Consider the following 60,926-nt stretch of genomic DNA (forward strand, 5'->3'; position numbering starts at 1 on the left):
GAGATGGCTATTCATGGCATGAGGCTAGTAGCATAGCATCTTTCAATTGAATACAGGTGGTTGACGGCAACAACCCTCATCGAATATCCCAAAAAGCATTAAAATAATGAAATGTATCCACCAATCCAAAGAAAGGCGGGAGCTAGACCGCCCAATGTGCCACTTTGTGGACAATGACTCTCATTGTTAGAGTGGAGAGACAAGTATCTTGTCAGTATATCCATACTCTTTGGTTGCGTTTAGTTGTTGAAGGTTCCAAACATACAGTACCAGTCAAAAGTTTGGACACACCTACTCATTCCAGGGTTTTTCTTTATTTTTTACTATTTTCTACATTGTAGAATAATAGTGAAGACATCAAAACTATGAAATAACACATATGGAATCATGTAGTAACCAAAAAAGTGTTAAACAAATCAAAATATATTTTATATTTGAGATTCTTCAAAGTAGCCACCCTTTGCCTTGATGACAGCTTTGCACACTCTTGGCATTCTCTCAACCAGCTTCATGAGGTAGTCACCTGGAATGCATTTCAATTAACAGGTGTGCCTTGTTAAAAGTTCATTTGTGGAATTTCTTTCCTTCTTAATGCGTTTGAACCAATCAGTTGTGTTGTTACAAGGTAGGGGTGGTATACAGAAGATAGCCCTATTTGGTAAAAGACCAAGTCCATATTATGGCAAGAACAGCTCAAATAAGCAAAGATAAACGACAGTCCATCATTACTTTAAGACATGAAGGTCAGTCAATCCGGAAAAATGACCTCTGCTGCAGAGAATAAGTTCAATAGAGTTACCAGCCTCAGAAATTGCATCCCAAATAAATGCTTCACAGAGTTCAAGTAACAGACACATCTCAACATCAACTCTTCAGAGGAGACTGTGTGAATCAGGCCTTCATGGTCGAATAGCTGCAAAGAAACCACTACTAAAGGACACCAATAAGAAGAAGAGACTTGCTCGGGCCAAGAAACACGAGCAATGGACATTAGACCGGTGGAAATCTGTCCTTTGGGCTGGAGTCCAAATTTGAGATTTTTGGTTCCAACCGCCGTGTCTTTGTGAGACGCAGAGTAGGTGAACGGCTAATCTCCGCATGTGTGGTTCCCACCGTGAAGCATGGAGGAGGAGGTGTGATGGTGTGGGGGGACTTTGCTGGTGACACTGTAGGTGATTCATTTAGAATTCAAGGCACACTTAACCAGCATGGCTACCACAGCATTCTGCAGCGATACGCCATCCCATCTGGTTTGCGCTTAGTGGGACTATCATTTGTTTTTCAACAGGACAATGACCTAACACACCTCCAGGCTGTATAAGGGCTATTTGACCAAGAAGGAGAGTGATTGAGTGCTAAAATAGATTACCTGGCCTCCACAATCACCCGATCTCAACCCAATTTACATGGTTTGGGATGAGTTGGACCACAGAGTGAAAGAAAAGCAGCCAACAAGTGCTCAGCATAGGTGGGAACTCCTTCAAGACTGTTGGAAAAGCATTCCAGGTGAAGCTGGTAGAGAGAATGCCAAGAGTGTGCAAAGCTGTCATCAAGGAAAAGGGTGGCTACTTTGAAGAATCTCAAATCTCAAATATATTTTGGTTGTTTAACACTTTTTGGGTTACTACATGATTCCACATGTGTTATTTCATAGTTTTGATGTCTTCACTATTATTCTACAATGTAGAAAATAGTAAAAATAAAGAAAAACCCTTGAATGAGTAGGTGTGTCCAAACTTTTGACTGGAACTGTATGTCATTTTCTTGCTAGCTAGGCTTGGGTGTTAGCCTGGGAGAAGTTACAGGAGAGACTGGTGGGACGAACATAGCAAAATGTAAACTGATGACCTGGAATAAAATAAAAATAAACTTTTAAGCACAGACCATTGTCTCATCTAGTTCATATTGCTTTTATAATGTTAGAATAGTATCAACAAGAAAATTATATTTGATATCATTAGAATTATGCCTTGGATTAGTTTATCACAAACTTTTATCGACAGTTTAGTGGTTAAAATATATATATATTTCTGGTGGTCAATTACCTTGTGTCAATCCATGGAAATGTGATGAGCATGATGAGTTTGCCGTTTGTGAAGAGAATAAAGAAATGTATTCTATCAAGACATGAGGAGCGCGCATGACAACGACAGCTGGAGCGCACCAGATTGGTAGGGCTAAGCATGAATAGTCATTGAAAATTGTGAAAAGCATCTCCTACTACATTCCCATTAAAGTGAGGTGAGAAAATTATGGTTAATACACCTATTATGTGATCCATTTAAGTCTGATTAATATTGTAAGGCAAAATATTGTGGTTGCGCAACATTGCAATGTTGACGCATGGTTCATTTTCATAAATTACAAACCTATAGCATGAATTATTTAAATCGATACAAACATGAAATTATGTCTGATAGTACATTTATTGAAAGTAATAAGCATTACAAACCAGAAACATGGAGATAAGACAGATATTGTGCACTTCTCACCAGTTGTAACTTCCGTCCCAAGGCCGTGTTACGCCCGCCCCGTCGACAGGTACAAAAGTAACGTTGCGGTAGTTCTCTTCTTGGTCTATTTAATTCAAACTAGTTTACCCTAGAAATGAAATTACTAGTTGCTAATTGTAGAGGACATGTATAAGCTGTTTGTAATAAAATATGGTGTGTCTAGCTCTATCGATCTCTGAGTAATTAGGAAAAAACAAAAAGTGTTACTTTTGTCCCAGTTTTCCCCGATGACAAGCATACTCATAACATGATGCAGCAACCACCATGCTGGAAAATATAAAGAGTAGTACTCCGTGATGCATTGTGTTGGATTTTCCCCAAACAAAATGCTTTTTATTCAGTACAAAAAGTTAATTTCTTTGCCACATTTTTGGCAGTATTACTTTAGGAACAGGATGCATGTTTTGGAATATTTGTATTCTGGACAAGCTTCCTTCTTTTCACTCTGTTATTTATGTTAGTATTGCGGAGTAACTACAATCTTGTTGATCCATCCTTAGTTATCTCCTATCACAGCCATTAAACTCTGTAACTGTTTTAAAATCACCATTGGCCTCATGGTGAACTAAATCCCTGAGCGGGTTCCTTCCTCTCCGGCAGCTGAGTTAGGAAGGGCGCCTGTATTTCTGTAGTGACTGGGTGCATTGATACACCATCCAATGTGTAATTAATAACTGCACCATGCTCAAAGGGATATTCAATGTCTGCTTTTTTTTTTACCCATCTACCAATAGGTGCCTTCTTTGCGAACCATTGGAAAACCTCCCTGGTCTTTGTGGTTGAATCTGTGCTTGAAATTCACTGCTCGACTGATAGTTGTATGTGTGTGGTACAGAGATGGTGTAGACATTTTAATATCATGTTAAACACTATTATTGCACACAGAGTGAGTCCGTGCAACTTATGTGACTTGTTAAGCACATTTTTATTCCTGAACTTATTTAGGCTTGCCATAACAAAAGGGTTGAATACTTATTGACGTAAGACATTTCAGCTTACATTTTTTATTCATTTGTAAAAATGTATCTAAACAAAATTCCACTTTGACATTATGGGGCATTGTGTGTAGATCAGTGACACAAAATCTCAATTTAATCCATTTTAAATTCAGGCTGTAACACAACAAAATGTGTAAAAAGGGTTGTGAATACTTTCTGAAGGCGCTCTACCTATTGGAGAGAAGTCATGGCAAGGCTGTATAACACACACACACACAATGCTGCTGTTCTATTATATAGGGTGAATTCGGAAAGAGTGGGACATCATATAAGCTGGGACAGCTTAATCCTGATGCATTTATTTCATGGTCTGACAAGAGAAAATCTAAACTATTGTTACTAAGCTCTTGCAGAGAAACCACATAATCAAAATCACATCACTTCATTGGTATGACATCAAAGAGGGGGGAAGAGCAATATTCCAACAGGAAGCTCACCCTGCAAAGCACAACGGTAAGATCAGTGACATAGCTTTTTTTCTGTTTTGATGTTAAGGTTATAAAACCATGTCATAAATAATGCACAGTGCCACATTGTGATGTAAATGTTCATACTATGTACTGGTGCATCAAAATACATTAAAAAGTTGCCAATATTATGTTTACATTTTGTAAATCTGTCATTTTGTTATTGTCCTGCTTTACCAACCATAGCTAGCTAAAGTAGGACAACACGGAGTAGCTAAATTGGGACAGTCTTATAGGCTTTTCCAATGGAGGAAAGATATCCAGTTTACATTAAGGACCCCCCTGTACATAGGTTATGCAGGGCTCTGGTTCTTGTAGTACTATATCCTGTAATGTTTTTTTTTTAGTACTGTTATTAGTACTGTTATTTGAGTGAATTCAGAAAAAGTGGGACACTTTTTCATTTCTGTCTTCTGTAACTTCTTCAGACATCTATCCAACATATTAGACCAACACATAATACATGAAATCCTCAATGTTTCCTAATCACACAAAATGTAATTGTCATTGGGGTACAATTAGAACTATAATAATGGTGTCCCAGTTTATCTAACCTGCTGTCCCAGTCTACCAAATGTGAACTAAAAATATGGTTTTGACTCGGTGTGTCATCTGTGAATATGATATCAACATTATTTAATTATTTTGTGTGATTATGAAACATCTTGAGGATTTCAGAAATGTATCATATGTTGGGCTAATATGTTGCATAGATGTCGAAAGAGGTTACAGAAGTTGGAAATGCAAAAAGTGGCCCACTAATTCCGAATTCATCCTACTATTTGTTCAACTGCCCTACCAAGACACTTTATATTTGTAACAGTCATACTTGACATAGCACATGCATAATCTATACTGTATATAGTTTACATTACTATGCATACTACCTTATAATTAATTGCTATTTTTTTACGTGACTTTTGGTAATTATTACTATTGATTATTGTACTGCAATGTTGAGGGAGCTAGCACATAAGCGTTTCACTGCACCTTTTATACCTGCTGTAAACTGTGTACTTGACGAATACAATTTGATACAGACTTAATACAGACTTTTAAATACAATTTATTGGACACATTTCATCATGTTCAACGTGATATTGGCATCATTAAGTGAATTGTAGGGTTAAAGGCTTCAGCATGCTTCACTTCGGCTGGCGAACAGAGCAGTGTGCTGGCATGAAAATACCGTAGTTTGAAAAACGAGGAGAAAAGCGGCAATAGTACTGTTTGTCCATTTTAAGACGCCGTAGCCAGAATACGTCCCCAACATTGTCTGAATTAATCTAAGATAACTCAAGAAATCTGTCATAAATGTTGACGTTTTTGCCGAGGAGATATTAGTCGAGCAATTTTATATCTAACTAGCATGTTTGGTGCCGTATTAATCAATGAAAAACATGGCATGAAAACGAGTCGTCTCTCGTTGAAGAAGAAGTCTTGCGCTACCGGCGGGCACATGCGCAGATCGAATACACCGATTAAAGGTGTTCCATGTCCTAATAATTCGATAGATTGCTTAGAAAACCAGGTGTTTTAATCGGCATATGCTTACTTCGATTTGATTAAGATAAGCAGAGTAGGGTGTTTACATAACTATTTCCATACTCGGCCTACTGCCATAATCAGTGTAATATCGAATTATTAGTGTGCACGTAAAATCTAGCCTGACAGCCCATAGTGCAGATCTAGCGCCCATGCACTATCGGTTGCCTAAACGAGTTCAAATCCAATTCAAATGTTGTTGTTGGTCGACTAATAGGCATAGCCTAGTCTAATTACAAGTGAGACGTTTGGTGAGTATTTTATTCATATAGCTAGCGACACTTATTAATAACTATTTTCAGCAAATTTAATAATTCTCATAACTAGCTTAGTAAGATTTGAGTTAATTATTTAGCCCCTCGCAATTAGCCTACTGCTACCAGGTGAACTAATTAGCCTGGCCTAGTAATGCCTTTTCACATTTGGTTCCACAAGAGGTCACTATTCTCCTTCAGGTTAGGCAGAGCTGCAGCTCTGCCTAACCTATTAATATATATATTTTTTACAGTCTATGGTCTACAAAGTGCCAAAGATGGAGCTGTCTATTCAGGCAAAAGGGACAAGGCAAAATGTCTCACGGTTGATAAACTGGTGCCCTGTGTAGTTTCAGTGAATGCAATGTGCCGATGAGGGCAAAAATAAAATGTCATAGGCAATACAGGGACTACTGTACATTGTCAACATGCAGAGAGGAATATATTTTTTTTTGATTAATCCCATATTTCATTTAATCTCTCCTTTCTGCTATAGGCCAACAGGTTAGTCTGTTTCTTGAAAGAAAACGTCCCTTAGGAAAGCAGACAAATCACAATTCTAGTATTGTTTTAATGGGGGTAATAATAACATAGTATTGCCTACTGTACAGGTTTGAAACCCTGTTTAGTCTGACTTGCCAAATAAACATAATTGGTTAAATACCCATAGCATCACAAAAAGTTCCTTCAATTATGTATTTATTTGATTAGATAACACTATCACTTATCTGTTCATAAAAATTATATTTTTATGTGACCACATTATAATTTGATGGCGCATAACAACTTGGTGTCAACTTCTGTCTTCAAAATAGTAATTAATCTACATTTTTTTCTCTGTTTGCACTGTTATGTAATGTGTTGATGTTCAGTCGGCTTTTGGAGGAGTTCATCTCAGTTACAAGAGGAGGAAACTTTGCAGATCGACCTCGCTGACTGTCTCTCACTGTTTGTTTGCTCTTGTGTATTTGTGCAACACTTTCTCACTGCGGATGGTTTTAACTTAAGGGTGAGATCTATGAAACAAAGGCCTTTTCTGAAACATGAGGTCTTGGGCCTGTCCAGTATTCATGCTCCTGTTGCTGTACTTTGTGAAATACAACCAAATGTCCTTGTAATATAGACGGGTCAGGCATGGATTACAGCACCATGTGGTTTTATTGGATGTTCTGTGCTGTGAAATTGTTTATTTTGTGATTTGGGCCTTGTTTCTCTGGTAGGTCCACAGCGCTTCTCCTGCCTGCCTGTGCAGAACAAAAGATTAGCAGCCAGGAAATGCCCCAGCCAATCAGCTGCAGTCTTACATCCTGCCAGTGCGAGCAGGCCACTCACAGCTTGGTTTCTATCCTAGCAGCCGATCGGCCAGCCTGGAGAGCCGTGGCTGTGCTCTGAGCAGGGTGAGGACAGAGGGCTGTCCTCCATGTTTTAATAAGCATTGACATAACACACTGAGTTTGTTAGCCATGCATCCACAGAGGTAAGCTTGATTTTCATTATTTCACTTCCTCTTTAATAAGCTACCAGCTACTGTGTATGTTCTGTGCCTCGGGAATACAGGTTTGTCTCAGGGAGAGAGGGGGAAGAGAGCCTGCTAGTCCCCACAGCACAGTAGTGGAGCCTGGCAGGAGAGCAGAGTACAGCACAGCAGGCTGCCTCTGCCTGTTATGTCTCTCTGATCACATAGGGGGTCAGCCTGTCTTACTACCTTTTTACAGAATATAGCATGGCAAGAGGAATATATCCCTGTTGGAATAAGGAACAGGATTGATCAGTTTGGCTTGGCTGTCGGGTTGTAAGGGTTTATGACTGTGTCACAGGCCTGTACAATCAAAATGGAAGGTGTGGGGAGGTGAGAGCTGTAACGTTCAAGAGGGGGTCCCAGTGGATTTAACAGATGGTAAAGAGACAGCTCAGCAATGACAGCACAGCAAAAATGATTTAGGCCTCAGTGGTATTAGAGCAGGGCACTGCTTTTGATTGTATGCCCTTTTAAGCAGGAAAGCAATCTTTGAGGACAAACAAGATCGACTATTCAAAAGGCATATTCTCAGTGTTTTTCCAGACTACTGTTTATACCTACGGGTAGATCTCGCATTCTTCTTTTAGCATGTTGAGTTGTTGAACAAGGTTTATCTGGGTTTAAAAAAATAAAAATGTATTGAACAACTAGAAAATCTTCCTAATGGTCTTTCAGTTCACAGCTTTCTCTTTGCTGTGGAGTGGCAGCCATTTCAGAGAGCTTCCCCTTTCTGTGCAATGGCTCTAGGCACTCTGGGTGTTTGCATGTGAAGCCTGACGAAGGAAAGCAGGGCTGTTTCAGACAGCCTTGGCCAGAAAAATATAATTGTCCCAAGAAGGATATAAGAATCTTTAATTCTGTAGTGGAACTCATAGAATTCGCACACATAGACGAATGCTGTATGTCGGCATATGTTTTGTCAACAACCATGTAAACTATCATATTATTCCTGAATGTCTGGCATGTGACGCCAATTGCCTCAAATTCACAGAGTCAAAGCACATTACTTTTTACCCTACAATGGTTCTTAATGAATTGACTGGAGAGCAAACCTTTTCATCCAGTGCCTTTTTGTGAATGGTCTTTGGTAATGCCCTTAATCTTTTCATTCCTGTCTGGCATGAGGATTTGAGGTGCTGCCACCGACTTAGCCCATTCATAGACACTAACTACCTTTAGCACCCATTGATGAAGGTATCTTCTTCTCGGGGGACTTTTGTCAAGAACCCTGCCACTTGCTGTAAAAGTTAACACTAATCGCTTGCGGTATGGTTTTGGAAACATAAGGAACATATATTTCATATCAGCGAGAAAAACTTTACTAAACACAAAAGGTTAAATTACTACACACCTTTTATTAGTGTTCCAACATGGCCATATCGCCACGTTACAGCGCTTGTTTAAGGAAGTCCAACGGAAGACAAAGGTGACCACCTGTGCTAATTAGCTATCTAGCGTGCACCTGTTTGTAAGCGTAACTGGGGAGGAAGTGTAGTTCGTAAACTGGAGGCACACACAGTGTATGGATCTGTGCAAATCTGCTAACGTTAGTGTATCTTTTTTATTTGAAAGATTCTTTATCGCTGAAATGAAAGATAAGGGCCATACGTTTCGAAAACCGCTTAACAAGCGATGATTATTGATGTTTGTAATACGGCGTCAGAATTGTAGTTCACATGGCCGGCTGTGGGCGAGCTGAAGGGTTTTCTAGAGCTACAACTGACTCTGCTTTACACTAATGGTTCAAACAAGAAAACCAATTCATGCTGGCACATTTGATTAATTATTCACCACACCTGAGTAGTCTGACCTTTTCTAACGATCTTCATGTCATTCAGATTTGTTCTCCATGTTAAACCATCATTGTTTTTGTCAATCAATCTTTTTAATGGCAGCATTAGTATTTATTTAACAACAAATCAAGATTATGGTTCAAAGTGGCACTGGCAGAATAAAGTAAGTAATAGCAATACCACTGTTGGTTACAAGTATAGACACATTGTAAAGGTCCAGAAGTAAAGCCAGTAGGAAAGTGTTGGACTGGGAAAAGGGTGTTGGCAGCATGTTCTCCAGTCTTAACCACAGCCGTCCATTTTGATTCTGAGGCCTGCTTTTCAGCCCTGTCTTTGTGCTCAGTGTAAGGCCCTTCCTGCATTCCTGTGAGCCGGTCTACTGGTAAGCTGTGTGTGATCTCTACAGCAGCTCGCCTCGGCTGGAGCCGTGTGTGCGCAGTGTGCTCAGCAGGCAGGCAAGGAGGGAATGTCTTCAAAATGGACGCCACACACACTGCCTCAGAGCTGTGGAGGGAGAGGGAGGGAATCTGATACGCTCCCTCTCTGCCTGTGTAACTGCATCCCCCATGTTTTAGAAAATGCACACAGCCAGTGAGGACTATATGGGATTGAGGGACTTGATTCCAGGGGTTTTGTGATAGTGAGGAGAAATCCTCTCTGCATTGCAGCACTGTGTCTGAGGAGATAGGGGAGAAGAGAGCCTGTGTGGCACACTGAGCCAGGCGCCCAATCAGGCACCTCCGTGTGGCGCTCAAACCAATCGGCAGTCCACAGCTGAGGTTAAAGATTGACAATCGCAGAGAGAGCAGCAGGGAGAGCAAGGCCCTTCTGGAAAATTCAGCACCAATCTTTGTCTCATCCCCCACCGGCCTCACTAATAAAAAATAAAAGCATTTTTTCTTTTTTAAAGGCTGAAGAATCTGTATTCTGTGCGTATAGAGAAAAAAAAGGTATGCTGTCAATTTCCTACATTGAAGCATGGGTGTTCTGTCAGAGAGGGCGTGGGAGGGATTATATCACTATATTAATGAAAATTATGTATTTTCTGAAATGTTTTATCTACAAGAAGGGTGTTGTAGGCATTGGTTTAGTGTGTTTTCACTGTCTCTTTCACTCTGCTCATCTGACCGGAGGAGGAGGGGATGTTGCTGAGGCAGACTCTCTGTCTGTGCTGAAAGCCTTTATCAGAGGTGGAGGCCAGTAAAGCCAGTGCTCTGTCTGTCATTTTCTGCCCCCGACATGGAGAAGAGAGAGACAGAGAGGGGTGATAAAGAAATGGTGGAAAAGGGACTACATATGCTTCTCTAACAGGGAGCTGCTATCTTTGTATCTGGCACTCTCGCATTCTAATTATGCTGCTCTCTCCAAGAGCTAAATAAAAAGCTGGTGAAATGGAACCTATCTGAGCTGTGAGACAGTAGCTTGTGCCGTGGCGTAAAAAACAATTTCTGAAACAAGGGGATCGACACATTGTTGTCTGAAAAAACAAGGATGTTCATTTTGAGCTGATACTGCGTAAAACCTGTTTGACAGTTTTCTTATTAAGTAGTGGCATTCCCAAAAAGTACCTTTTTTTTTTAATTCAAGGAAGTGTGCATTTAAATGATGTGTATGCATAAGGCTGGGACTGTGTTTGTTCAAGACAATGAAACAGGAATGTTTGAGTTGCTTCTCTCTTGGGGGATATAAAGTGCATGAGACTGGGGTAGTCTCATTTTAGAGGGTAATGACCATGGCATTGTAGTCACCATGCAGTTGTAGAGCTGATGGTTCTCCATTGCCCCTGGCCTCAGTTCAGCCTTTGATGTCTCAGTAGGTCTTGGGGCCCAATGGTTGTGGGCTCAGGATTCATGTGTGATGGGAACGGTTGAGTTTGATATCATTTTAAGATTACCAACAGGTTTGTCAAACTATTCTATGATTTCTTGAAAAAAATGTGTTTAAACAATTGTCATTTTTTAAGCTTTAACGTAATTTATTTAAAAAGGCATCAACTCAGATTTTTGTCATTTTCGAAAATGTATCTTAAACCCTATTTTACATCATCTGAAGTGTTTGTGTTGTGCCCGCCATTGGTTGAGACGCAGCATTTTCTTGAATGCAGGGTGGGTGTCATTTCAACCATAGAAATTGTGGATCTATCCCTACAGACCCCTGCAATCTAGGTGGTACGCCATTTACATTTAAATTGAATTGAAACTTTAACTTCCAATTACTACTAGAAAGATGGCCTCTGGTCCACCCATTGTCGAATGTCAACTTGAATGTGAATGTCTATTCTATTATCTCTACAACACAAACACCTCAGATTATGTAAAATAGGGTCTGAGCTACAACATACGTTTGGTAATGTAGTGTATGTGGACACCTGATCGTCAAACATCTCATTCCAAAATCATGGGCATTAATATGGAGTTGGTCCCCCCTTTGCTGCTATAACAGCCTCCACTCTTCTGTGAAGGCTTTCCACTAGATGTTGGAACATTGCTGTGGAGACTTGCTTCCATTTAGCCACAAGCATTAGTGAGGTCGGGCACTGATGTTGGGCGATTAGGCCTGGCTCGCAGTCGGTGTTCCAATTCATCACAAAGGTGTTCGATGGGGTGGAGATCAGGGCTCTGTGCAGGCCAGTCAAGTTCTTCCACACCGATCTCGACAAACCATTTCTGTATGGTCCTCACTTTGTGCACGGGAATTGTCATGCTGAAACAGGAAAGGGCCTTCCCCAAACTGTTGCCACAAAGTTGGAAGCACAGAATCGTCTAGAATGTAATTGTATGCTGTAGGGTTAAGATTTCCCTTCATTGGAACTAAGGGGCCTAGCCCGAACCATGAAAAACAGCCCTAGACCATTATTCCTCCTCCACCAAACTTTAAAGTTGGCACTATGCATTTGGGCAGGTAGCATTCTCCTGGCATCTGCCAAACCGATTCGTCCGTCGGATTGCCAGATGGTGAAACTTGATTAATCACTCCAGAGAACGCATTTCCACTGCTCCAGTCCAATGGCGGTTTGCTTTACACCACTCCAGCCGACGCTTGGCATTGCGCATGGTGTGATCTTAGGCTTGTGTGCGGTTGCTCGGCCATGGAAACCCATTTCATGAAGCTCCCGACGAACAGTTCTTGTGCTGATGCTTTCAGAGGCAGTTTGGAACTGGTGAGTGTTGATTTCTACGCGCTACACGCTTCAGCACTCGGCCGTCCCGTTCTGTGAGCTTGTGTGGCCTACCACTTTGCGGCTGAGCTGTTGTTGCTCCTAGACGTTTCCACTTCACAATAACAGCACTTACAGTTGACCGGGGCAGCTCTAGCAGGGCAGAAATTTGACAAACTGATTTTGTAATTTTTTATTATTTAACCTTTATTTAACCAGGTAAGCCAGTTGAGAACAAGTTCTCATTTACAACTGCGACCTGGCCAAGATAAAGCAAAGCAGTGCGATAAAAACAACAACACAGAGTTAGATATGGGGTAAAACAAAACATAAAGTCAAAAATACCACAGAAAATATATATACAGTGTGTGCAAATGTAGCAAGTTATGGAGGTAAGGTAATAAATAGGCCATAGTGCAAAATAATTACAATTAGTATTAACACTGGAATGATAGATGTGCAAGAGATGATGTGCAAATAGAGATACTGGGGTGCAAATGAGCAAAATAAATAACAATATGGGGATGAGGTAGTTGAGTGGGCTAATTTCAGAAGGGCTGTGTCTTGTTGGAAAGGTGGCATCCTATGACGGTTGAAAGTCACTGAGCTCTTCAGTAAGGCCATTCCACTGCCAATGTTTGTCTATGGAGATTGCATGGTGGTGTGCTCGATTTTATACACATGTCAACAACGGGTGTGGCTGAAATAGCTGAATCCACTAATTTGAAGGGGTGTCCACATACTTTTGCATATATAGTGTATATAAACAAGAAAAACATCCGTTTACGCATTTTTTGGTAATTGCTGAAAAAATGACTGTTTTTATTAAAAACATTTTAATCAATTTCTTTCAATAAATCATAAAACAGTTTCACAACCCTGTTTGTAAGCTTTCAAATTATATCAAACTCAACCCTTTATCTTTTTCAGTGAAGACATGGATGTCTCATGGTATGGTGGGGTATGCAAAATGGGAAAACTTTGAGCACCTCTTTCTCCTGAATGTTTTGGTGTTCAGGTTCAAAAAGTACCTTTCTACCATGGGCAAAGATGTATGGAAGGTTTCGTTCAAATCAAAAGGGGTGCAATAAGAAAGTGATTGAAATCATATGGAATGACTACATGTTGAGTTTGAAACTAGAACACATTTAGCTGTTAGTTACATAACAGTTAGTTACATAACATCCATGCCCAGTCATTTCCAGTAGATAAGATGTGTCTCTGTGTGTAATTTGTCCATTTGAGAAATCCCCTTTTGACATCAATTCATGATTTATGGGTTTGAGTTCATGTGTAGATAGGATTCAACCCCATGTTATGAAATGTATGAAAAGCAATGTATGAAAAGCATTAGAAAAGCAAATCTAATCCCTGGGACATTGTTCTGAGGCACTGACGGATGATTGGTGACCTTCTAGACTAATCACATTCTGTCAGTTTCACACTCTGGAACTCTTAACTGCTTTACTAGACATTTTCCTTCTCCCAATAAGAGAGGGACTCTTGCTGGCCATAGCCTGTAGATTTATGATACCTCTGCACCAAAGCGAACAGTGTGTGTCTGTGTCCAGTCAGGATTGGTTTAGACAGAGTTTGCCTCCGGGCCAAATGTACTCTCACTCTAAGAATAACCCCATTGTAGTGAGACTGAGAGTGTGAGTCAGTGTTGAAGCAGACCTTTACAGCCAGACGGGATTGTCTTTCCTCTGAAAATGATACTAGATCCACACAAATAAGATTTGTGAGACCTTGGTTTTACATTTACACACAAGTATTTCAGCAGATGCTTTTATACAGTGTGATTTATGATTGTTACTTAGTAGATGGTGTTGCGAAACCACGTGCATACTGAACATACTGTGGATGAAGCAATGTCTGGTGTAAACATATTGAGAGTCAAACTGTAAAAAGGCATTGGATGAAATGATATATGTTGGGAGTCTTTTTCTGTAGGTGTTGTCATAACAGGGCATTGATAGTGCATCTCTTTTCTCTGCCAGTTTGGCTGAGGAGGAGGTGAAGACTGAGTCGGATACAGTAGAGGGGATGGAGATCTCTACACGATCCAAAGGTGAGAAAAAACACTGAAAGCTGAGCTGTACTATCACCTATTTAAGCCTATGCCTGCGGGCAGTATGTGGTGGTGGTGAAAGGCTTTATTTTATTGCTCCCATTTTGAGTGTAGGCTACTGTATGTGTGTGTTTGGTACAGAGCTGAATCACACAAGATGGAGGCTAATGTGCTGCTTCTGTTCATATCGCTGTCATGTCTTATCACTATGGTAACTTGTTTTTATCTGCTGTACTGTATGAAAACAATGAACATCTACTGTTCTATGGCCAGTACATGCACCTTCTTCTGGGAAATAATACATCTGTCATGTTGGTTTGCCTGACCTTTGACCCCTCCCTACAGTTTCAGACCCTGGGTCAGTAGAGCGGGCGGCCCAGAAACGCAAGGTGTCCAGCCCCCCTCACTCATCTAATGGTCACTCCCCGGCTGAGACTTCCCCCAGCCCGGTCAAAAAGAAGAAGAAACCAGGAGCGGTCAGCAGCAGTAAAGACCAGGTGCGACCTCCCCTTCCACTCCCCTCCCTGCTCCTCTGTGCTCACACTGTTGCGCTTTCAGAAGCTGCTGGGTTTCTGTTACACTGAAATATATCCTACTAAAAAACCTATGTATAACATTTTCTGTTCCAATTGAGTCTTTTGGTATGCCAGGGGACTATTTGATGTTTGTGACACCAGGGGTTTATCTTTTCTTATAGTGCTACAGTAAGCCTATATGTCCTAATACTATGTAAAAAGATTATCTAAATAATTGTTTCATTAATGTGTTTGCATGCTTGTTTTACTAATTTTGCCTACTAAAATCAAGTGATTGGTGATGCTTCGGCCGTTGCTCACACACTGAGACTATTAATGATTAGCACTTTTATCAGCTTTATAAATGGTCAATTACAATAGCAACCTTGGCTTATAAGCCATGGATCAACGCTTGTCTCAATGCAAAAAAGTAACAGGTGTGGATCAAAACACAGACTGCTTTTCAGATCCAATCAGTAAGTGATACTAAAGGCTAGTTTCTCAAACTGATCCTTTTCACTGTCTTGACCTTTTGAAGGGGAATTTGTAATGTAATCTACAGTAATGATTCTCTTCCAGTCTGATACCAGGTACGGTCAATTAATCAATGTTTTAATGCCTTATGTTGCAACACAGGGTTCTAAGCAGTCTGTGTTTTGGACAGTTACTATGTAGATTATGTATAGAAAATGTATGCACTTACTAACTGTAAGTCGCTCTGGATAAGAGCGTCTGCTAAATGACTAAAATGTAAATGTAGATTGTCTTTTTAGAAACCATATTTTTTTATTGTTTTGTTTTTATTTTTTTCATGTCTGCTGTGCTGCTCATGTAATCTCACACCTGATTTTGAAACCCCCTACATTCTCTTTCTCTTGCCTGCATTTCAGTCAGAACTAAGACATGGTCCCTTTTACTATGTGAAGCAGCCAACACTCACCACAGACCCTGTTGATGTTGTGCCGCAGGACGGCAGGAATGACTTCTACTGCTGGCTGTGCCACCGCGAGGGCCAGGTGCTCTGCTGTGAGCTCTGCCCGAGGGTGTACCACGCCAAGTGCCTCAAACTACCCGCAGAGCCCGAGGGTGACTGGTTCTGCCCTGAGTGTGAGGTACTCGCTTGTGGGTGGGACCGAAAAGCAGTTGTCTACCAGGAAGACAACTTTAGAACTTTAAAATGCTGGGGGTTGAGGCCGGACTATGATGACAGACATCCATATTTTATGGAGTTACAAGAAATTCTGATCATGTTGGTATAAGATGTGGTCATGGTAGTAAAATGAGGCTTGATACTGGGAATATCCTTTTGAAATGGCAATATACATCTTGCTAACAAAATATCTACCTCTTTTCTTTCAGAAAATAACAGTTGCAGAGTGCATAGAGACTCAGAGTAAAGCAATGACGATGCTAACAATAGACCAGCTGTCATACCTGCTAAAGTTTGCACTCCAGAAGATGAAACAGCCAGGTGTAAGTGCACTGACCTCCCTCCTCCAACTGACTGATCAGTAACATTCTAAATCAACTGTATATAGGGTACATATTCCAAAGGCTTGTGCTTCTGCTTTCACCCTCCCCTCATTGTCATGGAATAACTACTTATTTCTACCTTTTCTAACTGTTGTTATTGACTAATTGTTTTGACAGTAGATATAGAACTGTTGAAGAATAGAGAGATCAGTGTTAGTAAAAATCATAAACACTGAATGTACAAAACATTAGGAACATCTTTCAATGACATAGACTGACCAGGTGAATCCAGGTGAAAGTTAGGATCCCTTATTGATGTCACCTGTTAAATAATATCCACTTCAGTGTAGATGAAGGGGAGGAGACAGGTTAAAGAAGGATTTTTAAGCCTTGAGACAATTGAGACATGGATTGTTTATGTGTGCCATTCTGAGGGTGAATGGCCAAGACAAAAGATGTAAGTGCTTTTGAACAGGGTATGGTAGTAGGTGCCAGGCGCACTGGTTTGAGTGTCAAGAATTGCAATGCTGCTGGGTTTTTCACGCTCAACACTTTCCCGTGTTTATAAAAAATTGTCCACCACCAAAGGGCATCCAGCCAACTTGACACAACTGTGGGGAGCATTGGGGTCAAAATGGGCCAGCATCCCCGTGGAACACCTTGTTGTCCATGCCCTGATGAATTGAGGCTGTTCTGAGGGCAAAGGGGGTGCAACTCAATATTAGGTAGGAGTTCCTAATGTTTTGTGTAATTCCAATGTGAGTGAACAGAACTCAATGGAATGGTCGTGTGCTTGTTTATATGGTCTGATTTTTAAGACCGCTCAATGCTTTCTCATGGTTTTGTGTCCATCATTGATGAGGTCCATTGCTCCTTCCCCAATACACTGGGAACTTATTTACTGTACTCAAAGTCTGAAGTATCCTTTGGTGTTCTGGTTACAAAATGGTAAGCCATAAGTAAGGGTGCTCTAACAACACTAAACCACCCAAGCCTGTTTTAGCCAGTCCTCTCCTCTACAATGGCATAAAGAGGAAAGGAACCATTGAACCAAGGGTCCAGTTTGTAAAGCGGTGGTGTAGTGAGGATACAGTTGCCCCTCTTACTCTTTTTCAGGACCAACCACGCTCGTCATCTCACTCCCCCCATGCAGGCGCCACGCAGAGAAAGGCTTTTAATTGGGTAATCAAACAAACACACTAAAAAAAGACCTAATCATATTTCCCCCCTGTTATTTTCCTCCTGTTTGGAGTGTTATTTTTGTTTTGTTTGTCTGTTTTTAGTTGCTATTGTCTGTCCTGGGGTGGTAGAGTGTGTGTGTGTTGTGGTGGTGGAGGTCATGCAGTGAAGGCTGAATCCTAAATTGAGATGCGATTTCAAGCAATTGAAATCTTAACCTAAATCTTGAATTGATTGCAATTATATATTTACATTAAAGTTTTAGCTATGAGTGTGTCTCAAGTTAGGATTTGGCCTAAGTGAGGCCAATTTGGAATTGGAATATGAAGGTTAATTCACTGTGCACGTTTATTTTGTCTCTTCTCCAGACTGAACCTTTCCAGAAACCAGTATCTCTGGAACAGCATCCGGACTACGCAGAGTATATATTTCACGCCATGGACCTCTGTACATTAGAGAAGGTTAGAAATGTGATGTCCTTCCTTCTTTGGGGTTAGAACTACAATACCAAACCTCACCAGTTGTTGATCACTGACCTTTTCTATTTTATTTTTCCAGAATACAAAAAAGAAAATGTATGGCTGTACTGAAGCTTTCTTGGCAGATGTGAAATGGATTTTACACAACTGCATAATTTATAATGGAGGTCGGTGTCCTTGTTTTGATTGCAATGGATTTTTACTGGTTATCAAAAACTGGTTTGTAATGATTACTCACTGTGACCTTCTTATTTTAGGCAATCATAAGCTCACTGCCACAGCTAAAGTCATAGTGAAAATCTGTGAACATGAGGTCAGTATGGGTATGCAGTCAAAGATTCTTTCAGGCCTTCAGAAGAGACTCTTCTTACACGTACAATGATTCTTCTATTTTAGATGAATGAGATTGAGGTCTGTCCGGAGTGCTATCTATCAGCTTGCCAAAAGAGAGACAACTGGTTCTGTGAGCCATGCGTGAGTTCAGTTACTTAAAATCAAAGCTTGTGCTAAACGAGTCATACATTTTAATTGTAGTACCTTGTGTATACTGAATGTGATCTGTATAATGGCCTCTGTATGATAACTAGTCTTCCTGTTTCCTTTGCTCAGAGTAATCCTCACCCTCTGGTGTGGGCCAAGCTGAAGGGGTTTCCATTCTGGCCTGCCAAAGCACTGCGGGACAAAGACGGGCAGGTGGATGCTCGTTTCTTCGGGCAACACGACAGGTAATTCCCCTTTGGTACTTAACTATGTCACTTATACTCATCAGTACATTTGGTATTTCACAGCTCTCTGTCTCTATCCTCCGTCTCTATCCTCCGTCTCTATCCTCCGTCTCTATCCTCCGTCTCTATCCTCCGTCTCTATCCTCTGTCTCTATCCTCTGTCTCTATCCTCTGTCTCTATCCTCCGTCTCTATCCTCCGTCTCTATCCTCCGTCTCTATCCTCTGTCTCTATCCTCTGTCTCTATCCTCTGTCTCTATCCTCTGTCTCTATCCTCTGTCTCTATCCTCTGTCTCTATCCTCTGTCTCTATCCTCTGTCTCTATCCTCTGTCTCTATCCTCTGTCTCTATCCTCTGTCTCTATCCTCTGTCTCTATCCTCTGTCTCTATCCTCTGTCTCTATCCTCTGTCTCTATCCTCCGTCTCTATCCTCCGTCTCTATCCTCCGTCTCTATCCAGCTGTTGAGTTGTATTATGTTTCTTCACCTTCCAGGGCGTGGGTCCCCTTAAACAACTGCTACCTCATGTCCAGGGAGATTCCCTTCTCTGTGAAGAAGACTAAGAGCATCTTCAACAGTGCCATGCAGGAGATGGAGGTCTACGTGGAGAACATGAGGAAGAAGTTTGGAGTGTTCAACTACGCCCCCTTCCGGACACCCTACACCCCTGACAACCAGTACCAAATGCTGCTGGATCCCGCCAACCCCTCGTCCGGCTCTGTCCGGCCCGAGAAGCAGGAGAAGATCAAGTTCAACTTCGACATGACTGCATCTCCCAAGATGCCCTTGGCCAGGAGCATGCTGTCTGGCGGGGGCGGGGGCATGAGTGGAGCTGTAGGGAGTACAGGCAGGAGGATCTCCCTAACAGATATGCCCCGCTCGCCCATGAGCACCAACTCCTCTGCTCACACAGGCTCTGATGGAGAGCAGGACACACCAGACAAGGGCCAGGCTAGAGCCCCAGTCAGCCACTACAGTGCTGGGGAGGAGTCCATGGACTGCGCAGGTAGGTACTGCACACTGCCTCTCTGACAGTCTGGAGTAGAAGTCCTAGGGGAATATGGAATATACTGTAACAGTGACCTAGACTCTGGTTTTCGGTATAAATCAAGCACTGTAAACACGGGGCATGTTGATTTCTTCAACGTACAATTGCCATAGAAGTTTTTTTTTTAAACCTACCTCTTAAATTAAGATCCGAAGAAGAGCATGACTGTGATAGATATAGATATCTTACTCTCTCCACAGCATCACCTGCTTCCACTCGACCTGGTCCTGCCTCTGGTACCAATGACAGCCCTAAACCGTTCCACTCCCAGGATCCTGCTCTGCCTCTCGTCCCCAAGCAGGAGAAAGCAACTCCCACAGGGAGCATCCTTAACCTCAACCTGGGTGAGCTGCCACACACCTGCCCTCAGTCACACCACAATCATCTTCAAAGCTCACCTGTTTAGCACACCTGGGAAAGGCTTCATGACAGCAAAACCATATACATATACCTTAACCATATGTAGAGGCATTCCTACTAGGTCTAGTGATTGGAGCTGATTTCAACCAGTCAATAACATTGTTTGTGATCTTGTGTGCTGGCCTTTCAGACCGTAGCAAAGCCGAGATGGATCTAAAGGAGTTGAGTGAGACTGTACAGCAGCAGCAGGGGGCACCACCAGTCCTCACCTCACCCAAGAGACAGATCAGGAGCCGCTTCCAGCTAAACCTGGACAAAACCATTGAGAGCTGCAAGGCCCAGCTGGGTGAGTGATAGCGGCACCACTCAACTACTTTGTTTTCAGTTAGTCCATTTGTATGAAAACAACCCAAAAAATCGTTGACGTTATACATTTCCCCCAATTTCCCCTCTGCTGTGTACAGGTATAGATGAGATCTCTGAGGACGTGTATAAAGGAGTGGAACACAGCGACTCAGACGACTCTGATAAATCAGATTCGAGTGACAGTGACGCCAGCGACGAGGAACACAAACCGAAGGCGGGCCAGCACACAAAGGCCAATGACAAGGGCGAGAAGGACCCTTTCAAGAGGGGATCCAAAGACCCCCTGCCCCCCAGCCAAAACGAGGTCAAAACAAAGGGGCCAGCAACTGCCACGGTAACCATGGGGGATGCGGGGGCACCATCTACCCTCTCTGAATCCTCATCTAAAGAGAAGCAGGGTGTAGACTCGAACAAAGAGACCCCAGAGAAAGCCAAAGGAGCCCCAGTGTCCCCGGCATCCAGAGAGAAGCACCAGGTGAAGCAGGAGGCCAGGCAGCCCTCTCTGGTGGACGACTCAGACTCTGAGAGGGAGCTGGTGATTGACCTGGGGGAGGACCAGGGGGGCAGAGACAGGAAGAGGCGTAGGAACGATTCATGCGCCACCAAAGATCCACCAGCCAATAAGACAGAGGGTGAGTCCTCCTGTTCTCTACCACTAGTTGATAAAATATGAAAGCGAGAAAAAAGTTTAACCAAAACCGATGCTGTTATTAATTAATATTCTTTCCATTGTAGGTAAAGCCCTGTCAAGTTCCCTTACGCCATCTCAAAACAACACAGCCCCTTCCTTAACCCCCAGTGTGAAAGATTTATCACATTCTCCACTAGCCATCCCTCTAAACATGGTGTCCTTCACTACTGCCTCTTCCACCACCATCGCCCCTACCACCCTCTCCAATGCCACACTACCGACGGCCCCGATCACAGCCTCCTCCGCCACCACAGCAGTGAAGAAACAGCGCCCTCTGCTGCCCAGGGAGACTGTCCCGGTGGTGCAGCGGGCGGTGGTGTGGAACCCCACCAACAAGTTCCAGACTTCCTCCCAGAAGTGGCACATGCAGAAGGTGCAGCGGCAGCAACAGAATCAGCAGCCAGATACACCTCAGCTGCAGGCAGCATCAATAGGCCAGCCACAGACACAAACAATGCCGCAAACGCCAGCATCTGCAACCTCTTCCTCATTGCCACAGCAACCTTCCCAAAGCACGCGGTATCAGACCAGGCAATCTGTCAAAGGTACACCACAGTATTAGTTGATAATTAGCACACTACAGAGAAAATGGACACAGCAAAAAAACTATTTGAGGGCAACTGCAGGACTAAAAAACATCGCTGTGATGTCACTGATTTAGTTTTGATTCTTGTTGTTTACTCTAGCTGTCCAGAAGAAAGACCCTCCGCTCAATACGTCCACGTCGTCTGTTACCCTGGTGACCAGTACCCCACCCTCTGTGGCCATGATGGCAGCCCCCGGAGTAGGAAGTGGCCCCTCCACCACCTCTTCCATGGCAGGGGACTTCCAGATCCCCACCGCATCAGCAGATGTAGCAGCTGACATCGCCAAGTACACTAATAAAGTAAGTATGCAAGGCTTGGATCGATGGCCAGAGTAAACAAGCTGAAGACTGTATACTACACTATCAGTATATTATTATGGTTTGGGACTTGGAGCAGGGCTTATTAAAGCATGCACACTTTTGGGGGACAACTTTACATATGGCAGTTAGATAAAGATTCTCAACCAATCAAAATATGCTTTTTTTATTATATGTCATCTGCATTTAATGAAGTTATGATTAGTCATTGGTCTCTTGGGTACTCAAAAGAGTGTGATGGGTCTGCATTCAAAAGATTGTATAAAGCTTACTTCTGAAAAAGGTTTTGCTTCAGGTCTCCTTTTTCCTCAGATAATGGATACAATCAAAGGGACGGTGACTGAGCTGTACACAGACCTTTCCAAAAGCACTTCAGGGAACACATTAGCAGAGGTAGGTATTTGCTGGTCGCCCTCAGAGGGACTGAATACCACCATGCCTATAATAGCTAGCTGTATGACTCTGGGGAGTCTGAGTGTATGTCCTTGTCTCTCCCACACAGATTAGACGATTGAGAATTGAAATAGAAAAACTGCAGTGGCTTCATCAGCAGGAGCTGTCAGAAATGAAGCACAATCTAGGTAAGGACCTTTGCATTACTCTAGCTTCAACTGCAGATGACCCAGATAAATCTGGGTCAAGGACTGTCTCTCAGTATAACAATGGATGTCATTGACTAAGGAGAAGTAATGGCGTTATTCTACGGAGAAGGTTATGGTATTGTCTGTGTGTGCATGTGCAGAGTTAACCATGGCGGAGATGAGGCAAAGTCTGGAGCAGGAGAGGGAGCGATTGATGGCGGAGGTGAAGAAGCAGATGGAGGTGGAGAAACAACAGGTGGTAGATGAGACCAAGAAGAAGCAATGGTGTGCCAACTGCAAGAAGGAGGCCATATTCTACTGCTGCTGGAACACCAGCTACTGTGACTACCCCTGCCAGCAAGCCCATTGGCCAGAACACATGAAGTCCTGCACACAATCAGGTAACGCACACACACCAGCCATATTCAAAGCTGAATTTATATTAGTTAAAGAACATTGAATCCATCTGACTACAGGTATCAATTTTCTTACAATTGTATAGTTATATATTTCTGTTCTCTTTTGTAGCGACAGCCTCACAGCAAGAGCCTGAGTCGGGGTCCACGGCAGACGGCCCAAACAAAGCCTCAGGACAGTCCAGTGGTCAAACTTCTCCCAGAGGAATGACAGCATCTGCCCCCACAGACAAAGACTCTAACGTGGAGAAAAGCAAGGACAATGTCACTGTTAGTCTTTCCTAACACTGAGCCCTTGTCCCAACCATTGAGTTATTGCACTTCAACCTGTAACATAAAACTATCGACACTTTCTCTTTTCAAGCTGCTGTTCTGGAGTAATCCAAAGGCTTTATTTTTGGTTAATGACCAGAATTACATTTTTCCCGAAAAGCTACAATCATCCTTCTCCATCTCAAGTATATTTACTTGAATGTCCAGGAGATGAATGTCCAATGTACTATAGGACAAGTAACCACAAGAGGGCGCCACCTGTTCTCGCAATCACTGTCACATTACATTACACTCCCTTAGCAAACTCATAGAGAAGCAGCTGTTCATGGCTAAATTTCAGGAGTGGGTGTGTGAGTAAGCTGTATAGAAAGTTTCAGAAAGTGTATCTATTATCTGTAATATTAATAAACATTTATTGGGAGTGCATAATACGTTTTGGTACTGGACAGTTTGGTCAATGATCGCCCACATGACCAAACTCAATGTGAACGGACAAGAATGGAACATGGCTTCAGATGAGTGTTGACACAAATGTCGGTTAATTTATTTTTTTCTACAATTGTGTATGTTAATTTATTTATTATTTATACCAGAATGTTGCCTACAGTTTATTGCAGAGATAATGTACAATGCACTGCCTGTTGAATTAAGATATGGTTTAAAGATAGTTATGAGGCTTTTCCATTTCGGAATGTTTTTCTTTCCTCCCTTGGGACTCGTGTTCATCATAATGCAACCGCCATTTGTCCTGATTCCTATTTCTGCATGTTGTCACTGAAAAATAAACCATATTTATGGCAAACACAGGCCTAGTTTTTGAGAGGTAACAGAATACACGACAACATTTTGAAGGCTGTTACATTTTTCAATGTGTCTGCCACATGATTCAAAAACGTAAATGTATCTGGTTGAAAATGATAGACTACAGCGAACAAGTCTTTGTATGTCCGGTTTGAGCGCTCTACTACACATCCACTCATCTGAGAGCAAATGGAAATGCCATTTGATTTTCACAAACTATTTCCCTACAATCTACTGTAATGGAATAATTCCTCCCTGTATAGAGAAGAGACTAAATTAACTCTGTTGTATTTAATGTCTTGTTTGTTTACATTCTGTAAATAAAGTATGTTCTGAAACTGTTTGACCTTGACAAAATACCATTATTATTATATCATAAAGACCTTGGGCTGAGAGCTATTCAACAAGGTAGCAGCAGGGCTCTGATGGCACCATTTTTGTACTGTGTGACCTCGAATTTTGATTTGGAGTACAAGTGTGCCTACAAAAATCTGACGGGAAGTGAGCTGCAATGTCATCTAGGTATCAAATCCTAGATGCCATTGCCTGTCGTTGTGCCCTTGAGTTTAACCCCCCACAACAGCTCCCGGGGTTATAAACGGAAGTAACGTTTCCGTTGGACCTTGTGTGCAATTGACCAATAAAGTGATCGCTTAATCTACTGTAGATTGAATGGCAATGCCCTGGTTTACATGGGGTTTGTTTTGGAATCAGAATCCGCCTTTCCCCTCCTGTCCTGAATTAGCGCTGTAGTAACAACTGAGCAAGATAGGTCTCCTCTAGCTGACAATCAGTCAGCGCCATTCTGCATTGCCAGCTAGCGCGAGCCAACCAAGACGAAATGAAAATGGAGGACTAAACGGAGACAGTGCAAGAACGTAAAATATCGTCAATGTTTACAAGTGGGTCGAATTGCAACGTATTATATACCCAAACTATACTTGTGTGGCATTCTTTGTCAATTACTAGCTACAGTACGTTTCAATACTGTTTCTATTTGAAAGTTATCTAGCTAGAAAGCTGCTAACGTTAGCTAGTTGTAAGCAGCAAGCTAACTAGCCAGGCGAAGCATGGTGGTGGCCTAGCTAGCTAACGTTACGCGTTTTGCAATGTCATTTGCGGGTAATACATCACGCTAATTGTATGTTCGTAAACTTAAATTATTTGGCTTTAAACGAGTCCCTATCTGTGTGTGCATGAACGCATTTTGTCTGGTGGCATTAATACATGTTGAGGTCACCATGCATGGTGATAGCTAACGTTACCTAGTTTGCTAAATTAAAGTGGTGGGTGTGTGATCCTTCTCGAGCTTCTCTGCTTCAGTGCTGTTTACTAAACATCAAGTACTTGGCTAGCTAGTTAAATGTGGCTTAGGATATTTAGCCATCCAACATAAATCTCATCGTTATCTAGCTATCTGTTTAATATGACCCCCTTGTTGCATACGACCTAGCTAACTCGAAAGCTAACTATCGTGTCGGATTTCTCAGTGGACGCAGACGCCTTGCGACGTGCATTTGCGCTCTAGCTACGTTAACGGTACCAGGATGAGCGGTTCGTGTCAATGATTGTTTCTTCTGTGTCATTCAGATACTTCTTTGCCAGCCACCCGAATACAAATACGACTGTCGGGATTTGAATTTGTATGATCCGAAAGACAAAGTCGAGCATGTGATGTGTACATACAACGGTTGTCAAGATCTAGTTAAATGGTTCTGTGAGGCCTGGAGAGCTAGCCATCTAGCTAGCACAATGCGAAATAACGTTAGGCATTTGTATGTATTACTGTCACATCCCCACGCTTTAGTTTAGAATAACATTGTAGCTCGCTAACAACGTTGCATTGACCACCCCTTCCTCCCACATGCCAATTGGGGTGGATCTCTGGGAGTGGTTTTCTTACGTGTGTCGTGACCATGGTCGGGGAACAATCCGTGGTGCACCCTTCTCTCACCCCAGCACCGTGGTTCTCTAGCTAATACTTTTTCTTCTGTTGAATCGCTGTAAATTCAAATCCAGACATTTGAAATTCCTTTGCATTTTGTGGGTGAGGCTATTTAATTAATTACTATGTTTTAAAGGAGGGGAAGAAATATCAATAGGCCTACCACTCTGCCTTTGAATGAGGACTCATCTCTTTTGCCAGATCACTTCACCTATTTTGTGGACCGAGTCCTCTTTGCATTCACATTGCTATGTTTAGAAAGGAACCAATATATGTTTTATAAAGTGCAGGACAAGCCATAAAATCAGAATGTTTTATCGGACAGATATATATATATACACCTACTTACATTTTGGAAGCTAATAGATTACAATTATTATGTCTCACATTTTAATTAAATGCAATCAGAAGATACTGTTAACATGTACATTTGATTGCTAACGGGATAAATAGCAATAGAATAAATGCAATTGTACACTGAAAAGGGCAGTTTTCCCAGAAAACAAGCAGTATTTCAATCTTCTCGATGGAGCAGTGTGGATAAAGTTACAATTTGGAGTACAGTGGCATCCCTGCATTGAGGTACGTTTTTCGACCCCAGTGCAGCTCAGTGTAAACAAGCATAACAGTAGGGTCTATCTTTTGGCAAGTGCTTCATCTATTGGTGAGTTGTAGTAATGCGGTTATTTTGCATTGCATTTGCCCACTAATACTGTCGATATGGTCCTTTGGCGCACAAGATAACTATTTATATTCAGTGGTGTGCCCTCCCCAACAGTATGTCAGAGATGAGAAATGCATTTGAGAATAATCAGACCAATGTAAATGGATATTGAATCTTAACATGTGAAAGTAAATGTCAGTGTTTCCCTGCATGTGTGTTTGTCAGTCATTGAAACACGGAATGGGGTGCACATTTTAAAACTGAACAACTGTTGTGTATTAGACTACTTCTATACAACCAAAGCCATTCCCAGAGCTGTGCTAATGTATTTTGATGTCAAGTTTTTGGTGTGAAGTGTTTATTTAGTGTGGAGAGTTTAATAGGCTTTTACAACCTAGTTAAATTTTATGATTGATTGCAGATGTTCTGTCAATTAATGCACCCAATTCAGAGATAAATATGACTGACTTGAATCCCAGGCAAACCCCAAAAACAGCAGAAATGGTATTGTCTCTATTTAATTGCTGCATTTGTATATCCCCCATCCACAATTTCCTTTCTCATTGAGATATTATAAAATGTTAATTGTCACATGCTTCGTAGACAACAGGTGTAGACTAACAGTGAAATGCTTACTTACGGGCCCTTCCCAACAATGCAGAATATAATAAATAGTAACATGAGGAATACATACACAATGAGCAATGATAGCTTGGCTATATACATGGGGTACCAGTACCAAGTCGATGTGCAGGGGTATGAGGAAATTGAGGTAGATATGTACATACAGGTAGGGGTAAAGTGACTAGGCAACAGGATAGATAATAGCGTGTGTGTGGGTATAGAGTAAAAAATTGTTAGTGCAAAAAGGGTCAATGTAGATAGTCCGGGTGGCTATTTGGTTTAACTATTTAGCAGTCTTGTGGCTTGGGGTTAGAAGCTGTTCAGGAGCCTTTTGGTCCCAGACTTAGCGCCTGTTCGGTACTGGTTGCCGTGCGGTAGCCGAGAGAAGTCTATGATAATTTTTTGGGCCTTCCTCTGACAACACCTGGTATAGAGGTCCTGGATGGCAGTGAGTTCGACCCCAGTGATGTACTGGGCCGTATGCGCTACCCTCTGTAGCGCCTTGTGGCCGAAGACAGTTGCCATACCAAGCGGTGATGCAGCCAGTCAATATGCTCTCAATAGTGCAGCTGTATAACGTTTTGAGGATCTGTGGGCCCATGCTGAACCTTTAAAGCCTCCTGAGGGGGAAGAGGCATTGTCGTGCCCTAGGGCTGGGCGATAAATGAAATTATATTAGATTAACTCTAATTTATGTTTTAGGTCCGTGTTCCAAATGCCTCCTGTATCGCTAGAATCTAGGTTTGTCGTATTTTCAGTTTTTACGAGTGTTCTGTCTTTTTGGTTTCGTCTCCTTTGACGCTTCTGTGCTGTGTGCATTTGGAAAGTATTTAGACCCCTTGACTTTTTCCACATTTTGTTACATTACAGCCTTATTCTAAAATTGATTAAATTATCCCCCCCATCAATCTACACACACTACCCCATAATGACAAAGCGAAAACCGTTTTTTTTAGAAATGTTTGCAAATGTATATAAAAAAAAAAAAAAAACATACCTTATTTACATAAGTATTCAGACCCTTTGCTATGAGACTCGAAATTGAGCTCTGGTGCATCCTGTTTCCATTGATCATCCTTGAGATGTTTCTACAACTTGATTGGAGTCCACCTGTGGTAAATTCAATTGATTGGACATGTTTTGGAAATGCACACACCTGTCTATATAAGGTCCCACAGTTGACAGTGTATGCCAGAGCAAAAACCAAGCCATGAGGTCGAAGGAATTATCAGTAGAGCTCCGAGACAGGATTGTGTCGAGGCACAGATCTGGGGGAGGGTACCAAACGTTTCTGCAGCATTGAAGGTCCCCAAAAACACATTGGCCTCCATTCTTAAATGGAAGAAGTTTGGAAGCACCAAGGCTCTTCCTAGAGCTGGCCGCCCAGCCAAACGGAGAAATCGGGGGAGAAGGGCCTTGGTCAGGGAGGTGACAAAGAACCTGATGGTCACTCTGAGAGAGCTCCAGAGTTCCTCTGTGGAAATTGGAGAACCTTCCAGAAGGACAACCATCTCTGCAGCACTCCACCAATCAGGCCTTTATGGTAGAGTGGCCAGACGGAAGCCACTCCTCAGTAAAAGGCACATGACAGCCTTCTTGAGTTTGCTAAAAGGCACCTAAAGGACTCTCAGACCATGAGCAACAAGATTCTCTGGTCTGATGAAACCCAGATTGAACTCTTTGGCCTGAATGCCAAACATCATGTCTGGTGGAAACCTGGCACCATCCTTATGGTGAAGCGTGGTGGCAGCATCATGCTGTGGGGATGTTTTTCAGCGGCAGGGACTGGGAGACTAGTCAGGATAAAGGGAGAGCGCTCAGGACCTCAGACTGGGGATAAGGTTCACCTTTCAACAGGACAACTACCCTAAGCACACAGCCAAGACAACGCAGGAGTGGCTTCGGGACAAGTCTCTGAGTGTCCTTGAGTGGCCCAGCCAGAGCCTGGACTTGAACCCGATCGAACATCTCTGGAGAGACCTGAAAATAGCTGTGCAGCAACGCTCCCTATCCAACCTGTCAGAGCTTGAGAGGATCCGCAGAGAAGAATGGGAGAAACTCCCCAAATACAGGTGTGCCAAGCTTGTAGCATCATACCTAAGAAGACTCGTGGCTGTAATCGCTACCAAAGGGGCTTCAACAAAGTACTGTGTGAAAGGTCTGAATACTTATGTAAATGTGATATTTCAGTTTTTATTTACATATATAAATTAGCAAAAAATTCAGAACCTGTTTTTGCTTTGTCATTATGGGGTATTGTGTGGGGATGTGATAATTGTATTGTTATTATCCATTTGAAAATAAGGCTGTAACGTAACAATGTGGGAAAAAATCAACGGGTCTGAATACTTTCCGATGGCACTGTATATCGTGAATCACCCGTAAGTAAAAATAAATAAAGATCTGTTTTTTTTAGGCCATATCGCCCAGCCCTATCGTGCCCTCTTCACGACTGTGTTGCTGTGTTTGGACCATGATAGGTCCTTAGTGATGTGAACATCGAGCAACTTGAAGCTCTCGACCCGCTCCACCACAGCTCCCTTGATGTGAATGGGAGCGTGTTCGGCCCTCCGTTTCCTGTAGTCCACGATAAGCTCCTTTGCCTTACCCACGTTAAGGGTGAGGCTGTTGTCTTGGCACCATACTGCCAGGCCTCTGACCTCCCTATAGGCTGTCTCATCGATCATGCTGCATTGATGATTCATTTGAGTCACTCATGCCATTGTTGGAGGATAGTATCCATGCTTTGAATGATTGCTCAAATCAATTCCCTTCCCACCACCATTATAAAATTACAACATGGTTGGTTCTATTTATTCTGCACAAGTTTCTCAGACATGTTTGAGGTGGAAATGATTTGGAGGTCCTCATGCTTGTGGTATTGTCAGTGGAATGGTCAGGCCAGACTGATCTGAAAATTATTTGAAAATATAGCAAGCTGCTTTGATTTTGGGGAATATATTCTCTTTTCTTAAACTGTCTGTCTTTGTTGAGCAAATAGTTAAAAAATATATTTTGTAACTTAAATTACTTGGGCTAATAGGAATATTTTATTGAGCAATCTGTGGTCTGGCGCTTTTGCTCAGGGATATTGTTTATCATGCTACGGAGAGGGATTGTTAAAAAATTAATTATAATCTAAATGCTATCTTTACCTGTCCAGGTTTAGTTACAGTGGGGAAAAAAAGTATTTAGTCAGCCACCAATTGTGCAAGTTCTCCCACTTAAAAAGATGAGAGAGGCCTGTAATTTTCATCATAGGTACACGTCAACTATGACAGACAAATTGAGAAAAGAAAATCCAAAAAATCACATTGTAGGATTTTTAATGAATTTATTTGCAAATTATGGTGGAAAATAAGTGTTTGGTCACCTACAAACAAGCAAGATTTCTGGCTCTCACAGACCTGTAACTTCTTCTTTAAGAGGCTCCTCTGTCCTCCACTCGTTACCTGTATTAATGGCACCTGTTTGAACTTGTTATCAGTATAAAAGACACCTGTCCACAACCTCAAACAGTCACACTCCAAACTCCACTATGGCCAAGACCAAAGAGCTGTCAAAGGACACCAGAAACAAAATTGTAGACCTGCACCAGGCTGGGAAGACTGAATCTGCAATAGGTATGCAGCTTGGTTTGAAGAAATCAACTGTGGGAGCAATTATTAGGAAATGGAAGACATACAAGACCACTGATAATCTCCCTCGATCTGGGGCTCCACGCAAGATCTCACCCCGTGGGGTCAAAATGATCACAAGAACGGTGAGCAAAAATCCCAGAACCACACGGGGGGACCTAGTGAATGACCTGCAGAGAGCTGGGACCAAAGTAACAAAGCCTACCATCAGTAACACACTATGCCGCCAGGGACTCAAATCCTGCAGTGCCAGACGTGTCCCCCTGCTTAAGCCAGTACATGTCCAGGCCCGTCTGAAGTTTGCTAGAGTGCATTTGGATGATCCAGAAGAGGATTGGGAGAATGTCATATGGTCAGATGAAACCAAAATAGAACTTTTTGGTAAAAACTCAACTTGTCGTGTTTGGAGGACAAAGAATGCTGAGTTGCATCCAAAGAACACCATACCTACTGTGAAGCATGGGGGTGGAAACATCATGCTTTGGGGCTGTTTTTCTGCAAAGGGACCAGGACGACTGATCCGTGTAAAGGAAAGAATGAATGGGGCCATGTATCGTGAGATTTTGAGTGAAAACCTCCTTCCATCAGCAAGGGCATTGAAGATGAAACGTGGCTGGGTCTTTCAGCATGACAATGATCCCAAACACACCGCCCGGGCAACGAAGGAGTGGCTTCGTAAGAAGCATTTCAAGGTCCTGGAGTGGCCTAGCCAGTCTCCAGATCTCAACCCCATAGAAAATCTTTGGAGGGAGTTGAAAGTCCGTGTTGCCCAGCGACAGCCCCAAAACATCACTGCTCTAGAGGAGATCTGCATGGAGGAATGGGCCAAAATACCAGCAACAGTGTGTGAAAACCTTGTGAAGACTTACAGAAAACGTTTGACCTGTGTCATTGCCAACAAAGGGTATATAACAAAGTATTGAGAAACTTTTGTTATTGACCAAATACTTATTTTCCACCATAATTAGCAAATCAATTCATTAAAAATCCTACAATGTGATTTTCGTAATTTTTTTTTCTCATTTTGTCTGTCATAGTTTACGTGAACCTATGATGAAAATTACAGGCCTCTCTCATCTTTTTAAGTGGGAGAACTTGCACAATTGGTGGCTGACTAAATACTTTTTTCCCCCACTGTATCTGTTTTCAGTCCAACTGCTGTGGGTGGGTGGGTGCGGGGGACGTAAGAGCAGGCATTGTTTATAACATGTAGGCCTATTTGTTGTGTTTTGATAATTATTTGATAATGATAACTACAACGTGGGTTTTAGGTTTGTTTAGTCATCAATTGGGATTGGGATACATCTTTTGTTAATCTGAATTAAATTAGGTGGGGCTGATAATGATTATCTACTGGTGTCTCTTGATTACGACAAATATTTTGTAACAAGTTGACAATATCTGTACCCTACACACTGAACCTTATTTGCAGTAGTCACTATTATTTAGCAATATTTTATTACAGTAGATCAATAGGTCTAGATGAAGTGAATTATTGTGTTATGATAAGACTAAAGGAAGTGGGTCTCATATAGACAAACTGTCAGAACAACCTCTGTTTCAGCAGTGTCTTGAATTTGGAATCTGTGACATTGTATGATCTGAAGTCCCTGAAAGTGTCCCACACACACACATTGAAAGTTAGGAGTTGGATGGGTGCCAACCTGTTGTGATGTATTGTGCTTTTCAAGGCTGCATACTGTTGCCATTTCATTTACATTTACATTTTAGTCATTTAGCAGACGCTCTTATCCAGAGCGACTTAGTTAGTGAGTGCATACATTTTCATACTGGCCCCCAGTGGGAAACAAACCCACAACCCTGACATTGCAAGCGCCATGCTCTACCAACTGAGCTACAGGGGACTTACCCTCAAATGCTTAACGGTTGTTTTCTGACATCTACAGGTCCAAGATCCCAGTACCAGACCTGTAATGAGTACTGATCAGAAACTGCTGTGAGTGGAAACGTAGCACCTTTCTCATCAGAGAAGCACTTAATCAGTGCCCTACCACTACAGAGCAGCAGGTAGGCTCATGTTCTTTCAAAGAATAAAACGGATGCCATGCACTTATTTGTTTAATTTACGGGGGTTCCATTTATTTTGTAAACAATAGGAATTGTGTAAATGTAGATGGTTCAACAGACTAGGCTTGTCCCGGTAGTGGTGTTCTATTTTGTTTTTATAAACTGGGTGGTTCAAGCCCTGAATGCTGATTTGCTGTCAGCCGTGGTATATCAGAACATATACCAAGGGTATGACAACATGTATTTGTACTGCTCTAATTACATTGATAACCACTTTATAATAGCAATAAAGCACCTCTGGGGTTTGTGATATATGACCAATATTCCACGGCTAAGGGCTGTATCCAGGCAGTCCGCGTTGCGTCGTGCCTAAGAGCAGCCCTTAGCCATGGTAAATTGCCATATACCACACCCCTTCGGGCCTTATTGCTTAATTGTACGAATTCGACATGGCCCAATTAGTGAACAGCCTCAGATTTTCTGTCCTACCAGTATAATTTCCAATAGCAAACAGTTTAAGAGGTAACAATGAACAGCAAGGTGACAATATGGCATTGTAAAACCGTTTTACCTGAAAGATTTACAAATATTGTTCTGTAGGAGGAGTTTTAGAATACTCATAACTTCGTTGAATCAAAATTCTGCTGCTGCTGTTTTGTCATCTTACCATGGTTAGCGGTGTAACAGGATCTAGGCTAACAAGGATAAATTCACGATTCAACTACGGGTAGAGTTATCATTATAACTACAACAGCCAGCCTGCTGTAGCCAGTTTGTGGAAAGGAGGAAAATTGATGGTATGAAAAGACAGCAATGGCTGACAAAAACAAATCTGGATAATTTTGGGAAAAGGGTTGTCTATCGATATGAAGAAAGTTGTTTAACATTGACAAAGTGCTGCTCCAACCACCCTCCCCAAAACAACCACACTCCTCAGTTAAATGGAGTTCAAGAGTAGCTATCTCACAGCTCGTCTTTTGTGCTCTTCTCTTAACTGTAGACGTTCTGTTTGAAAGTAGTGTGTGACTCCATCATCTATGGAGGAGAATGTGAGCCCTGAGCTCTATCTAGCTCCCGAGCCAGAGCAGAGCCAGGACCCTATGGATAGCAGCTCTCAAGGTACCTTGGACTAGCTTCCTTTCCCTTGTCAATGAGGGGGGCATCTTGTTTGTCTCACTTTAATGGGCACTGCACTGCTGGATTCTCTGTAATTCCTCTTTGTAAGGTGTTGATTAGTGTGTAGGGTCAGGATTACTAGAATCACAAGGGATTTCACTATTCCTATATACACATTGTAGACCTAATTAGCTTAGTAAATCATAGTCTTTTGATTGGCAAAACCTGCTACTTAATGTAAACACATTATTTGTGGCCCTTAATGTGTCGATACCATCAACAGCTATCCCAGAGGATGATAAAGTCCTGAAGAAGGACGGAGAAGATAAAGAAGACCAAGAGCACGGTGACAATGCTACTGAGGAAAAGCTAGAGGAGACTGAGCAATCTGCTAAAACCACAAGCGAGTTCAAGAAGACCTGGGGATTCCGTCGGACTACCATAGCCAAGAGAGAAATGCCAGGAGACACGACTGCTGAGAGCCAGGATGGCCAAGTAGGGCCTGTGCGCCGCAGCGGGAGGCAGGCCAAACGCACTGACAAGCTGGAGGAGTTCCTGCTCACCACCAAGAGAGCGCGTACAGTGGGGAGGAGGAGTGCACCTGGCAGCATAGAGGGTGGGGACCCTCCCTCCCAGACCCATACAGATGCGGAAACTGCCTCTGAGGCCAGCTTTGACGGCAACGCAGAGGCCAAGTCTGTGGAAGATAAACCAGATTCCCCAGTGAGGAAGACGAGGAGCAGGAAGAGGACAACTCGGAAGGCTAAAGGCCGTGGCAGCAGCAGCAGAGGTGGCTCGGTCAGTGATGATGGAAGCTCTGACAATGAGGAGAAGGGTAGTGGAGATGCACCCAAAGATCCCCAGCCTCAGCCCCAGGAGGAGAAGGAGGAGGACAAGAAGACAACCATCCCTGAAAAGAAAGAGGAGGAGGATACAGTGCAGCCTCAGCCAGAGCAGGACTCTGTGAAGAAAGAAGTGGCAGAAAAAGATGAGAAGGAGGAAGAGAAGGTAAAAGAGGAGAGCGAGGAGAAGCCCGTAGAGACCAGGTCCAGCAGTCCTGCCAAGGCGGCCGGTAGGGGCACCAACCCCAACAAGAGAGACACAAAGTCCAGAGGAGGAGCAAAGACCCGCAAAGACCAGGAGGAAGATGATGAAAATGAGGATGATGATGAATACCTGTCATCCTCATCATCCAGTGACTCGGGCGACGCTGAAGGATATGACCCTAATGCATTGTACTGCATCTGTCGACAGAAACACAACAAAAGGTAAGCATTTGGATGTTATTATGCATTTCAATTGGAAATCTGACGCCTCTAGTTCTTGCAAATGCTTGTGTTCACGGATTGTGATCAAAATAGCCTCCATTGCCCACCTACAAGGGGATGAATGGTTAGTGATTAGTTAACCTGAGTGACTTGTAAACTATGCTTTACCATATTAGCTTTGTCGCTGCCTTATAACGCTGTTATAACAATAATAATAATATGCCATTTAGCAGACACTCTTATCAAACCCACTATCCTGGTGTTGCAAGCGCCATGTTCTACCAACTGAGCTACAGCTGACCACATTAATATACCAACTATCACAGGTTACACATTGGTAACCCTCTGTCTACGACTGTGGCTCTGTTTGCTAGGGCTGGGAATTGCCAGGGTCCTCATGATACGATATTATCACGATACTTTGCTGCCGATATGATATGTATTGTGATTCTCACGATTCTATATGTATTGCGGTTCGATACTGTTATTTTATTGCGATTCAATGTTTCATGTTGTTCACCGTATGGCTGCTGCGAAGGGACAAGAGACAGCCATGAGAAACAAGTTTTGATCAGTCATGGAAATAAAAGTGCTGAAAACTAATTGGCTCCCTATTTAAAATAATATGGAGAACAAGCTATGAAGGTAAAATACTGTAGTTTTGGTGCCGGTACAGGCAACTAGCGCAAAAATATTGCGATATATAATCGTCAAAAATAATATCACAATATATAACCCCCCCCCCCTACTATTTGCATAGCAGTTTCTCTGTGCTCTGCTAAGTGCTCTATGTGTGTGTGCCCAGGTTCATGATCTGCTGCGACCGCTGTGAGGAGTGGTTCCATGGAGACTGTGTGGGCATCACTGAGGCCCGTGGACGTCTGATGGAGAGGAACGGGGAGGACTACGTCTGCCCCAACTGCACCACCAAGAAGAGCCAGACAGCCAAGCCCAATGGCAAACCCAAAGCAGCTGCCCCTGGGGCCCGCAAGGCCGAGCAGAGCTCCTCTGTGGCAGCTTCCTCACCTACAGCTGCTGCTGGCGCAGATGAGAAGGGTGGAGATGACTTGGGGATCAAAGGGAGGATAGAGAAAACAACCAACCCCAGTGGGAAAAAGAAGATCAAGATTTTTCAGGCAGTAGGTTTTCTATTACTTTTCTCATAGCTCCAGTGGATGAACTCAACAAAAAAAAACTATTCATGTTTATGTCATGCCAATAATCGCTTTCTGAAAGACATCTGAGAGCTCCATATTAGGGATGGGTGTGAGTACTTGATTGAAGGTTTCTATTTTATTACTAATAATTGAATACAAGCACTCAACATGTGTAAGCATTTCAAACTCTGAGATGTGTTTATTGTTTGTAGTGAAAATAGGTTTTCGTTTTCAGTTGAATCAGGACAACCTGTATTTGGAACAACGCTGGCATACTCTTTTGCCATCAGCCCCATAAATAGTTTGATAGTGCTCGAACACACTTTCTTTCAACTGCCCATCCCTACTTCATATGGATATTTGTATATTATAACCTCTGACACTTTTGCCTATACATGAATCTGTCAGTGGTATTGTATATGTTGCACCTGTGTGACCTGTTTGACTTTCAACAGGCGGCAGAGGAGTCTAATCTGCCCAAATGTATCGGGCCAGGCTGTGAGAAGAACGCTCTGAAGGACTCTGTCTACTGCGGCAGCGAGTGTATCCTGAGACATGCCGCCGCAGCCATGGCAGCCAAGTCCATCTCCGAGCCCAAGCAGAAAGATGAACCTAAGCAGAAAGACCAAGACAAGGCCAAGGGACAGAAGAAAACACCTGGTACCAGGGCAACGCCCAAGGTAAACATGGGGTTCATAAGATACCAAATATGTTTAGGTTTTCACCTACTGAAACTGGTTAGTAATAAATTGTGTGGAGCCCAAATTAAGCATAGGCCTAATACATTCAAGTGTTTTGAAATACTTTCTCTAAATCGCCACAAAAATTGACACCAATTTCTTCTTATTTATTATTTCTTATGAAATTGAGTGTGAATATCTCATTGCCAATGACTAATGGATTATACAGCTGGTTAGATTTTTTCCAGAAATATCTGAGTAATTATAGTGACCTGAAATAATGTTTATTGGTTACTTGCTAGATTGTAATTTTTTCTGCATCATTGGTAGCAAACATTCATGGGAAGGTTGGTGATTGATTGCATCAGTAGGAACTACAGAACACAATTCTGGTCTGAGGAACATCTGGTGGAGGAGGGACAGGGCGACATTGCCCCAGGAGAAATATTTTTGCTATTCAATTGCTATTTCATCTATTCCATGGTGTCTAATAAATTACAGACAACTCTCATATGATTTACTAAATTGCAATTTTTTCCCCAATGTAATGAATTGGCAACAGTTTACATTTGTATGTATATTGATGTGCTTTTGTCCATTTGCTTTTATTAGATGTATAGGTGAATTGAGGTCAATGTCAGACTTTGATCATTAAGTATGTTATTGAGCCGAACATATGCACAAACACACCACAGGTGAAATTCAATGAACTTGTGCTCACATAATGTGAATAACCTTGTTCCTCATTCAAAAATGCATCATCCTGCATTACATAACAACATAACTTTAAATATTTTTATATGAAACCCTTCCTGTGCCCCGTTACTGATTTGATTGCATGTCTGTCTGTCCGTCCAGAAGAGTTCCACCACAGGGAGGAAGACCAGCAAGAAGTCCACAGAGGAGGAAGAGTCTGACGGTGAGGCTGACGAGGATGGTGATGAAGAGCAGCACGAAGAGCATCCACCGCCACCTGCCATGTCGTCCTGGTCCAGCGACCATAATTACAATGCAGTAACGCCAGAAAAGACTACACCCATAGCACCACCAACAGTGTTAAACAAAACGTGTATGTATCTCTTTGAAGGTCTTAATAATCCACTCTTAACTGTTTTATCTTCTCACACTATAGGGGTTGTCAAGTGAGCCTGTTGAATGTATGATATGCATTGATCTATGATGGTTTTTTTTGAAAAACCACATTGTTTGCCCATTGTAAATGTGGTTGTTATCATGGTGACGTAATGCCTTAGATGAATGACCCATATCTGTGCGGAAAACAGTAATGACAATGGGTCCCCAAATGTATTCAGAGTTTTAGGGTATGTTCCAGGGCATGGTTACTTAGTCAGGTATGCAGAGTGGATAAGTACACATTGCTATGAATGGATACAAGGGTAAGTATTTTAGGATTTATTTTGAAAACCCTATTGTTAAAAAGAAAATCAGTAACCATGAACAAAGCAATGGTTGGGGATTACTTATGATGTAGATGTATATAAATCCTAGGTGACTATATTACGTGTGTGTGTTGGCACCCATGTGGTGCGTGTGAATATCTCTCCATGCGCTCCTCTTACCAACGCTGCTGTTCATCTGAAGGCAGTCCCTCCCTCCTCTCTCCAGCAGGTAGGTCTGTGACTTTTTATCCCTGGATTTATACAGTGGACTATCCAGAAATACAGCTCACTGCTGATTTAATTAAGCAATACGTCTCTTCAGCGCAGCCATGGAAGTATTCACTATTAGCTTTGTGAATAACGTGCTGGTTTTTAAAATAGTTAACATTATTATTCATATTGAATGTCATGCATCCAAACTCCCTCTGGGACACTGGCGATAAAATAAAAGGTGTTAAGACAGATTTTTGGATGCCTTGATTGATTATGGGAGAGGTCTTGGATTACTGGGGATGTCCTGGCCAGTTGCTCTCAGACAGCATGTGGCACAGATCTACACCATGCCAGAAGGAAGTGAAAGTCTGAAGCAGACAGACGGGGAACAGCTGGGACAGGAAATCTATAGTTTCTTCTACCGAGACAAGACCAGCTGAAGACACTGCACAGAAGTATTTTTGAATGACTGCACAAGAAGAATGGAAGACCAGAGTCTTCATAAACTACAGAAAGAGCAGAGAGGCAGACTGTTGTCACGTAAAAGTTATACCACAATTGTGATTTACTGATATGAAATTATTGAAAGATATATTTAGGGACAATTTAGTATATTTTTCACTATGAGGAACTCTGCTTTGGTTCCTAGCTTTATCCAGCTTACTTATTATGAGGGCAGTTATTACAGGTTGTGGATTTTGGGAGTGTGAGGGCAGTCGCAAGGTATTTTGGTAGTTCATGCCCTCAGGAATCAGCTTATCCACCATAATACCAGCTGCCTGTTACTCTCGGCCGTGAGTGAAAATGTCATATGTGATTCACTCATGACCTGCTCGCATGTCTATATCCTCTGATCTGTAATATCTTATTTTGCAGACATACAAGTTCTGATTATGACATTTTGATTGTTTGACAACAAGATATATATTTTTTTGTACAAATCAGTCAACTTGAAATTGCCTTTGCTACCTTTTGTGTGTCTAAACAGGTGGTCTTGTTTGAAATCAGCATAAATGAACATGCAGTGATTTTAAAGCATGCAAGTGATTATTTTTGTACAGGTAAGAACCGGTTTAACGGTTTGGGCTGGAGGTGAATGGTCTGTGCCTTTGGCTCAATTAGCAATTGTGTAATTGATGATGGCAGTAGCATTTTCTCTTGATGGCACTCGCAGGTATTGCCGTTTTGCATGTACAGCCAGAATCCTCATACTTTAGTAATGAGCAACACAGACATGGCAGAAAAGCTTAATGTGCTTTAACAAAGCTATAACTAATATTGATGTACATATTTTGACATGGTCATACAAAAGTAATTTGTACTAGTATACTTGTCATGCACAACCAATGATTCAGAGGGGTTGGGTTAAATGTGGAAGACACATTTCAGTTGAATGCATTCAGTTGTACAACTGACAATGTATCCCCCTTTCACTTTCCTTTCCAATTTCTGTGGAAAGATGTTGCATTGATCTTGAATAGTTTTTTATTGAATTGTTGAGGTTGTTTATATTCAATATACATATTTTGTCTTTATTGAATTCTCATTAAATACGTGTACCCCTGAAGGTAGATGGTGTTAGGACTGTTTTGTGTGCTAGCCTCACAGCACTGAATTTTCAGTGGTGAAAATATCAGATTTTAGGTGGGTAGTGGAGGCAGATTAATGTTCAGACATTCTTTTCCCAGACATGGTAAGTTCCAAGTTCAGTTGAACTTTTGGGAAACTGGTTGTTTTTGGGCCACTTGATAGAGTGGGTCAACTGGTGGGCTCTTCAAAGACCAGACAAAGGGAGAAACCAATAGAATTTTAGTTTTGTGGAGAAAACCCTGTACCCAGTGACTTTCTAGACAGGTGTCTTTTAGGACACATATCTAGTATATGTTCTTATCTGATGGGTTGTTGATTGGGGTCCAGTGCTCAGGAACAGATGTAAAATGTTGGTTATGCAGGCACCATTCATATCAGAGAGAACTGTGTTGCTTTCTTCACTTAGTACACAGTCAGGCCTGTGAGGATTTAGTCAACTCATCCTTTCTGATAATACTGAAGTCTTGTCTACATTCTTCATGAAGAGGATTACCACCATTTGAACTGATGTTGAGAAGAGGATTGAAATTGCAACGCCAACACAATGGCTCCTTTACACAAATACATGAATACATTTTTGCAAGAGAATAATGGAGATTTCTAAGTTCTATCTTTATGTTTTATATTTGTTCAACCCGTTGTTGTGTGTGTGCATATGGTTGGCTGTTTCAGTGAATGGAATGATGTATTTAAGCAGGTTTATTTTGTGTTTCTAATTGCAAGGTATTTATTTCTAGATCCAACAAAGGGAGGAGGTCCTGTCTTCAAATCACCAATATTTTGTGTTCTTTGTATGCATTCTGGTCAGATGCTGTCTGGCAGTCAGTCATTAAGTGAACCTAAGTGGGGATATCTTACACCACCCCAAGATCACATTGTATATGCCTACATGTCCTAAATTCTGAATTCTATTTACTTCACACATTATGTTTATGATGGTTCACATACTGTTTCTACTTGGGTTTAAAGTGTGTTGTTTTATCCTCCGCAGCTCCTGAAAAGAAGGAGAGTGAAGAGGACCAGAGTGAGAAGGAACCAACCCCTCCTGAGAAGAAGTCGCCTGCTTCCACAGCGCCGCTCAAAGGAGGAAAGAAGACCCGTGGCCCCAAAGTATTAAAGACATACACCAGACGCAATAAAGCAGCAACTCCAGTCAGCAGTGCTAAGGCACCAAAGAAACAACCACCCCCCCCTCCTAAAAAAACAACCAAATCCAAGAAACCACCTCCACCACCTGCTGTTCTGACCCCTTCTGGCCCTGGCTCTCTAGACGCCCCACGACATCACGTCACAGGGGCCCTGAGGGTTGGCAAGTCCAGCTTTACCATCCCTAAGAAGCAGGCCCAGCCCCAGCAGAGAGACCGTAGTCCGTCCAGAATCCTGTCCTCACCATCCCCAGCCCCCTCCTCCCGACGCCATGAACCAGCTACTTTAGCACCTTCCATGATGTGCCCGACAGCTCCGCCCAACAACCAGATGAGACAGAACATCCGCCGCTCGCTCACAGACATCCTATACAAGAGGTGCGTACCCCATAAGTCTATTTGAGAGAATAGTTTGTATTGTTTTGTGAACTTCATGCTACCTAAGGTCTTTCATCTGAATGTTGATATTTTTAAGAGAATAAGATTGTTGTAGGCCAATGGGAAATAGATTTGCCTGAAATCTTTATTTGTAACTTTTAATTTAGAGCTCTAAAATGTGAGTTGTATCTCATTGTCCCACCAGGGTGAGTGACAGTGATGATTTGAATATGTCTGAGAACGAGGTGGGAAAACTGGCTGTCAACATTGAGAAGGAGATGTTCAACCTCTGCCTGTGTACGGACAGCAAGTACAAGAACAAGTACAGGGGCCTCATGTTCAACCTGAAGGACCCCAAAAACAAGGTCAGTCCACAGAAACACTGACTTGGGCTCTTTTGTGTCTGCAGAAGAGACTAGTCATGTGATAAGTTGTGTAGGCTAAACCAAATATGCTGAATGTTGGAAAGCCATGTACATTTTAATGACAAACTGTCTTTCTATATTATAGTAATGCGTTGTTGGTATGTGGGTAAATTTAGTTACAGTAATTGATCGTGAGTCATGAATTGGATTTAAATTAATCTCCTGAATATTGGAAGTTATGTTCACTCCAACCCAGATGTGCAGCCTACCAGACCTAGAATTATGTGAATGACAGTGTGTTGTGCTTGTCTCAGGGCCTTTTCTACAGGGTGGTCTGGGGAGAGGTCAGCCCCTTCAGGCTGGTGAGGCTGAGTGCAGATGAGCTGCTCTCCAAAGAGATCTCAGAATGGAGGAAGCCTGACACCACTGAGGTAAGAGAACATGATAACGGGAACCAATAATTCTATGAACAGAGCAAGACTTGGAATTTCATTGATTGTGCAACTAAATATCACTACTAAAGAGACCATATCATTAGCCTTATATTCCCATATATTGCTACAGACACTAAGTTGATGACCTCCATTGTGTCCCATAGGCTCCCAGCGCTAGATCCCACACAGGGCAGTCCAAATCGAGACATAGGCAGGATGCTGGCCCCCCTGATGTGGACATGGAGGATGCTCCTCCAATGTCTGATGGAGACGTATGTATCTCTGGCACCTCTCCATCTCCTCACATGGCATCTGCTGCAGTAAGTGGTGGCTCTCTCTTTCACTTCTGCTTGTCTTTCATCTTCATTTTCCCTGCATAAGACTAGAACCATGCTATGCTGGGTGGCAAACATGTGGGTAACATATTGTGGTTTTACAGTTTCAAATCACACACACTGTGCATAAATGTAGCTATCGTTTTACAGATGATCTAATGATTCATGTATCAGAAAACGTTATTGCCATACAACAAATGGTTGCTCAGAATAATTTTGGTATTCAGGCCCTCATCAGATTTGGCTATTGTGCTATTTTGAGAATCCACTGAAAGTCAGTTTGTAGATTTGACTGTCTCTCTGGTCTCCTTTTCCAATGTGTTCAGGAACAAGAGGAAGCTGGCTCCACTCCCTCCTCTGGCTCAGTTCAGGCTGGGGTGAAGCGTGGCAGTGCCCTGCCAGATATCTTCAGCATGATGCGGGACACCACGGCCGAACACAGGGCCCACCTCTTTGACCTCAACTGCAAAATCTGTACAGGTAAAAATGAATGAAAAGAATGAGAGGTGAAGTGTTTTGATGGTATGCAAGAAACGGTGGCATATGTCCATCAAAGATCTCTGAGGAAATATCTTCATTCCTATTACTCCATGCTTCACTTAGTGGATTTGAAGGTTTAAGTAGCCTCTGTCTCCCGTCTTCCAGGCCAGAAGTCTGCAGACGATGAACCAGCAGCCAAGAAGGCCAAACTCTCCAAGAAGCCCGAGGTGAGGCAAGAGGTGAGGCGCTTGCCCAGGTCCTCCTCAGGTGAAGGTGCGCCGGTCAATTATCCCGGCAGTGAGATGCCAGTCCCTGAGCCCCTGCCGTACCAGGAGGACGCAAGCATCATGTTACCTCCGCCCCAGCCCCCAGCCCCTGTTACCGCACCAGCAGTCTCCTCTGTCAGCATCACCCGCAGAGACCCACGCATGGCAAGACACAGCTCTGGAGTGACGGTCACCCACTCAGCCCCAGACACCTCCATGGTGGCACCGATCTCAACCGATACCTATTCAAGACCCATTCCAACAGAGTCCTATTCAAGACCTATCCCAGCAGATACCTATTCAAGACCGGCTATCTCAGCAGAGCCTGCTCCGGTTGTAGTGATGGAGGTGGTGCCCAAGGGGCCCCTGCCCATGCCCCCGGCTCCTCCACCCTCCATCCCCAGGCCCGTCATGCAGAAAGCTGCCTCGTCAGAGCCTCCTCCAGAGGGTGAGACCGCCATCTTCCTCCATAGTCAGGAGATGATGTGGAAAGGATTTGTCAACATGCACACCGTGGCCAAGTTTGTCACTAAGGCATACCTGGTCTCTGGAACCTTTGAGCACCTGAAAGAGGTTGGTTATTCATTTGTTTGAAAAAAAACGTACGTCAATGGTAGTTGTAGTTTGTTTTACGTGAGCTAAGAAAAAACACATTGTAGAACTAATAACTCAGACTGACTACATGACAGCTGTTATATTTTAATCATAGTGAAACTTTAAGTACATTATGACCAGAATACATGTATTACTTGTTTGAACTGGTTGTGAATAGATGTGGGAATAATGTCATCAGAGTTCAACACAAAAGTGACATTGTTAATCCTGTACAGGACCTGCCTGACACCATCCACATCGGAGGCCGAATCTCCCCCAGCACCGTGTGGGACTATGTGGGGAAACTAAAGACGTCTCTGTCCAAGGTAAAGCTGTCCACCATGAGGTATTTATACACAACCTACTTCCTGGTCGAGGACCCTAAGGTCACACCCCTGTTTGTGTTTGCCCTGTCCCCAGGAGCTGTGTCTGATCCGGTTCCATCCAGCCACAGAGGAAGAGGAGGTGGCCTACGTCTCGCTCTTCTCTTATTTCAGCAGCAGGAAGCGCTTTGGAGTGGTCGCCAACAACAATCGCCGCATCAAAGACCTGTACCTCATCCCCCTGTGCTCCAAGGACCCCCTGCCCACCAAGTTGTTACCTTTCGATGGGCCAGGTAAGCATCTGCAGGGAGACACAGAGGCCTCTGATAACCCTAACACTCACATGCTGGTTTCAATATGATGTGTCAATATACCTGAAGACAATTAAGTTAGTAATGATGTCAGTCAATCATTTTGTTCTGAGTGGTAAGTATCTTCAGGGTTTAGTTAGTTTACTTAGTTTTCCTCTGTGTGAAATGAGAGATTGTTTCATGAAGTTCATTTATGATATACACTGTAGGGGGCGATCATGTGCTTTTGTTGTTGCCTTCCTCCATGAACATCCCTCTGTACTTTTTCTATGTGCAATGTGTACTTTGTGTGTATATTACCTTGTATCACACGTCTGTCTTAAATAAAGGATGTTGTGCATCACAGGTTGGTGCAGCCTTAGATGTCAGTCTCAGCCTGTTGTTTTTAAGGCTCACCTTTTATTCTGCACTGTAGATACTCCATTGAAAAATGTTTGGGTAATGATGTTGTTTCTGAAAATGACATCTGCCCCACAGTATGTTACATTTAAAGTGTTCTACACTGCAACTTGGTCTACTGCATTAGTGGATCTCCAGTACTTACACGTCATAACTGAAGGGGCAGAACCTGACCTGCACCAAGCCCATTCCATACCACAAACTGAATGTCTGGGGAGCCATGGTAAGTTATCCTGAGAGATGTCCAGCTCAGAGAGCCTTGGACAGAGATGGGCCCACTCATGTTGCCGTTTTAAAGAAGATGAAGGGCGAGAAGAATCTATGGCTTTCAAACACTTGTTAGACTGAATTGAAGAATCAAGAAACACACATCCATATAATTTGTTGTCAGCAGAGGTTGGATTAGTATGTGTCATTAAAAACTTAAGATGAGTGGAATGTACTGTACAACAAATATATTGTCTTTTTATATGGAATCGTAAAGAATATGTGGAAATGTCCACTAATTACAAGTGACTTCATGAGAATGCATACTAATCACAATCTAGCAAGATGAAAAGCTTAGTGAAACTGTTGAGTGTTTGTAACTTCGAAGTGTGATGAGGTTGTTTGATCAAACAACAGGAACATGTAGACTAATGCGGTTTACAGACAGTCACATTTCTCAAAGTATGATGGGGAGTTTGACTGCTCAGCAGTGTGATGATTCTTAATACTCCTATAATGGTTCTGTGGCTTACAATTCTTGTTTGTATTCTTTTGACACATTCATTTTATAATTTAATGGTTATACTTTTACCTGATTATACAGGTGGCATTTTTTGCTCATGTTATTGATTGTTTGAACAATTCAAAATGGAAAGTGAAGACCACAGCTTGTGACTTTAAATCAACACCTTTTTGTGATCTGTTTTGGTTTGGTGTGCTAAAGAAATTCCCATTCATATATAATGTGATTCCCTGTCTTTGAATTCCTCTGTTGCTGTCATAGCAGGGGGTGTTTGAAACAAGCTCTCGTTTCACTTCAAGCAGATCTGTATCTCTGGAAATGTTTCTTGAATCTAGTTGAGATATGCAGTATACAAGTGTGTGAGTGGATACATATGTTTTTATTGCATTTTCATTGTTTTAACTTTCTATCTTGTAGGACTTGAACCAGCGCGTCCTAACCTCCTCCTCGGCTTGGTGATCTGCCAGAAGGACAAGAAGCGTGCTGTAGCCTCCTTGGAGACTGAAGAGAAGCGTTCCATGACCCAAATCAGAGACCTAGATGACACCGGCCTTCCAAAACCAACCCCAGCCATCAAGGCTGAAGTGAAAGCAGAGAAAGCCTTGCGGTACACCCAGGATCTTCCCTTCAGCACAACCCCCCCAGGTACACCTCCCCCTCTCAGCTCCTCCGAGACCTCATCCACGTCCATGGCAGCCTCATCAGTGCTGTCCTTCCTGTCCTCTGTCAAAGCCCCTGCTACAGGCAGAGAGTCACCTTCCTCCAGTTCTGCTGTGTCCTCTGCTGCCAATGCCACCCCCCTTCAGACCATCCTGAAGACTTTGTTTGGGAACAAGATGCATGACTCTGAGGCCTCCATGTCCCCTTCTGAGCATGGTGCTGTTGACGTCTCAGCCGGCCCTGCTACTCTGCTTGATCCCATTATTCAGCAGTTTGGACAGATTCCTAAGGAGAAGCAGGTGGAGGAGGATGAGGATGACCGACCATATGACCCAGAGGAGGAGTATGACCCAGGTATGGGCTATGGAGCACCCCAGAAGTCAGTTAAAGAAACTGATGTCATCAAGCAGCCAGAGGCTATGGATGTGGACGATGTGGCTTATGATCCGGAGGATGACACCATCTTTGAGGAGGTCAGGACTAATGTCCCTGGTCAAGCCAAGACCACATCTGGAGGTCTGACCGAACAGCAGAAAATGCTGGAGGATCTCAACAAACAAATCGAGGAGCAGAAACGTCAGCTTGAGAAGCAGGAGGAATCCATCCGCCAACCAAGGTCAACCACAGGGACATCAGCTGCCTCGTTCTCAGTCACTGACAGCTTGATCTCACAGCCATCCCTACTGGCCAACAGTCAGCTCCTGCAGCTGGGCAAAAAGGTTGATGAGTTGGTGAAATCCTCCTCTGCTGCCGCTCCTTTGATTAACCAGAGAAGGGACCCAAGGCAGAGCAGGGACCCCAGGCCGAGTAGGGACCCCAGGAGGCTAACCTCAGACTCAATAGAAAAAGAGGAGACACCTCTTCCTGCTCCTGTCACAGACACCACACCACCACAACAGACTGATGTCCAAGAGCCAGAAACACCACTGTCCCAAGAAGAGGTTATAACAGAATCTCTTCCCTTCCTGGAATCAAACACAACAGAGGAGTCCATTCCCCTGTTAGGTGAGCGTGTAGAACCTGATATGGAGGTCAATTACGTGGAGAAACGAACTGTGGAAGTCGACCCAACCAAGAGTGACTTTGACAAATACAGTATTTGGCCAAATGCAGCCAGCATTTTAAAAACAGGAGAGATCTCTAGTTTTGAGCAGAACAGTGAAGGGTCTACATCCTCTGGCTACTACAACATGTCCGCAAACAACAACTCCTCGACTTCACCTACAATTCATGTACTGTCTCAGAATGTCACCCAGGATAGCTCCACCCTGGTGGACACCCAATCCTCCCACATGTTACACATGGAAACATCAGGCTACATGGACTATGGAGCTCCTCCTGACATTCCCCCAACAACCACATTCCCACCCCACCTTGGACACCCACCGATGCAGGGTCCACCACCAATGCTTGGACCACCACCCATATCAGTTCCCCCACCCATGCAGAGTATTCCTTCCTTGTCAGGCCCTCTACCTATGCAGAGACCTCCACCCATACCGGTTCCTTCACCCATGCAAGTGGAGAGCGACCAGTCTCAGTACTCTCAGTATGGGCCACCTCCTGCTGCTTACCCTCCCTATCAGAACCAGTGGGGAGGCTCTCAGCAGCAGTATGAGGCACCCCCTGGTCCTCCACCCCAGACCATAATGCAACCCAGAGGACCCCCTCCATTCCAGCCGATGGGCCAGAGAGCCCCACCTCCCCAGATGTTCAATACCCCCATGGGCTCCCTGCCTCCCCAGCACATGGGGCAGCAAGGCCCCCCTCCAGGCCAGTTCATGGAAGGCCTTCCCCCACTTCCTACTTTTGACGGGCAAAATGGTTTAGCTCCACCAAGGTTCAGTGGACCCCCTCCTCCATTCAACTTCCCTGGACCCAGAGGCCCCCCTCCTCCCTTCACAGGGCCTCCCCCAGGCCACTTTGACAACAGAGGACCCCCTCCATCCCACTTTCCCGGGCCCAGAGGTCCTCCGCCTTCTCATTTTGGGGATCACGGGTCCCAAGCCCCCATGATCGACCCACCAAGAGCCCCTGTAGATCAGTACAACAATGCCAGTGTTGGTTCCTACCAGCAGGGCATGGACCATCACCAGGGTCAGACCCCTTCACACATGTACAAAGACAACCAGGCTCCCCCACCAGGCCCCTCTTACAGAGGACCTCCACACAACCAGTATGAGGGGCGGGGAGGCCCGCCTCCCAGTGGAGATGTGGGTGGACAGCGCTTCCATCCACCTAACCAGTTTCGGGGCTCTAGAGCACCCTCCCCACCACCACACAGGGGATCTTATGATGACCAGAGACCCCCTCAAGACAACCGGGGGGGCCCACCTCAGCATTTCGGAGGACCTGACCGGTTTTGCCTTGACAATCCAGGAGACTTAAGACCAACTCGCCACAGTGGGCCACTGCTCCCGACCCCTCTAGAGGGCCCCATACCTCTACCAAACCGCATGGGGGGCCACAGCCCAGAGTCCCACAGGGATGACCACTGGCGACGACACTCGCCTGACATGAGAAGGAGCAGCTCCACCAGAGAGGGCTCAGAGTCTCGCGGTGGAGACAGGGCCAGTCGGTTTGAGGGTGGCCACAGAGACCGGGAGCCAATCCCTGTTTCCTCTGGGTTGTCAGAGAGGCATAGGGATCTGTCTGAGGACCGCAGGAGGGAGAGGGACCGTGAGGGGCCCCACGGGGCAAGGCCATGGGAGAGGAGCCAGGGAAAGCGCTGGAGCCGGGAGAGGGAGTGGGACAGAGGCCGGGAGAGAGACCGAGGAGAGAGAGAACGCAGCCGGGAGCGGGACCGCAGCCGGGAGAGAGACCGCAGCAGAGGGAGGGAGGGAGAGCGACACAGGGTTCCAGAAGGAGACAGACACAGGGTTCCGGAGGGAGACAGACACAGGGTTCCGGAGGGAGACAGACACAGGGTTCCGGAGGGAGACAGACACAGGGTTCCGGAGGGAGACAGACACAGGGTTCCGGAGGGAGACAGGCACAGGGTTCCGGAGGGAGACGGACACAGGGTTCCGGAGGGAGACGGACACAGGGTTCCGGAGGGAGACGGACACAGGGTTCCGGAGGGAGACGGACACAGGGTTCCGGAGGGAGACGGACACAGGGTTCCAGAGGCAGACAGGCATGGGGATCCAGAGACAGACAAGAGGAAGGACAGGGAGAGAGACCGTGACCGAGGAAGGGGGAGAGTCAGGGGGAGAGAGCCTGACAGGAGAGAGCCTGACAGGAGAGACTACGACCGAGACAGAGCCAGGATCAGAGACCGGGAGAGAGACAAAGAAAGGAAAAGAGACAGGACCAGGAGCAGAGACCGGGACAGAGGCAGGGAGAGAGAGCCTGACAGGAGAGAAAACAACAGAGACCGAGCACGGGACCGAGATAGAGAAAGGGACAAAGACCGAGACCGCCGGGACAGGAGCAAGAGCAAAGAAAAGAGAGAAGACAAAAAAGAAACAAACAAATCTGATGTCCCAAAGGAGAGTGATACACCTGCAGAGGTGGAAAGTGATAAAAACACATAATGTCTTACTTTTGTGGACAACTTTTCTCTGTAGTAACTCAATCACCCTGTGACTTTCACTTTCAGCATCATAACTGTAAATGTAAATAGACGTTATTGGGAATGCTCTTGTAGTTGAAAGGTCTAAACATTTTTGTATTCCTTTTGCCATTTCATATTTTATACATTTTAACACATTTAAAGAAATTAATTTCGAGGTCTTAAGTTCAACTGACTTTATTATACCATGTAATTTATATATTACATCTACCTTTCTCCTGTCAAAGTACCTTCACATGGTACAAGAATCACATGAAAGTAACTGATAAACTCCCTTCCTTGTAATGTAAATATGAATGTATTTGTGTATATACTGGTATATTTTTAATTACATTTTTCTAAGTAGAGAAATAATAAGCCATATATCTGGAATGGATAATGTGAGAATTGAGGAAACACATTGATTGCTATAGTCTGACGTCATTGGACAGTATGTGCTTGTATGTTCATCAGTCAAGCACTGAATGGTTGTATCTATAGTATTGCTAATTACAGTTGAAACGTCCTGATTTTGTTTAAACTTGGCCAATTAAACCTACCTTATGACTACATTTCTCTTTGTGATTAATGTGTAGTGTATTTTGAGCACTACCTAAACTAACAGATTCCTTTATTGATTTTAGTTGCATGTAAATCAATGTCCGGTACATCCACTTCAGGACAATTGCCCTGAGCCTTGGCTTGCTACCTGCTACTCACATCAAATTGAGTCCAATCCAATGCAACATTTGGATGCACATGTGTGAATCAGAAGGTCAAGATTTGGAGCCATGTAACCAAAGGCAGTTGTCATGTAATCAGACAAACAAAAGCAATGTAGATTGGACATGAGACTTCTATGATTGACTAAAATAATAGTGAACAGGACTGAGAAGAGTACATTATACCTATTACATTTTCCTAAATACACTGCTCAAAAAAATTAAGGGAACACTTAAACAACACAATGTAACTCCAAGTCAATCACACTTCTGTGAAATCAAACTGTCCACTTAGGAAGCAACACTGATTGACAATACATTTCACATGCTGTTGTGCAAATGGAATAGACAACAGGTGGAAATTATAGGCAATTAGCAAGACACCCCCAATAAAGGACTGGTTTTGCAGGTGGTGACCACAGACCACTTCTCAGTTCCTATGCTTCCTGGCTGATGTTTTGGTCACTTTTGAATGCTGGCGGTGCTTTCACTGTAGTGGTAGCATGAGACGGAGTCTACAACCCACACAAGTGGCTCAGGTAGTGCAGCTCATCCAGGATGGCACATCAATGCGAGCTGTGGCAAGAAGGTTTGCTGTGTCTGTCAGCGTAGTGTCCAGAGCATGGAGGCGCTACCAGGAGACAGGCCAGTACATCAGGAGACGTGGAGGAGGCCGTAGGAGGTCAACAACCCAGCAGCAGGACTGCTACCTCCGCCTTTGTGCAAGGAGGAGCATGAGGAGCACTGCCAGAGCCCTGCAAAATGACCTCCAGCAGGCCACAAATGTGCATGTGTCTGCTCAAACGGTCAGAAACATACTCCATGAGGGTGGTATGAGGGCCCGACGTCCACAGGTGGGGGTTGTGCTTACAGCCCAACACCGTACAGGACGTTTGGCATTTGCCAGAGAACACCAAGATTGGCAAATTCACCACTGGCGCCCTGTGCTCTTCACAGATGAAAGCAGGTTCACACTGAGCACATGTGACAGACGTGACAGAGTCTGGAGACGCCGTGGAGAACGTTCTGCTGCCTGCAACATCCTCCAACATGACCGGTTTGGTGGTGGGTCAGTCATGGTGTGGGGTGGCATTTCTTTGGGGGGCTGCACAGCCCTCCATGTGCTCGCCAGAGGTAGCCTGACTGCCATTAGGTACCGAGATGAGATCCTCAGACCCCTTGTGAGACCATATGCTGGTGCGGTTGGCCCTGAGTTCCTCCTAATGCAAAAACAATGCTAGACCTCATGTGGCTGGAGTGTGTCAGCAGTTCCTGCAAGAGGAAGGCATTGATGCTATGGACTGTCCCGCCCGTTCCCCAGACCTGAATCCAATTGAGCACATCTGGGACATCATGTCTCGCTCCATCCACCAACGCCACGTTGCACCACAGACTGTCCAGGAGTTGGTGGATGCTTTAGTCCAGGTCTGGGAGGAGATCCCTCAGGAGACCATCCGCCACCTCATCAGGAGCATGCCCAGGCGTTGTAGGGAGGTCATACAGGCACGTGGAAGCCACACACACTACTGAGCCTCATTTTGACTTGTTTTAAGGACATTACATCAAAGTTGGATCAGCCTGTAGTGTGGTTTTCCACTTTAATTTTGAGGGTGACTCCAAATCCAGACCTCCATGGGTTGATACATTTGATTTCCATTGATAATTGTTGTGTGATTTTGTTGTCAGCACATTCAACTATGTAAAGAAAAAAGTATTTAATAAGATTATTTCATTCATTCAGATCTAGGATGTGTTATTTTAGTGTTCCCTTAATTTTTTTGAGCAGTGTATTTTCTGAGGATGGCAGTAAAATTCCTCCAGAATATTGAGAACAGGAAGTTGTCCCACTTACACCTCACCTCATAGAGGTTGAAAAGAAAGATTTAGAACATATCGGCTCAGTTTTGTTTTAATTCAAATCTGCTCAGTTTATACATGTAACTCACAATTCTAAAATGGCAGGCACCTACTTTTTAAGGCACCTGCAGCCTACTTTAAACAATAGAAAGTATGTGATATCTTAAAGGGCAATTCCGCCACTTTTCAACCTCATTCATCATCTCCAGCATCAAACCAGTGCCTACATATGTGAAAACAGCGCATTTCTATATGTGGTAAAAAAAAATGAAGGCTTCTCTGTGACTCACAGGGTAGGATTAAAAGTAAAGAGTGATTTTCAAAACTTGCATAGAGTTTACAGCCCAAGGGAGGGTATTTTCTTGCTCCCTACTTCACCGCAAATGTCATAGTGTTTGAAAATCAGTTTTAAAAATGTTTAAACTTTTCATGTCATCGGGTAGCACTTTTTAACTTAATATTATTTTTCTACAAAACGTAGGAATGTGCGTTTTTTACATATGTTTACACGTATTATGCTGGAGATAATGAAAATGAGGTTGAAAAGTGGTGAAGTTACCCCCCAAAAAGGCAAGCAAAAAGTATCATTAAAAACAGTGATTGACCAGGGCCCGGTTTCCCGATAGCGATGGAATTGATGTTTACAAGTGTTTTAATGATGCATCTTTCCTACAACGGCCGAAGATGTCGTGCGTTTCCCAAAACACCATGCAGAAAGAACGTTTCCTAGTGCGTCTTTGGAGCATGTGTTGATACTGATAGGATCGAAAGAAAGGCAGCGCTCTTTTTATACATTGCTTGTTTGTATAAATTGCAAAAACATTGGCAACGTTGTATTTGTAATCAACTTTGTTCTGAAGTTATCAGCGTCACATAGAGACGGATAAACCATGTGTTTCTATGTTTAGTGGAGATCTGTGTATAAAGTGACGCGGGAGGGCAAAAAAACATTAACGACGCACTTAGCTGTTCGACGAGTGGTCAAAGGCAGGCGTTAGATTACAATCGTTTACAAGTGCAACGTTAATAACGATGGCTTTGGGAAACATTTCTGAGATTTAACGATGCTCCTAAGGATGACCTCAACCTTAAGATGCTTTTGGGAAATGGGGCCCAGATCACACAGTTCTACCAAGATAGTTAGCGGTAATAAAAAATATATATAGATCTACAGTGAGGGAATAAAGTATTTGATCCCCTGCTGATTTTGTACGTATGCCCACTGTCAAAGAAATGATCAGTCTATAATTTTAATGGTAGGTTTATTTGAACAGTGACAGACAGAATAACAGCAAGAAAATCCAGAAAAACGCATGTCAGAAATGTTATAAATTGATTTGCATTTTAATGAGGGAAATAAGTATTTGACCCCTCTGCAAAACATGACTTAGTACTTGGTGGCAAAACCCTTGTTGGCAATCACACAGGTCAGACGTTTCTTGTAGTTGACCACCAGGTTTGCACACATCTCAGGAGGGATTTTGTCCCACTCCTCTTTGCAGATCTTCTCCAAGTCATTAAGGTTTCGAGCCTGACGTTTGGCAACTCAAACCTTCAGCTCCCTCCAGATTTTCTATGTGATTAAGGTCTGGAGACTGGCTAGGCCACTCCATGACCTTAATGTGCTTCTTCTTGAGCCACTCCTTTGTTGCCTTGGCCGTGTGTTTTCGGTCATTGTCATGCTGGAATACCCATCCACAACCCATTTTCAATGCCCTGGCTGAGGGAAGGAGGTTCTCACCCAAGATTTGACAGTACATGGCCCCGTCCATCGTCCCTTTGATGCAGTGGAGTTGTCCTTGTCCCTTAGCAGAAAAACACCCCCAAAGCATAATGTTTCCACCTCCATGTTTGACGGTGGGGATGGTGTTCTTGGGGTCATAGGCAGCATTCCTCCTCCTCCAAACACGGCGAGTTGAGTTGATGCCAAAGAGCTCCATTTTGGTCTCATCTGACCACAACACTTTCACCCAGTTCTCCTCTGAATCATTCAGATGTTCATTGGAAAACTTCAGACGGGCATGTATATGTGCTTTCTTGAGCAGGGGGACCTTGCGGGCGCTGCATGATTTCAGTCCTTCGCGGCGTAGTGTGTTACCAATTGTTTTCTTGGTGACTATGGTCCCAGCTGCCTTGAGATCATTGACAAGATCCTCCCGTGTAGTTCTGGGCTGATTCCTCACCGTTCTCATGATCATTGCAACTCCACGAGGTGAGATCTTGCATGGAGCCCCAGGCCGAGGGAGATTGACAGGTCTTTTGTGTTTCTTCCATTTGCGAATAATCGCACCAACTGTTGTCACCCTCTCACCAAGCTGCTTGGCGATAGTCTTGTAGCCCATTCCAGCCTTGTGTAGGTCTACAATCTTGTCCCTGACATCCTTGGAGAGCTCTTTGGTCTTGGCCATGTTGGAGAGTTTGGAATCTGATTGATTGATTGCTTCTGTGGACAGGTGTCTTTTATACAGGTAACAAGCTGAGATTTGGAGCACTCCCTTTAAGAGTGTGCTCCTAATCTCAGCTCGTTACCTATATAAAAGACACCTGGGAGCCAGAAATCTTTCTGATTGAGAGGGGGTCAAATACTTATTTCCCTCATTAAAATGCAAATCAATTTATAACATTTTTGACATGCGTTTTTCTGGATTTTTTTATTGTTATTCTGTCTCTCACTGTTCAAATAAACCTACCATTAAAATTATAGACTGATAATTTCTTTGTCAGTGGGCAAACGTACAAAATCAGCAGGGGATCAAATACTTTTTTCCCTCACTGTATATAACAAAATGAGCAGTCGTTTTTTATAATCTGTTGAATGGTTATGATATTTATACCTATACTAAGCAGTGGTGGAAAAAGTACCCAATTGTCATACTTGAGTAAAAGTAAAGATACCTTAATAGAAAATTACTCAAGTAAAAGTGAATGTCACCCAGTAAAATACTACTTGAGGAAAAGTTTAAAAGTATTTGGTTTTAAATATACTCAAGTATCAAAAGTCAATGTAATTGCAAAAATATATGTATCAAAAGTAAAATAATAAATACTTTCAAATTCCTTATATTAAGCAAACCAGATGGCACCATTTAATGTTTTAAATATTTTATTTACGGATAGCCAGGGGCACACTCCAACACTCAGACATAATTTACAAACGAAGCATGTGTGTTTAGTGAGTCCGTCAGATCAGAGGCAGTAGGGATGACCAGAGATGTTATCTTGATAAGTGCATGAATTTGACCATTTTCCTGTCCTGCTAAGCATTCATAATGTAACGAGTACTTTTGGGTCATAGAAAATGTATGGAGTAAAAAGTAAATTATTTTCTTCAGGAATGTATAGAAGTAAAAGTAAAAGTTGTCAAAAATATTAATAGTAAAATAAAGTACAGATACCCCAAAAACCTACTTATGTATTACTTTAAAGTATTTTTACTTAAGTACTTTACACCACTGATACTAAGTACACATAACAGTCAATTATAATTTCATTATACCTTAATAAAATATCAAAATCTTCCCCTTCCCCTTTTATGCTCTCTGGTTGCTTCACCATCTACCCATTTGGCTGTGCATTTGGATGAATACACTCATCTTATTAATATCTCCACTGTTAAATTAAACACCTGTTTAAATGTCCAGATACTATTGCTTTTCTCTGGTAGCAGGAGGATACTTATTTGGTATTTTACTGGTGCTCTTGTGGTGAAAAGACAAACGTTGCTGATAATGCCGTGATGATAAGAAGATCCGCTGACACTGTACTTTGATTATAAAGGTTTATTATAACAAAGAGTTTCAGCGTCAGATTTACAGATACCTGCAGATATCTGAAGAACAGCCGGACCCAATTCTGTGATTTGCTATTCTCATCTCCTTTGTTCAAGACCTGGTATTTATATCCTATGTGACATAGTATGGCGTGATTTTAATACACCAATCCCTGGCTTTTCACATATCTTCCCATATCCTTTTTTCCAGGAACTTAGTAATGCTTTCCAGATGTTTCCGAAAGCAGAGCCAAGTTTCCTCTAACACACTTTTGCAAACGTCAGCACAATCATAGACCCTCAGACACTACATATTTCCCCCCTTCGAGACTAATTAAGTCTCGAAAACAAAAAGAATAGGATTATGACAAATAACAATTTTCTCACGGCCCCTCTGCCCTAGGCGACCACCTAAGTACTCCAGATCAATTCATAAATCTTTATCAATACATTTTAAGCAATGATGCAATTGAATACATATGAAAACCCCAGCAAACAAAATACAATCAAAATGTCCACATTCAGGCTGGTCGACCCATCGGACCCTCCTGTGGATTCTCTCTGTCCCTGCCTAGACCCAATATCCCTAAGCTTCAACGAAATAAACAAAAACATCTGAGGTCCCCACATGTCCCCAACAACAGAAAACATAATTCTTCAAAAATTAATACAGAAAGAATATAACACTGGAATGTAGTCCACTACACTTCATCTCCTCCACAGTGTCGACTTTCAATGCGACGTCGATGATGGAATCTGAACATTTCCACACCTTCCTTCTTCCACTTCTTCCAGTCCATTCATATTGTCCATGTTTGAGTATTTGAGTCCCTCTACATATTCCCCCATATGCTTCTGGAAGAAAAGAAAAGACCAAACAGTATCTTTTGCAAAACAACACGTTCAAATTAAAACATCAATATCAGCAATAATATAAGAATGATATATAAGATTATATATACAATTAATCACATCCCATTTCCCCCTTTGATTCATAAGAAAATACTAAATATCACAATAATATAATTATCCCACAATCAGATATTCCAAATTTCCTAGAGTTATTTCAACCCTAGTTTCATAACATTTTAGTCTGACTTTTTCCAATGTTTTCTTTTTCTCTAATTTTTTTTTTTTTTCAAAAACCATTTCACTGATTTATTCACAAAACTCTTTCCCATTTTCTGAGGATATTAAATCGGGAAATTCCCACCTGCTTATGACTTCTTTACACAACAACTTTGCAACCGACTGAGCATCTTTTAGCTTAGTTGAACATCTTATGCACCTCTTGGTATATGAATGTAACCAAGAATATCAGTCACACATTATTTTTCAGACAGATTATGCACCTGCCTATGACATAGTCAATCTATTCCAGAAAATATGATTCCAAAAACCATACTCCTTTGTGATCTTTCTCCTAACCTCCCCTTTACAACATTAGCTAACCCATAGCTTCCTAAATCATCATGGTTTCTCCAAAACAATAATTGATTGCTACTCTAAGGAATTTTTTTTTTTTTTCATTGTCTTCAAAACACTTGCTTTCGAAAGTCCTTCAATTTCTGGTTCAATCCCTTGGATTGCTTCATCTTTCAATGGATACTGATTCTTCCAAGGAGGTCTGGTTCCTGGTCGAAGTTCAACTTTCACCTCGATTGGGCTGATTTCACAAATCCAATATCAGTACTACTTTGATATCCCAAACATTCTTGAACTTTTTTCAACATCTCTTCTTCCATAGATTCTCAATTCATCTTCACACTTCAAATAGATTCATCTGTCATCCATACAGCTTATGACTCTCCTTGTCCTTGAGCCAAAATCATCATTTTCAGAAATCGCTGATCTTCACTCCTCCAAATCCTTCTCATAATTAGTTGATTTGACATAGTGAGATGTGTAACCTCTTCAGGCTGAACACAGATAAAAGCAGTTCCGCTATCCATCATCACTTCCCATGGTCCATTGTTTATTTTCACTTCAATTGTTGGATATTTTTCCCTAACTGGTGCTACCAGCTGAAACCCCCCTTTCGGATCTTCTAGGCACCCCTAGAATCCTTGCTCCTATAAGGGTTCACCTGTCCTCCAGATGATCTTCACTTGCTCCTGTATCTTCCTCTGAAATTCTTTCTTTCCAGAAACTATCTATGGATATGAAACAACTGGTACCGCTATTGGTGTCTGGTACAATTGCGGTTGGAACTGGTTCGGTTGAAGCTGTGGCAGTGATTGTTGATTTGGTTTACACTGATTCTGCATAACCAGAGCTTGTTTCTTCTCCTTCTTATTCTCCACCAGTTGTATTTGATTGAGTTTTCTGAGAGTTTCTTGGTCCTGTTCTTTCTGGTTGTGTTCCTTTTGCCGGTACAGATCCACTTGATGGGCTATATGATCTGTATAGACACCTTTTGTCATGCTTCCAAGTCCAACCACCTCTGCCAGTTTGCTCCTTACTGGTGAGGGCAGTCCCATCTGTAGTTTAGCTCTCAAGATTGACTGCTCAATTTGACTCACATCTGGATCATTTCCGGTAATATTTCTCCACACTTGATGAACTCTTGACACGTAGGCTCTCGGATTTTCTTGTTGTCCTAGTGGATCAATCAGAATGTTGTCAGGATGCACATTTGTTGGAAACGTATCTCTCAGTGCTCTCCACAGCCGATTTCTACTTGCAGCCAACAATTCAGGGTCGTTCACTGCAGTCCCCACATATCTATGAAGTCCAGCTCTCTGAAAAATGTCTTCCATGCCTGGAATCACAAGGAGATTAGCCAAAAGTCTCTTAATGTCTCCTATGGCAGACTGTGTTCCCACCGTAATTTCTTCCAACTTTGAAATCCAAGGATATGCTCCATCTTGAAGAGTAGGCAGCTTCTCAAGTATATCTGACATATCGGTATTCTGCAAAGGCTTATATTCTAGGTTTTGTCCTCGAATGATCACTGGCATCATCTTCTTACTTGTGCTCCCTTGTCTTGGCCTCAATGTATACTTCTTCTCCAATTCTTGGGATCCTTTTTTCAGCAGTTTTTTCTTCTGTATCTTCAGCTTCTTGAGTTGTTCTTCCAGCTCTCTTACTTCTTCTAAATTATTGGCCTTATCCAGGTATGATACGCATCGGTCTATATCTCTTTCTATTTATTCTGTGCTAGTCATTGTAGGATAAAATCCTCTTGAATATGAAGCACCTTTAATCCCCAAATGTTCATCGTTGTCTCCATCTTCATTTTCATCAGAACTTGAATCACTTGTATTCTTCTTCTTCCAACTTCCATCACCCCTTCTTTCCGCTCTGGCCAACCTCTGTCTGATGACAGGGTCATATCCACCCATGATCTCTTCTGAATCACTCTGATCATCATCATCATCATCATCAAGTTCCATCCTCCTGAACCTCACTCTACCCTTAGTTTCCAGACATCTCGTTTTCTTCCTACTTTTGGAGTTTGGATTCATCTTTATGGTCGTTTCTGCTTGTCCTCTCTCTATTATTCGTTCATCTTCATCTCTGATGCAATAGTCACCCTCCTGAATGATCACTGGAAGCTGAGGATAAACGTCCTTAAACTTGGCTTCTTTCTCATAAGGTGGGGGTGTTTTTGCTGAATCCATATGTGAGAAAGGTGTATTGACTTCTGCCATTAGTTTTTCTGTCACCTTCACCTCTTTTGCCATTTTCTCTGTACCTCTGTCTCTCTTATCTTTTGTATCTTTTATCAGTTTTTGTCCTTCATTTTCAAACAGCTTAAGAACACCCAGCTCTCTTTGTCTCTTTTCTTTACGTTGTTGTCCTTTTCCCCCCTTCTTTTGATCTGCCTTATACGTGGATACAAGCACTTGCATTATCTTGATGACGTCTGGGTTAAGAGTCCCTTCCACTGGCCATGGTTGTTCAATGTCAGGCCAACGTTTATTCCATTTTTCAGATAATCTTGCAATACCATTAACTAGAGGATTACTATTCTGTACTACATCAAGAGGAGTAATTGCTTTTGTAGTTTTGATGTCCTTTTTCCCCATTGTAACGACTCTGTTATATGTTTCCCTCTTTTTTAAAATTAATTAATTTATTTAAATTAAAAATAATTAATCAATTAATCAATTAATTAATCAATATATAAATTTATTTTATGAATTTTATTTTA

General features: G+C 42.9%; 2 protein-coding genes across 3 annotated transcripts; both read left to right on the forward strand.

The window, feature by feature from the left end:
* Positions 1 to 7,165: 7,165 nt before the first annotated feature.
* LOC311138079 (MYND-type zinc finger-containing chromatin reader ZMYND8-like) lies at positions 7,166 to 24,469 on the forward strand. 2 transcript variants are annotated; one of them, XM_084172736.1, is made up of 21 exons: positions 7,166 to 7,254; positions 14,247 to 14,317; positions 14,663 to 14,814; positions 15,723 to 15,944; positions 16,192 to 16,305; positions 17,422 to 17,487; positions 17,853 to 17,945; positions 18,043 to 18,130; positions 18,221 to 18,276; positions 18,360 to 18,437; positions 18,573 to 18,688; positions 19,181 to 19,692; positions 19,935 to 20,078; positions 20,285 to 20,440; positions 20,559 to 21,092; positions 21,196 to 21,696; positions 21,838 to 22,037; positions 22,368 to 22,448; positions 22,558 to 22,636; positions 22,798 to 23,037; positions 23,165 to 24,469. In XM_084172736.1, exons 1-21 carry the CDS (start codon positions 7,241 to 7,243, stop codon positions 23,335 to 23,337), a joined length of 3,690 nt encoding a protein of 1,229 aa, XP_084028862.1. In that variant the 5' UTR covers positions 7,166 to 7,240; the 3' UTR covers positions 23,338 to 24,469. The 2 variants fall into 2 exon arrangements, with proteins under 2 accessions (XP_084028862.1, XP_084028863.1); XM_084172737.1 differs by lacking the exon at positions 17,422 to 17,487.
* A 473-nt stretch (positions 24,470 to 24,942) lies between these two features.
* On the forward strand, positions 24,943 to 50,994 carry LOC311138558 (death-inducer obliterator 1-like). Its single transcript, XM_084173299.1, has 16 exons — positions 24,943 to 25,028; positions 32,905 to 33,025; positions 34,026 to 34,144; positions 34,425 to 35,409; positions 36,215 to 36,548; positions 37,022 to 37,246; positions 38,105 to 38,315; positions 41,441 to 41,972; positions 42,178 to 42,337; positions 42,652 to 42,768; positions 42,936 to 43,091; positions 43,433 to 43,586; positions 43,752 to 44,425; positions 44,683 to 44,772; positions 44,867 to 45,062; positions 46,627 to 50,994. The coding sequence occupies exons 3-16, from the start codon at positions 34,063 to 34,065 to the stop codon at positions 50,403 to 50,405; spliced, it is 7,695 nt and encodes a 2,564-aa protein (XP_084029425.1). The 5' UTR covers positions 24,943 to 25,028; positions 32,905 to 33,025; positions 34,026 to 34,062; the 3' UTR covers positions 50,406 to 50,994.
* The last annotated feature ends 9,932 nt before the right edge of the window (positions 50,995 to 60,926 follow it).

Source organism: Coregonus lavaretus, assembly GCF_964263955.1.
Source record: "Coregonus lavaretus genome assembly, chromosome: 12".
Taxonomy (NCBI): Eukaryota; Metazoa; Chordata; class Actinopteri; order Salmoniformes; family Salmonidae; genus Coregonus; species Coregonus lavaretus.

Bases quoted from the DNA above. Each gene is read 5' to 3' on its own strand.
- LOC311138079 (XM_084172736.1), top strand. The intron at 17,946-18,042 runs GTTAGAAATGTG...TTATTTTTCCAG, and splicing joins ACCTCTGTACATTAGAGAAG to AATACAAAAAAGAAAATGTA. The intron at 20,441-20,558 runs GTGAGTGATAGC...TGCTGTGTACAG, and splicing joins GAGCTGCAAGGCCCAGCTGG to GTATAGATGAGATCTCTGAG.
- LOC311138558 (XM_084173299.1), top strand. From the start codon at position 34,063: ATGGAGGAGAATGTGAGCCCTGAGCTCTATCTAGCTCCCGAGCCAGAG. The intron at 34,145-34,424 runs GTACCTTGGACT...TACCATCAACAG, and splicing joins TATGGATAGCAGCTCTCAAG to CTATCCCAGAGGATGATAAA. The intron at 43,092-43,432 runs GTAAGTGGTGGC...CAATGTGTTCAG, and splicing joins CTCACATGGCATCTGCTGCA to GAACAAGAGGAAGCTGGCTC.